Raw genomic sequence first — 72089 nt, forward strand, 5'->3', positions numbered from 1 at the left:
GCTTATATCATACTTGCAGCAAAAGGTGGAGGAGAGCAACGAAAAAGCTCTGTTCCTTCAAGAGCAGCTTGCTTTTCTGGGCAAAAAGAAAGGGCTATGGCGTGAGGAGACAGTGCGCAAATGCGTTCTTTTGCACGCTAAATCACCAGCTGGGTGCCGCCTTCTTCGGGAGATTGGTGTCTTGACTTTGCCGAGTCGCTGTACCCTCAAGCGATACATTGGCGCATGCACTGGAGAGGTGGTGTCCTCTCTCATCAAGCAGCGCCTTCATGCAGAAGTGAAACTGCACTCTAAGGAGGTACTTTACTCTTTGCCTTTACTTTTTTGCCAGGAGTAAAATTACTGGAGCTATGTTCTTTGCGATTATTGCAGGCACGCTGTGGGTCCCTGGTGATGGATGAAATGTCACTAAAGCAATCTGCACTGTACCATAAACAGTCCGATGCTCTCCATGGATTTGTCGACCTAGGAGGTGCCGAGGTAGACTATGGCCTGGAGGAGCAACTGGCAACTCACCTGCTCTGCTTCGTCTTTGTAGGACTGTCTACCCACTACAGGTATGTGAAATATTTGGCTACTCTCCGTTCATGTCATGTGAACCTGTGCAGATAATTTTTTTTCCAATCCTTCAAATTATTACCGTGTCCTTTACCTAATGCCTAGTGCTTTTACAATTACAGGCTGCCTGTAGGATATTATTTTACAAAAGGATTGACAGGGGAGCAACTCGAGCAACTTTCGTTGAAAGTAATGCAATCAGTTGAAGATGCTGGGTTTGAAGTGGTTAGGTTGGTTGCTGACAACCACAGCACTAACTGCAAGTTTTTTGCCAGCTTGTCTGGTGACCAAATATGCCCTGTTGTCACGTGAGTAATTGCTCAGTCACATTTTTGCTAAAGGTTACACCTCCTTTAATTGTGCATAAATTTATGAGCTATTAGAGTGTTGAAGCAAATGTGTCCTGTCAACATTTTCACAGACTCCTAACAGTATTCACTGATCCTTTACAGGCACCCTCTCGATCCAGACAGGCAACTGTTCCTGTCGTTTGACTATTGTCATATCATAAAAAATGTCAGGAATCAGTTCCTCGACACTAAAAGGATTTTCAGGAATGCTGGAGTGCTCATCGTTCCAGACTACCTGAGGTACAATTTGGTAGCTTTTTCATGCCTTACAAATTGACAGTTTAACATTTCATTTTGTCACAGGAACTTGCATGACATACAAGAAAAGCAGGCGGGTGCTTTCAAGCTTGTGAGGTGCTTGACTAAAAAGCACCTTTGGCCGAGCGATTTTCAGAAGATGTCTGTTGCCAGGGCTGTTGCGATCTTTTCTCCTCAGGTAAAGAGTGCATAAATGTTTATTTTAGAAGAAACTCAGAGAAAAATATGATTTCACCCCAAGCATGTGGTGATGGTTATCCCACTCATAATCACCTGTATTATAATTTTATTCTAGGTAACATCTGTGCTTAGGTTTTTACTAAAACATGCACAGCAGCTCGGTTCCCATGGGTTCGACGACTCCCTGCCAACCATTGAGTTCATGGAACTTGTTTATAAATGGTTTACTCTCCACAACATTAAGAGCACCTCATTGTTCTGGATGAGTAGAGACGCTCTGAGAATGCCCTTCTATGGTCCAGATGACGAAAGGTATCCATGAACTACTTCTAATTGTCATTTATCTTCCATTTGTGTGAAAACATGAATGGTTCCATTTTCTTTATATGCACAGTTTTGTATTAGGTATTCTTTGCTATTAAAATGTAAGCTTGAAACCTTTGTAGTTTGTCCGTAGGCCAAGTGCCACTTTCTAACTGATCTCATTGCTCATACTTTTATCATGCAGGCTCCTCTGGCTTGAAAATGAGTGCCTCATCTATTTTGACTTATGGAAAGAGAGTACAGCACACAGGCTAGAGTTTTTGTCAGAAGAAACTTATGAGGCCCTGAGAGTGACAACTATGTCAACTGTTCTCTGCACCAGGCATCTTCTTGGGCGCGGATTTCATTTTGTCCTTACAGGAAAGTTTTCCAGTGATGATGTGGAATCCCTGTTTTCTACCATACGACAGCTAAATGGCTCCAATGACCAAACCGATGCCTACGCAGCACTGTCGTCACTACAGAAGATCTTAGTAACGGGCTGCATTCATTCATCTCCAAGTGGCAATGTGGGAAGCGTTATAGGTTCTATTGGGGAGGCAACCAAACTCGCCCCTCAACCTGCAGCTGCTGCACCACCTGACAAGGACATTAAGAAGCTTCTGCTCCCTTACCTTGCAGCATTGGAGCGCTTCCCAAGTGGGTTTGCACCATTTATTATTTACGAATACCTATCACTCACAAACATTTCAGTAATAAGATGCATGTTTTGAAGATACAGAGGAGTTGATCCAAAAGTTTTAGTGCTTGTGTGGAAAGGTGACGTGCAGCTACATCAAAATGAGAAGTTCTAAATCGCAGTCATGAGTTCCTTAACCAGGCCCGTAGCCAGGAATTTTTTTCGGGGGGGGGGGGGCACTTGCTGAAAACCTTGGCTATTTGAGAAAAACACCTATTTTTATTATTTATTTTTGGTAAAACACCTACTTCACCAAAATTTCGGGAGGGGGGGGGGGGCTTGGTTGCCACTGTACGACACATTTACAAATTATTGCACTTTGCTTAGATGGTACCACAATTATAGATGCTACTACTTAATCACTTATTTTAATTGTATTGCCATTCTCTAAATTCTTTCTTTCATTCTCTCAGGTCCTCCTACTCAAAGCTTGCGTGCCAGCACACTGGCACTAATAGCTGGTTTTCTAGTGAGAGCTGTCCAGGATAACAGCTGCTGCGAAGGCTGCCTTATGAAAATACAGGCACCCAAATCAAGCTCTACAACAACTGCTCTAATTGCAGGAATTGACAGGGGAGGACTCTCATACCCCTCATTGCCATTTGTTGGATTTCTAAGCGTCCTCGAGGGTGCAGCCTCTAAAGCAGCTGCGATCCTTGTGAAAGGGCAAAAACCCTTGCAGAAGTTTTCAAGCATAGTGCTCCCTTCACTTCTAAAAAATTCCTTATTTGCATGCACTATGAATAATAGTGTGTCACACAGAGCAGCTCTCTTGAATTTAATTTTGCGTAAATTCATGAGGCCTTTCTTGGCAAACTATGCCAATAATTTAACCGAGGCACATTCAAAGAGAAAGCTCCTCAACAGGAAGCCTTTGTCGCGAAAAGTTTTGAAAGTTTAAAGTTCTTTTTCCTTGTAACAGCCACATAGAATTGCTGTATGCTCATGCACATCTTGGCTGCTGACCTTCTTTTGAATACAGATAGGAGTGCGAGTTTGTTTTTCCAGTGTCATTTTAGCCTTATGAAACAAGACATGCCTGAACAAGACATCAAGAATGTGCGGTCCACACTTCCTAGTCTTCTGACTTGGGTATCATTCTTTATATTGGGTTCATCTTTTTTCATTTTTTTTGTCTTGCCACGTAATCTTAACTTTTTCGGTTTTCTTTAACCCCCAAGTTTCTGCACTATATATTTGTACTGGTACAATGCAGTGGCTCTACACTTTGTTTTTGGGATGGCAGCATGTTGCTAGTCATAATTTTTCAAGGTTTCAGAATTTATGGATTTGATCACATGAATGCAATCAATTGTGGGGCAAGCTTTTCTAAAGCCAGCTTGCTTCCTTCATTGATTAAAGTGCAGCGCTTTCCTTATCCTGTTTTAAAGAACCCTCATGAATATATTGCTGAGAGTTTAGTAGAATAATATGGGCACTTTTCCAGCTAAGGCATACATTCGAGATCTTGAGACATTCTGCAATATTTAGTGGAGAGCAGAGTGGATCAGAGAATAAACAGGGGTAGCTCACATCTATCTTTATTAGAAAAAAGTAGAGCTGCGCAGGCAACGTAGTGCACAGGACCTATAACCAACGTGCAGCGAGAGCAACGGAGTGGATATCGAGGGATGGCTAACGCAGCCGAGTTAAACAGTTAGGTTGCTTGATGAAATTCAAGAGGTTCACTGGGATAAAATGGAATCGGCGTGTGCAAGACGGGGGCAAGAGATCATTGCGAGATGTCTTTACCCTGCAGTGGACACATAATAGTCGGGTCATGATAATGACATAGGATATTTCACCCCTGCATTGATAACTTTTGAAAGTTGTTGGATATCTGGGAGATTTTGTCTGGTCCCAAAAGCAGTGTTTACTGGATCCTAGGGCAGTATTTTGCTTTGAGCAGGGCTGAATTTTAGTTCTGCCAGTAGTTACTGCAGATGGAGTGCTGATGGGCTCTAGGTAAAGCAAGGGGTGCTAGGTAGTTTGTGCGTCTATATATTCCTTTATGTCCTTGGATGTACTACTCACTTTTTTTAATAGAGGTATTGCTGATCACACTGTTAATGTTTTTGTGCACTAATAAATTGCATTTTGCTGGTATCAACATTTTCGTTGCAGATTAGATTTTCCTGTACTGGTATCTGATGTTTAAAAAGCAATGTTTGGACAAGCATATTATTTACTACTGTTGCTGCAGTGTACCATTGTTCTGAGAATAAAACATTTGTTTGAACCATAAGCTTACTTGTCTGTTTCTTGCCATTTTACAGTGTGAATACAGCCACTTACAAATGGAAAATTCAAACTTTTAGCACTGAGCAAGCAATTTATGCACATTTGTAGCGGTCATAAGGGACTTCTAAGCATTTTAATGTAAGGGTGAAGGCATCAGGTGAAATAAAATTTTGCTCTTCAATCCCATGCCACAGAGGCTTTTGATGTGTGTCGGTACAGCATGCATCACAGGCATGATGTGAACAAAACAATTGGCAGCTGAAGCATCAGGAATAGTACATTATTGGTGGGTAATACCATGTGGGTTAATGCTAAAAGTTCGCGGAATAGAATAGGGACAGTGCAAAGTGATTTAGCCAGTTAGAACTCATGCTTTAGATTATAAATAAAACTCTCGTTTCTATACAACGTTATTCCCATGAGGGAAACGGAGCACGCTAGAGCTGTTGCCTCGTGATGCTTTGTATGTGGATGCTCCAGTAAAGGCGTGGGCGCACCGCCGATGTGAGACACGCGGAAATGCTAGCGACGCTCGAACAGAGGCCATAACTTCAATAAACTGTGTCTGATAATATATGTATGTACGAGAAATTGCTGTAACGTTGTGATAATCCGTCGGTTTTGTCGCACGCTTCCATCGTTAGACGTTCGCTAGACCCAAAGCACCCAGACGATAGCACAACTGCGCCCCTTTGTCGTCATCCGTGCACAGTATGACAACGATATGCTTGAAGGGCGACGTTCAGGTCATAAAAACTTACACGGGTTATCGCATGCGTCGTTCGCACCGTATGTCGTCTTCATTTACGTCGTAGACACGTCGGTTTCAAGTTTCAACTTGTTACATGCAAGATCTCACCGGCTCGCCCACGAACGAATTATGTTTGCGGCTGCTAGACAGCGGTTAGGTGGGGCGCCGCTGCTTAAAATAAAGCGAAGAAATAAGGCTTACGTTCTCTGGGTTATGTGTCGCATATTGCTTTCGTTTGCCTGCACTTAGATGGGGACGCAAAAGTGCTCGCGCAAAGACTGAGGTCCGGTAACGAGCATCCCGAAGCCATCCACCACGGTGCTTCTCACAACCAGAATGTTGCTTCGAGACGTTAAATCAGTGGATTGCTCGATCCACGCGTTAGAAACTAGAACAATGAGAGGAACGCGCACACACGAGTGCACCACAACGGTCGTGCGTCGTCTGCTATGGGGGTAAGTGGTGGCGGGATCTGGCGGTACCTCCGGTCCCTACACGCCAATTTTTAGCTCCATACGCCTCCGTAGGGATGGCGCCGGTGAGCAGGTCGTAAGTTTATAGAGGAGGTCGTGTTCACAATATATCTACAACAGATGAATCAGCTGGGTGCATGGTATGAAAAAAAACAATTGGTGCTTGCAATGTCGGTTATCAAAGCTGCAGCGATACATGGAGATAGCACGAGGTAGTTAACAGAGCGGTTCATATATAGCACATATGCACAACCGCAACGTGCCGAGCATGACAGCTTTGTCGGGTGTTGGAACTAAGTGCATATTGCTTGTATGCTTAGGCTCTAAGAGTCTGAGGCCGTCAAATCTGTCCCAATAAGTATTTTAGAACTACCGAATGTGTCCTCTATTAAGTGCACAGGTTAAGCAACGAAGAAGAAGATGAAACACATTTATTTGTTCTACTTGCTTTTTATTTCCTTTATATATGACAAATATGGGAAGGCATGGCTACTTCGCACATCCTACTTCTTACAACTTTCTACAATATATCCTACTTTATGTACTATAATGAAACATACAATTATCGTTTAAATATTAACCACCCATTCAAACGTTTCGTCACATTAATTGGTTTTGGTAGTACTCCCTCTACGCATAAATGCCGCTCTTTAACCGCTGACTTGTCCCTCTTCACAATCGGTGAGCGCACTTATCACAAAAAAAAAAAAACTGATAAATGATGTTCTGATGGTGGTCTATGCAGTGCAGAGAATGCCGCTATCGATAGCCTCGCCACGGTGGTCTAGTGGCTTAAGTACTCGGCTGCTGACTCGCAGGCCAAGGGATCAAATCGCGGCTGTGGCGACTGCATTTTCGATGGAGGCGAAAATGCTGTAGGTCCGTGTGCTCGGATTTTGGTGCACGTTAATGAACCCCAGATGGACGAAATTTCCAGAATTCTCTTCATACGGCGTCTCTCATAATGATATGCGATGCGAGGGTAAACTGGCTTCGAAAGCAATTCGGCTCAGCTTCAAATGTCGCGTACGTCGATGCGGCCAGTTTCGATTGGCAGAGACACATAATTACTGTTGTCGACAACAACATGACGCTGCTAACGAGTGCCTCCGTACGCACGACCTCGGCTACAAAGGCGGAGACGATGGCCATAGCCTTAGCCTTAAGGTTTCAGGAGCGTAGAGGGGAGCCATCAGTTATTTTATCCGACTCCCAGGAAGCCTGCCGGCTCTTTTTAAGGGGCCGCCTTCCAGCAATGGGGCTGAGGCTGCTAGGATCCAAACTCACTCACCACCATCGCTTGATCTGGTGCCCGGGACACGCAGGTCTCGAAGGCAATGAAAGGGCGGACGCTCTAGCTCGTGCGTTTTGTAACCGAGCGGAGAATCCATCTCTTTCATTGACCATGCCAATTTTACCTAGGGAGATTCTAGCTCACCAGCGCTTCACGCGTCAAAAATGTGGAACACCTCACAGATCCCTTAATGGGGAAGAGGCCACTGACCTTAGAAAAATTCAAACGGATGTATTTCCGCACCTACTGAAGTTACACGCGATACATCCAACTCTTTACCCGGCTGTATGTCCGTGGTGCGGCGGAAGACCGACTCTCTACCACATATCGTGGGGGTGCGATCGTAAACCAAGCGACATAACCAATTTTCTCGGCGAACCTTTAACACCTAGTATGGAGCAGTGGGAGGCACACCTCGCTAGCTCGGACCCAGGAGTGCAGCTCGCACTACTGGATCAAGTCCGGCGGGCGGCTAAGGCCAGTGGAGCCCTGGACGTAGGGCCCCAACCATAAAGGCTCTAAAACGCCCCTCTCCCTTTCCCCTTCAATAAAGTTTTACTCTCTCTCTCATAATGATATGACGGTTTTGGGACGTTAAACTCTACACACGAGCAACCGCCATCGCTGTAAATAGGTTCAGAGCCGTAGAAGCCACTGATGAGGTGTTCTGCCATACACCCTCCGCTCCTTTTCTTTAACCATTTTCTGCCAGTGTTACGCAACCCTCCATATCCTGTAACAACCTCAAACAGAGACATTTGATTTGTGTAAGCTCAAAAAGTATATGTATATGATCCCCGTCTTTGAATTTAGCTTGGATACATAGAATACCATATACAAACATTGCCGTGGTGTCTAAACGCGAACCTCTATCATCTGCGATACAAAGTTGAAACACTGAAAGAAAAATTGGCATCGATCATTTCTTTGATTACCAACTAAAGGTGTAACAAACGGTACCCGTCGACAAATCGCACCAGCGCACCGTTTTATCCAATTATCAACGCACCTGGACGGGCCGGGGCTCACGAGTGCGGTTTACTCAAGAATGTCATTAGCTTTTGCTCTGCCGTACTCATTCCACTCTTGCTGTTATGTACGCCAATAATGTGGTTTCGGAGACAAAGTTATGGCTGTTTCTTTACCTATTATCATCGTTTATGCCCACAGTGTAAACCATCAGAGGATGGCCGAGTGTCAAAAGGATTGTGTGTAGTACAGGTATAACTCTTGACACAAATTGGAAGGTAAGGCTTTATTCCTCGTGCACCTGCTTGCCGACTGACTTGCGTATCGAAGACCCTAGTAGCTAGTACGCGCTAATGCAAAAGGAGCCTCGCATGTACTTACGCGCGTGCCGCAACAGGTAGTCGTGCTCAGCCTTTTAGAGCGATAACCGCAGTACAGGTTTTCAAGCTGCGTTATTGGCTTTGAAGTTGCCGTCGCTATTGTATGTATACTGTCGGTAACCACTTGCTTACGATAAGAGGCAGTTCTGCATAATTTCATTTTGCGTTGCGTAGGGCATTCTCTTCATGGTCGTCTGCCCTCCGTCTGTCGTCTCAGCTTGCTCGGAGCGCGGAACATACACAACGTGATCTAATTGTTAACCCACAGGATCGGTGGACAACAACAACAACAACAACAACAATGCAGAATATATTGTTTACCTTTTAAAGCATCATTGCTTTTATTTCCACCTCCAGTGTCCCATTCGCGCTTATGCTTCTTTGTTGCGAACATGAGAGCCGCTTCTTGTAGTGTTCGCCGCGGCTTCGTCAGTCACTTTGTGCGGATGTTTGATGTTGTATAGTTGATTGCGTGCTTGCCAGCCTTATTTGAACTGTTTTCATCTGTCGCCGCTTCACACTTCGTCTCTCCTCTGAGTGAAAACACAACGCACGTTAATCTTCAAGAATAGATTCAGTTTAATATATCAGATGTTAAAAACTGGATCGCAGTTTTGCTGCTGATTTTCTTATCACTTATTTGCCCCTTGATTTTTTATTTTTTTTTTGCGCATGAATTCAATATTGACGGGGTTGCACATTGAAGAAATGGACCGATTAAAGCATACAGAACAGAAAAATATGCCTAATATAATAATAATAATAATAATAATAATAATAATAATAATAATAATAATGTCTGAGGTTTTGCGCCCCAACACCATGGTATAATTTATGAGGGATGCTGAAGTGGAGGGCTTCGAAAATTTCGACGATCTGGCATCTTAAGCGTACACTGACATCGCACTTGGGCCACTAGATTTCCGCCTAAATCAGGAAGCGATCACCACGGCCGGCATCAAATCAGTGACCTTCTTTAAAACTTAACCCTACCAGTACGCTATTCAAACTTGACCGTGTGACGCAATCTTTCCGATTTCTATTGCATTTGCATTTGTTTGCGCTTTCATGCTGTGTTGAGTACGCACCAACTAGTTCAGCGAGCACTGCTAGAAAATTTGAATTACAGGTCGAGCCTCACTGCATGCTTAGTTCTCTGAATTCCTCAATTGCGTTTTCTTTTTGAGACTTTTTTTTGGGGGGGGGGGGATGTAGATGCATAAATATGGTCTAAAGTAGGACTCTTCGACTACATGCTGTGTGCCGGCGTAAGGTAAAAGGACATGAAGGTCGACAGTGAGGATGTAGAGAAGGGGGTGAATAAGTAGTTGAACCAGAATAACTTCACATAATCTCAATGAGAAAAACGCGAGCAGTACAAATATGGCTCTTTTCAAGTCTAATTATCTAAAAAAAAAAAAAACGTTTGTCTTACTAGAGTGGCACCACTCAGAACTTTGTTTCGTATAGCCAACAATGAGCATTGCGTAGTAAGATGGTAAGTTGGGCCAGTTGGTTAGAATACAGCGTGAACTTACTTACAGCGCAACACCAGAAAAAATACAGGACAGGAAAGGAGTAAAAGAGAAAGAAAAGACGGCGCTGACTCACAACTGTTGTTTATTGGAAAATACGGGGTGAATAGTATACTGTAGGTACTGGCAGCCTACATCACAACATGCGCAGAATACGAGGTGCACCGAGATAGCGTTATCACACTGATGGCAATAAACAAGACTGGCCTAAATAACCTAATTCTCTTCAAGGGATTGCGCGACTTCATCTGCCGGAACATTGCAGGTCATGTGGTTGTCGTCCCATTTTTGAGAGAACCGCCATCATCTTCAAGCATCCTAACCAGCTAACAAGAGAAATCGCTGAGGCACATCATATAAAGATTAGGGGGAGCAAGTGCTTTAGTGAACCATCCGTCACACTGCATGAAAAAGAATTAAGTTATTTAGGCAAGTCTTGTTTATTGCCATGAGTGTGATAACGCTATCTCGGTGCACCTCGTATTATGCGCATGTTGTGATGTAGGCTGCCCTGTACCTATATATATACTTTTCACCCCGTATTTTCCAATAAACAACAGTTGTGAGTCAGCGCCGTCTTTTCTTTCTCTTTTACTCCTTTCCTGTCCTGTATTTTTTCTTGTGTTGCGCTGTAAGTAAGTTCACGATGGGCATTGCGTGCTGGTGAAAAGAACATCCAAAATACAGGCCGCATTCGTAATCCTTTGTACTGTAACCGAATAAAAGGAACGCGTGCTCATACGTCCAAGTCGTTTTATTGTAGATTATTTACTGAACTTGGCACAAGACCCCACAAGGTTTCGGTTATTCGTTTCACTATGATTTAGTTATTTCCCCAACCTATTGAAAACGAACAGCTAGACATTGATAAATGCCCATTATTGAGTGGCGAAAAAAAAAACAATGGCACGTGGCACATACTCATTCATAACTATATCCCCAATTGAAGATTACTCCAGAATAATTGGGACCACATGAGCTCAATAGCATCGGTCAATGAGCTTAGCACATCAAGGTCTGCGCATTTTCTCACTCAAACGTGAACGGTGCCGACGTGTACCTACCTGTATATAGCGCACCATCAAAACAGTGACCTCCAGCGTGGCCAAATACATTAGAGACCATTCCGCCACGCTGGGTTGCGAACTGGTTTTTCGTAACCGCTAATGATGTGTGTATTAAGTGTTTTTTAGTGATCACATACGCACTGCTTTTTGGAGACGCCAGCCGAGAAAAGCCGCCGAGTGTGACCACTGGAAGAGCTGACGACGTTAGTGGGAAATAGAAGCACGCGTGCGTGTGACTGAGAGGGGGTGATAATCGCGCTTCATTTCATTAGCGATCGGATGCTTTCATTTCAGGTCAGCTTCATCGTTCTCTGCGGTTCTCGCTTTCTTCCACGAAACTTGCATCCGCACTTAGCCGCCTTCATCGCGGCTCGCGTTTCGCCGCCGGAGGTCCCCGAGGGTCGCCCGGAATTCCGCCGGAGAAACGAGGCCGAACGACGACGACGTCGAAAAATAAGACTCGCGCCTCACGCTAACAGTGGGCCGCCACGGAGGAACGATTTCGTTATAGGCGCCGAAAGCGAATGACGGGCTTCTCGGTAGAGAATGGACATTAGGGCCCGCGGCCCGTATTGTTCGGCGCACGCGCCGACGAGAGAGCTCCAGGAGGCGCTGGACAAAGAGCAGGAAGTGCGTGCACCAACGGTGAAGGTGCCCGCGTCAAAAAAAAAAAAAAAAGTCAGCTCTCCCAAGAGCGCGCTTTTCTTTTCGCCGTAGGTAAACAGCATCCGCGGTGGTGGATGCAAACAGGCACACACAAAATAACGCCGCGAAATCCGGTGCACTTCGTGCAGCAGAAGACAATGCCGGAGCGTGGACCACAGAGGGGACCACAAGCAGCATTATGCAGTGCCGTTGTCTACATACCCGCGCACCAGGTGGGAAAGGGGGTGAAACGAGAAGAAGGTGGCGCGAGAGATCAGTTTAAAGCAAACTAAACAAACCTAGAAGCGCTGAAATAATCAACGAAGAAGAAACAGAGCAATATGCTCTTCTAACGCACACCGACAACAACAAAGCGCTGCCGATGTTCATAGTTAAACACCGCCCGCTATTGTGCGCCACTCGCTTTTGTCGGTTTCCGAACAAAGCACCAAAAGAGCGCTTTAACGCTTGCGCCAATCGGTTCTTCCGTCTTTGAACGGCTTCGCGAGCAGCACGTGGAGCTGAATATATGGTTGCGACTGGTCCTCGTCGCGGAAAGGTTCAGATAGGCGCTAAAGGTGTAGGCATCTATGGAAACTGTGGAATCTTGGGATGGCTTTCTATGAGTGAATTGGGCCCAAAAAAGAAATGTCTGGCATATGACTCAAATGAACGGAATAAAATTGATGACAAATCTTGACATCTGGCTCATGGAGACCGGCCTATAGAAGTCGGTGCTCTTCGTTATGTTTATAAAAGCTATTTCCCACTAGTCATCTACGATGACATTCTCTTACGTCTGTAATGGCCGTAAGCAAACTTTTTTCACAAAAGTTTGCACTATGGAGATAATTTACGCAAAAATACGCCTTACAGAAGCTTATTTGAAAGGAACATGCCTATACATAGGAATATCCTGCGCTTTAGAAATCCACATACGTCTCGCAGCGAATTCAACATGAAGGCAGCAGAAAAGGTATACGATACCGCAGTGCTATATTCAACCTAACTAAACTTTATATATCCACTCCACTTGCTGTGCTTTGCATATTTATATAGAAAGCAGGTATATCGTCATACCTGCGCGCAGAGAAATTGAGTTTAGCGAATGAAGACTATATCCTTCTCATAATATGTACAAAAAGTGCAATGCTGGGCAAGCATGGTGATTTTTCATGGTCTGTCATGTGCCCCGCCGCGGTGGTCTAGTGGCTAAGGTACTCGGCTACTGACCCGCAGGTCGCGGGTTCGATTCCCGGCTGCGGGGGCTGCATTTCCGATGGAGGCGGAAATGTTGGAGGCCCGTGTGCTCAGATTTGGGTGCACGTTAAAGAACCTCAGGTGGTCGAAATTTCCGGAGCCCTCCACTACGGCGTCTCTCATAATCAAATGGTGGTTTTGGGATGTTAAACCCCACAAATCAATCATGGTCTGTCATGTATTTACCGGTGGTTACAGTGAGACTTACGACTGTTTGCTGCTGGAAGTCATGAAGAACAAGCCAAATATATGGGCAGAGGCGCGAAGGTAGCACTCTTCCCTGACTTCTTGTTTTTTTTATAGTTTCATGAGCAGTCATCGCGCACACTTCAAATTATAGTCAAAAGTTATTCAGTACTATAGTTAGTCATTTTCTTCTCATGGTCCATGCTTAGTTCCTTGGTTAATTTTTGTTTAGGTTCAACGCTTATGAAAAACTTGAACTTGTTACACTATCAGACACACTTGATCTTAATAACGTGATAACATTAAAGAGCACATTTCGCAGAAATTCCGCTGTCATGTCTGTGTCGGCGTCGGTGTCACCATCGGCGTGGGCATCATAGGATGTGAGCAAGAAATAAGCTTGTGCGTAACTGAAAAATTGAAAGCGATGAAAATAAAAATTGGGAACCCTTAGCCTTTAAGAGTTAAACGCGATAGCGAAATCCGGCCCCTAGTGCACCCTTCAGCCACGAAGTGCATACTTATTTATATGTTTTGTTACACACACACACACACAGACGCTCACAAACCTGCACACAGTACATTGGACCTGCGCGCGCTATTATCGCCGAATGGGCTAGTTTTCGCCGTGACACCTGTCGAACAAAATGCGTTAAAGGGGCCCTGAAACACTTTCTCAAGTAACCGTGGAATGAATTCACTAGAAAAGCTTATTGCCTCACGAATTCAACACCGCAAAAATTTTAAGAATCCGTCCAGTGCAAGTGGAGTTACAAAGGTTGGTCGCATGCTGCGATTGCATTCTCTCTTCTCTCGTCCAGACGAAAGCGCTGGAAACTAAGCAGGGAGGAGTGGCAGGGCAAAGAAACTACCATGCCTCGAGACCTTTAGCACTTTTTTTTTCTTCAAATGCGCGGCTTTCTCAGTGTGTTCGCGCACACTCACGTGGACAGGTAGCGGCTTTCCGTGGCTATCTCGGTAACTAGATTTTTCGGTCACAGGCGCACAGACGATTTTTCAATCACAACCAACGGGGCCAACGCCGGCGGCGGCTTTTCTGCGACACGAGTTCTTTAACGTAATCGCGTTAAAATAAATAATATAAATTTTCGGGTCCGAGTCAGGATTGAACGCAAGCCGTCTGCGGGACAAGCAGGTATTCTACTTAAAATGCCGTGCAAATAACTTTGTCTGCTTGAAAACGCCATGAAAGTAACTTCTTTACAGACACTCTCGTCCTGTATACAGGATTCACAATACAACATGTAGTAGTATCGCAGTAGCATTGCATGGCACAGTCGTACACTGTCATTGATAATCAGACAATGTCATTATCATAACCACTTAGTTGATTAAAGCTGGCTACCCATTAAAAGATTCACACGTTACTGGACGTACTTCCTAGAGACCACTAAGTGGGTGGCTTGCAAGTTCGAAAACACTCGACGCGCATAACAAGTCGTGGTTTAAATCATCCTACTCATTATACGAAATGCCGCCATATGCGAAAGATTCACTGAACAAGCCACTTTCAACTATATCGATTAGATTGTTGTTATCCACAGTTTAAAATTCTCGAGTAACATCATACAATAAAATGTATGCATAAAGTGGTTGAAGTACACACTAGAGTCAGGATATCGCTATCACGTTCAACTCTGAAAGGCGAAGCTTAAAGATCTCCTGATTTTTTATCCTAATTATTTATTGTCTCAGATACGTTGGCACATGATACAAGATTGAGCGGAGCTTCAAAATGATGACCACAGCATACTTGTAAACCCTGCTGGTGTAAGACTGAAAAGCGCAAACTGTAAACAATGGGTAACTGTGCGTCATGTACGTAGATATTAGTATCGTGCGCCGCTTTTGAGAACACCAGAGCAACAAAGCCAACTAAAAGGCCGAAAAAGACGCCAGCACTGCCATCATAGCCTTAATTATAGCGTATAAGAGCAGTGTTCACGCACGGCGCACTCTCTTCAAGTGCCGCGGATTGCGGAAACGCGACAGTGAACGCCGAAGCGTACACGCACGCGCCGTTCTGGTCCGATCCTCGGCGCCAGAGCATCAAAACCAACGACCCGGTTGATGTGTCATGTGGTGCCTTTTCAATTTCTAGAAAGTAGCCCACAGGGTCGTCCATTTGGAAAGGTCGTTAGGCACGTGGTCTTCGCTGATGCATTGTTGTGTAGGGAGACCTATTATAACAAATATTGTAAAAATGACTTGTTTGATGGCGATGGCACCTTCCTCATTGCTGCGGTGGCTCATAGAGACTGCGGATCGTATGGCTTACTTCATCGTCAATCATAGGCTTGAAAAGCGCGTCATTTTATTTGACTTGAGACATCAAATAATATTCAGGAGGTTTCACACACAAGTGCAACTGAGATGCATAATGGCTCGTATGCTCTACAGTGAGGTGCACTATTCCAGTTAAAAATAATTCACATATCGGGTGTTCAAAGTTGAGCCTTATGGTTTTCTGAAAATTCAGCACCGTGAAGACATGAAAACTAGCTTTGACGATGAGTTACGTAACCAGGGGTACATAAAGCGGGACAATAATTATCACTGTCCGCTCCCCAAATATTAGGGTTGAATAGCGAGCTTTATTTTTGGTTGAATAATGAGGTGTATGAAGCAGACATATTTGTATTGAAAAGCTGGAGTTAGTCGCAATTCTACGTAGTTCTACTTGGAATTTATTCTAGCACGTCTGAGCTTCGAAATATCTCTCTGCGACGTTTAATTGTAGTTTGAGTGATTACACATACCAAGTACATACCAAGTGGTGAGAATCGGCGTGAAATGTTCCTACCAAGTGTAATGAGTAGTCATTTCTTCCTGCCGTCAGCCAGTAATGTCGCCTATACTATCGACACGCGTCAGATAAAACGCCGTACGTAATGCCGCGGCATATCACCCAGGAGCTTTGCCCCAGTTATTACTGCCTTGCATGGGTAATCAAGCAAACCGCAATGAAATTACGCGGAGGGGTGTCGCGGGACACAGACATACTAGGAGATTTTTTTAAGTGTAACTATGTTGAAATGCGACTGTCGCCAACCTGTCAGTAAAAACATGTCTACTTGCGGCAATCACTAGAAGTTCATTATTCAAGCTTACTTAATTGTGGTGCATGCAGCGATAAATACTGTTTCACTTTGTGTCCCCCTTCATACATAAGTTATCTGCGAAGGTGGTTTTCATTTGGACCTACTTTTCATTTCGAGTTTTAAAAAACCACAAATCTTAATTTTTGATTGATTGATTGATTGATTGATTGATTGATTGATTGATTGATTGATGTGTGGGATTTAATGTCCCAAAACCACCATATAATAATGAGAGACGTCGTAGTGGAGGGCTCCGGAATTTTAGACCACCTGGGGTTCCTTAACGTGCACCCAAATCTGAGCACATGGGCCTACAACATTTCCGCCTCCATCAAAAATGCAGCCGCCGCAGCCGGGATTTGATCCCGCGACCTGCGGGTCAGCAGCCGAGTACCTTAACCCCTAACATATGTTAATTTTAATAGAATGTATTAATAAGTGCCGTAAGAAGAAGTGCCATATTCTCACACGCCTAATAAAAATTATGGAGCTAGTCAATAAATAAATAAATAAATAAATAAATAAATAAATAAATAAATAAATAAATAAAATGTTCAGGCAAGCACTAAGCCACGCAAGCCTTGAAAAGGTGAAGCTAATCTGGTTGCTCCTAGGTGGTTGCTAGGCTTCAGCTGGCACATGCTAGTTTGTTTCTAGCTTGCTTCTCGGGGCAGAAAAGTTGGAGTTATATTGCAGACAGTGACAGAAACGACACAGGTGTCCAATCTCCTGAGGCAGAAACTCTCGCTGAAACAGAATGTTCACTCTTATTATATCAATCTACGGGCATGCCGTCATTTTTGCAGACCTTCAATTCCGGCGGGGTCTTCGCGCTGTCGCCGTTGTCTTTTCGGTTGCCTAGTAATCTCTCATTGCACGTACCACTGAAACACTCCATACACATGCTTGAACGATGCCGAAACGTACGGACACGTTCTTTATGACTAGTTTGATCCCGACGGTTTATTGAAGCATTTCTAAATTCTTGGTTACGTCTGTTAAGAAGCCTCAATTGCTGTTTGCCACCCGACTCTTGCCTTCTCCAATTTTAGTGAACCTGTGGTGGGTGTGCGGTTTGATGAATTCCTGTGGCACGTGCCCATTCATGATGATGATAGTATTTTTTTCGGTACACATTTGTACGAAGTACAATTTTTACGGCTATTTTCAGCAGCCGCGATGAACAAATTCCAGCAAATACGTACTGTGTGTTGTGGGAATCGATTTAGCGCGAAGCATTCAATGGGTAGATGCCTATGCTGCATTCACTTTTTTGGTTTTGAGCAAAGTATAACGAGGTAGATGGACATTTCTTTGCAATCCGAGTAGTTGTGTGCATGTTGGAGAACTATCAGGCACGTCGACTAAACATGCCTGTAACGGTTGTCCGATGCAACGTTGTCAATCCCGTTCGGCCGAAATGAAGTGCTTAGTAGCAATTGTTTGCGCATTTATGTTGGGACGAGCAACGCTACACTATAGCCGCTGGTGATATGAGTGTGTATGTAAAGAATTCGGCATCGTTAGAGCTGGATAGCCAATGATGCACGTACAGTCCTCTTTAGACAAGTACTACCTCAACTTACGTTACAACCACTGACGCAATAGATTGGTGTATGCCGTGTGGTTGCTGGCTAAAGGTCGTTGCAGCACGTTTTTCATCCTGTGTGTGTCATATTAAACTCAATAGCTATAATAAATAGAATGCATTTCTCTTATTGAACCTCCGTAAAGTGTCGTATGAAGTATTTGATATTCACTTTCACTCTCCTGGGTTGATGTATGCTGTGAACCATTTGTGGTGCATGACCACATACTACAGGCCTTGTTCGGGTATTCGCCACAGGTGAGCGGAGGAAGGGTTTCATGACACTATGTTATTCATGTCATCACCTGCAAGTGATGCTCGTCAAACACTCGTATACCCTCCTATTACTTTCATATATACATTACCATGTTAAGGATGCGACCACGAGAGCACCGCCCGCCATGGTGGCATTGTGCTTATGGTGCTTGGCTTATGACCCTAAAGTGATGGGCTTTGTTCCGGTCACAGGGGTTGCATTTCAATGGAGGCTGCATTCTAGAGGCTCGGATACAGACAGGGTGATGTCAGCTGTCAGTGATGTCGGTGATTTCATTTGTCAGGGATGCCAGTGTAGACAGTGATGTCAATTATCACTGTGATGTCAGTAAACTAAGCACCAGCTGGTCGATATTTCAGGAGCCATCCACCACGGCGTGCCTCACAACCATATCGGGATTTATTCACATAAAACTCCACAAATTGTTCACCACGAGAGCACCGAGGCGTGGTCAGCTAAAAAAATACATAGAAACAATCAAAAGGAGTTTGGGTCCCAAAAAATGCTGCACATTTAAATTTGTAACTATCACGTGGTTAGAGTGGCTAGGTTTCTTACATGACCTGCCAAATACGAGCAAATATTTATAGGAGATGTTGTAAGATTGAGTTGATCCACTTTCAACAAGAATGCGTACACTAAAGCATTGTGTGTAAGGATCATTTACGCGCTGCCACCCATTCTATTACTTTATTGTTTTACAATTCCATGATATTATTATTATCATTATTATCAGTAATATCATAATCACCTATTTTTCGGATCAATTCAAACACCTAATGGCATGACGATTATCGTGATTAAAACTTTATTTTGATCCAGAGAAGACGCAGGGGAGACCCCCTGCAACCTAAATGCAAAGTCACAAATATCGATCAATACGTTATACAGCATTAACGAAAGCCTGGCATTTATTGTCACAGAGCTTAGAAAGAGGTACGAGCTATACATTGCGAAGATCTTTGCATGAATGTCAAATCATGATCAAAAAGTACTAAGTGAAAGATTGCCTGAGGGCGTTGAATTATCAACAAAACAAGGTCAGAAGGGACGGATGGTCATAAGGCGGCCGCACAGAGGAAGAAGGAAAATTGAAAAAGCCAGGCAACAAAATGTAATTAGGAATTGTCGTACAAGCTTTAGAAACCTTGAATTATGAAATGGTATTCGACGGAGTAGCTGTCATAGAGGCGCTGTAAGGTCGTTGTAAGGTCTATAAGTATGCATACGTTGTTATTTAGTTATCAGAATGGGTGAACTCAAAGTTGCTACGATAATGTGAATAATAAAAAGAAAGAACTGGAGCGAGCAAACGATAGTGCTCAAAAATATGCGACGGACATAAGTGCTCATAAAAACGGCAGGAAAATGCAGGCTAGAAGGGTCATGACATGGCCACCCAGCAGTTTGTACTTTTCAGCAATAACTAAACATAGAGCATCTATTATGATTGTACAGATATCAAAAATGAACCACAAAAGAGTATTTGAGGAGCGCTATGCAGGATCGGCCGAGTTTTTCGAAAATCAAGATATTCCCGAGCTCTGGCGACACCCCCTTATGAACGAGCCAACAGGACGAAAAAGTCAAAATCACCCCTGAGTGCGCTGTGTTTCAAAGGTTACGATGGAAGCAGTCATCGCGTCAAGCACGGTCGACTAAGTTGGGTGGTGTTTTCAAACCAAGGGCATCTTCTTTCATTTTTTTTTTGTCGTTCCGCTTAGTGAAGAAGTGCATTCATGCAATAAAAGTGCCAGAAACATTTTGTGATATTTTTTAGAGGCAGGGGTGTTTAATTTTCTTTTGAAGCTTTTAATTCCTGCACTAAGTTGGTTTTAGAATAATCAGCATGGCGACCTCTGAGATTAGTACCGGCCAAGCGTCTCACAACATCGCAACCACTGCTAAATCCAAGGCCACGTGTCAGTCTGCACATTCTAGCGAGGCCACGTGTCAGCGTGTACGTTCTAGCGCGCTGCTCCGCCGGTGTGCGTCGTCTTTGTTGTCATCACCCACTAGCACCTGATCACGTGCGGCTGGCTGATTAGCTATTTGGCTGATTGGTATACTTAGCTTATTAGGCCAGGACATGCTATGACCAATCTAATTACGCCAAGTCATGGTAAGGCTGAGGTAATTACGCCACATCTTAAAAAAAAAAGACCGTGCTGATAAAGCCATGTAAAAATAGAACCGGGCTAACTAAAGCGTGCTAGTTGATGAGCTAACTAAACTATTTAATTAACGCGACGGTAATCATGAGCACGCTAAGTAAAACCAAGCTAATTAACCCTTAGCAATATTATAAAAATTTGTATCCGGCTAATCAGGATTACGTTTAATAGCTTCATACTGATCATGGTCTTGCTAATTGCGACCGAGACAACTCAGTGTAATAGTCATTAAGCCTCAGTCAATTAGTTCAATCAAACTTAAGACAGAGCTGATGCGGTCTTCACTTCGAAGCCGATCATGCACATGTGTAAACGACCAACATAAAAAGCTGCAAGAGACTAGGTTATCACAAGCTCCTCCATGGCTCCAGCCTTGCACAAGTAGTGTATGCTCAACAAATTATGTTATATGCACAGAAGCTGCCGCTTAGCGTTCACCGCATCAAACGCTTGACAGTCACACCGGCACCATCACAGTCCCGAGTTGAACTAGGGCCTTCTAGAAATCAACGACTTTGTAGCCGAGTTCCCGCATCGATCAGTTTGATTCACCGACGCCCGCGGTGAAGATCGGCTACACCCACCAGGTTTGCTCTCGACTCAGAGCGGTACTCACGTCGACCGGCATGATTTATCTATCAGCGTTATCGCGCAGACTATGCACACACGCACGCAGAAGTAAAAGTGTTATCAACGCGCGGCTACGGTGTTTCGCATTCAATTTCACCGCTCTCGCGACGTTGCCAATCACAGCCGCGTTGCCGGCATGATGCGAGCGCCCCTGGTGACCACCTGGTACTTGTCCCTATATTTATCTGCAATATTTAATAGAAGCGAAACGAGCAGCACTAGAGTGCTGCGTGTGCCCCTTTGTTGCCTTTGAGAATGGAAATTTCCATGCTGCCGGTGGAACGAAAGAACCTGTTCGAAAGAAGACAAACGCCCACGAATAGGCCTTTGGGAGGCATATGTTAAGTTGGCAAAAAGATAGCGCGTCAATAACGCTGACGTCGCTGCACTGTTAAAATGTTTACTGAGTGGCGACGCTCACGTGTTCGCACACGGTTTTTCTTTGATAACCGCCGCAAATGTCCCACATGCGTTTCCAACGTCATGCACGTTCTGGTAGCCATTTTTATCAACGCTGCTATCACGCGTTCCGCACTGTCTTCATGTCATGCATGGCCCCTGCAGAGAAAGCTCGGAGCAAGCTCGTCTGTCTGAGAAGCTCAGGCCATCCTGCATAGCACCCTAGGGCAAAACAAGACCTACAAGTTGTCAGCTACAAACCCCGCCTACCACCGGCACCCGCCAGTTTGCTATGGTGCACGTGACGTCAACAGCTATAAGGAGTGAAGCCGCAATCTTCTACCAGTGTTCTAACTGTTCCAAATCTTTCCATTGCAACTCCAAGCAGAAGGAAGCTACAATATCTCAACTTCGCGCGCAGCTGACCATGGAAGATTAGCGTTCGCCTGAATGCAGGTGCTCGCTCTGCCATGTTTTTGTTGCGTCGTGGTTCGAGAGTGCGCCCGTGTTGTTGTTGTTGTTGTTGTTGTTGTTGTTGTCTTTCAGACAAATGCATGTCTTGGATACAAGGGCAAAAGGCAAATGTCCTCTGCCTGACGGGATCCAAGTACCCGAAAGCACCACTCAGAGCAAACGATATAAAAATAAATACAATATAACACACTAATAATGCATGCGTAACATTGTTTTTGTGCAGAGTAAATGGAGTACATACTTGTACAGTAATAAAAAAGATTCATAACACTACAAATAACGAAACCAGAGAAACATATGACCGCTATATACAGAACTTATCATTCTTGAGGACAGGATAGAAGGTAAGCTTTGATATATTTTTTGAAAGATTTCAGAGACAAAGATTTCTGCGCGATTTCTATAACCTGAGTATGTTTGTTGAGAAGACTGGGCATTCAATATGTAAGTGCTCTCAGGCCACTCTCTTGCACAACTCTGAGGCCACGCGCATGTTTGTAAAAAATATTCAAATATAAATTAGATGCTCGACTAAATTCAGTAAACTTTCATCATCTTATTCCACTAATGCACATGATAGAGATCATGACAGAAAATTAGGTGTCGTGGCTCTTATAAGGGGAGTTATACGCAATTAGTCAATCACTCCAACCATCTTCACTTTATGGTTAGATGGAGTATTCAAAACGCCCCATTAGGAAGCAGAAGTTTCAGAAGAACATGAAGTATAGCACAGTCTTTTTCTGTGGTATATCCCTTTTGAGAAATGCTCATTATGTAATTAAACAAATGGCTGAAGGACTCGGCTGCTGACCCGCAGGGCGCGGGTTCGAATTCCAGCTGCGGCGGCTGCATTTCCGATGGAGGCGGAAATGTTGTAGGCCCGTGTGCTCAGATTTGGGTGCACGTTAAACAACCCCAGGTGGTCTAAATTTCCGGAGCCCTCCACTGCGGCGTCTCTCATAATCATATAGTGGTTTTGGGACGTTAAACCCCACATATCAATCAATGGCTGAAGGAATGAACATCGTAATTCTTAAGGTATAGCTTTCAAGAATGACATGCAACTTTTTCTAACATGAAAGTGTTTTATGCCGGAGTTCACCACGGCTGCGCTGACGTACTTCCATCACGGATATGATGTTGTAAGATACAATCTTATTGTTAACGAAGAAAAAAAACGAGCAGAAAGTTCTGTTGCGGGGCGTCGAACCAGTAACCCCTCACCTTATAGCGCGCGACGCAAATCACTAAACCACGCCTTGGTAACGACCAGCCAATTATATACACCATATACCACTGGCAGTATTCACAGCTCATGAACAGCGCGTCTGTGTCATAACTAGTGAGAAGGCGGGACGAGTGCGCTCTAAAGCTCGTCGCCCCGCGCCACCCGGCGCGTGGCTGCGCGCGTGCCTCCGCATGGCCTGTTCAAAGGGCGTATAGATGCTATCTGGTGTGGTCGCTCACTCGCGCAAGCGCTTGTTTCAAGATTCGGGAGCTTTGTACCATTGTGCTTCCACCGCGAGTTTGCTTTGAAGTTCCAGTGGTTAAAGAAAGCGCGAATGTCATTTCCCTTTACGAAAGGAGCACGCTGCTCACACACAAAGAAGTGAGATCGTGACAATTGCTTGCGCTCGTCCTGTGCATACATGTGCGTTCGTTTTGCGCCCCTTTCATTCTGTTTGAGTACCATGCTTCTAAGCGTCGAGCTTTGACTGTTGTCCGTAGTCATCCTGTGTCTGCTCATTTTGTGGCGCTTTCTGCTTGAAGTGCGCGCTGTAGGTTTCTAGTTGCTTGCCATTCTTCGCGTGGCATTGCAGTTTGTTGCTGTAGCATTCATTCCTTCGTGATTGTCGTGAAACAATGTACAATAAACGCTCAACTACCTCTGTCTAAACACCTTTCACTTTCGTGATCTACCGAATCCTAAAGAGAGGAATCAACCACACTTTTTAATTTGGTATTTATATAAAACAGCATAGTATATCCACAGTGTGATTGATGATGATTGGGCGAAGCAGTGAGATCGTTCGGTGTAACCGTAAATCACCCACCCTTGACAATAATACTCACGCATGTATGCATGAGTGACAAAGGGGTGTACAGTTATATGACACCTTTATTGGTCCTAAATAATGATGTTATGTTCAGTTGTGAATTTCGTTTTGTCTTTATTTTTACTGCTTTGTGGCATCAGATCTAGCAGGTGTGTTCCCCTTGAGGTTGCTGGTTGTTTTCAGTCAAGCGAAGTGCATCGTAGAGCATATTGAGACGACATATACTTCACAAGTCAGTCGTTGTCCATGATCTCCTACGTCATTAACTTCATCGTCATCATTATCATCACACCCACGGCACATGCCAACACCGCCAACGGACAAGCCTCGACCGTAAGAAGCTTTGCCCCTAATAAGAAAGCCAGGAGCACAGCTAATGTGTATTTTACAAACGTGCTCCTAGGCACGGTTACCCATGACATGAGTCTTGGTTTTATTATTAACAAAAACAATTCATATCCATGAAGTGAATGAAGATGAGTAAGCAAAGCAGTAGGGTTGTTTGGTGTTACCGTAAAATATGCGTGAAATTGACCGCTCACACTTGTATGTAAATGAGTGACAAAGCATGTGTACAGTTATAAACAAGGTTTCTTCGTCATGAATGGTATGTTGTGTTGTTTTGTGAATTTAGTTTTGCTTTCATTATTCTATTATTACTGCGTTGACGCCCGCTACAGGCTAAGCGCGTCCTGAAAGACAAAACTATAAAGTTTTTCCCATTCCATTATTGCCTTGTGGTATCGGATCTAGCCTGAAGTGGGCAAAGACGAGGTCTGTGCACGTTGGTCTATGATTTTAGGCTGGTTACAATAATAATAATAATAATAATAATAATAATAATAATAATAATAATAATAATAATAATAATAATAATAATAATAATAATAATAAACTGAGGTTTTACGTCCCAAAACCACCACATGATTAAGAGAGACGTGGTAGGGGAACCTCCGGAACTTCTGACCGTCTGGTGTTCTTCAACGTCTACTGACATCGCCTCTCTCATTTCGCCTCCATCGAAACGTAACTGCCGCTGCAAAAATCAAACCCGCAACCTTTGGGTCAGCAGCCTAGCACCGTAGCTACCATTTCACTGAGGTGGACTTGGTCGGTTCTGGTCGTACGAAATACATTGTAGAGAATAACGAGACGTCATAAACTGCACAAGCCAGTGGTTGTCCATGATCATCATCGTCGTCATCTTCATCGTTATCAATGTCATCGTCATCATCATATAGCCTCGGCAAACGCCAACGCCGCCAACAGACAAGCCACAACCTTACGGCCTTTCCAACGCGCTACCCGCACAGCCGCAACGCACGTGCCGGGGCACCTTCCGCACCCAAGCGGTGGGCAAATTAGCGAATCAGTGACGCTCTTTCACCCTGAGGAGTGCTTCGACCAGATCCCCACTTTCCTATCTCCTTCTTTTTTCCGTTGCTTGCCTGTCTACCTCTCCGTCTATTTTCCTTCTATTCTTTTTATCCCTCCTTCCCCCCACCCCTATAAGGCACTGCGCCGTGTCGCCTGAAGGCAGACAGAAATTAGGTGCCTTTTTCCTCTTCCTTCTAACCATTGCCACCACGCTCAGTATGGTAGGGCTGTCGTTGGGGGCGGCTTTCCGCCTAATGGGCTGCTTTTAGACACCATTTGGTGGTAGCTCTATGGCTACTTTCTCACTCCTTTCGAGCTTCTATTTTCGTTGTTTTCATTATTTTTGCACTAACTACATTGTTTTTAAACTTTAATGCCATGTCAGCCGGTGCGCGGTACGTATTCCACCTATCAGGCTCCCCTACGCAACGCGTGGTGCACCTGCAAATACGGAGTGGTGAAGTGGCATGCATGTTGGCAAACGCGTGGCTAGCCCGCTGCTCACGCTGAGTGCCATCTATGCTGGTGACGTGCGCAGATTTCTAATTCTAATGCACTGATCGTGTTCTCGCGTGAACTTGACATAAACACGGACCCACAATATAATGAAGCTTGGCTGTTCATTCTTAACCATATTTCACCATCTGAAGCTGCACTTGTATGATGTAAACTTCACTAATCAAATTCAGTCTGCGGCTTCAAGTAAAAACTCTTTCAACGTTTAATGTTTCTACAGGCTTGTTGGCTTGAATGTTTAAGACTACCTTGTATCTATTTAAACGCTACATATCAATCAGTTCCTGAAATAAACATTACCGCTATTGCTTCAGCTCACGACACTTAGGTAAATAGTCTTCTATATAAGAACATTCCTTGCAAGTAGGGCACAATGACGTCTAATCTTGTGGAGCCATGCATGGTGTACGCACTGAACCCATTCGGATGGGATGAAGTAAACAGGCCTCTTCCCTTGATAGCCCTTTTGTCACACATGGCTAGTTATGTGTCAGTCATAACGCGAGCATGGATGAGAGAATTGCATGCCGTGACATTAATGAAGTGGTGTGTATAGCATACATATCATGAAATCAACTATACGAGGGTGGTCGGAAAAGTTCTCGGCCTCAATAAGAATCAAGTGAGCTAGAACTTGCAGCGCCCATGTGCACGTTCATACAAGTCTCTGCAAGTCTCAGATGAAACGCCATTTAGTGGCGTCTAGCAGCTTGGCTTTTAAGTTTGATCCCAGTGGGTGTAGTGTGAAGCAGCGTAAAGCGTGAAGAAGCTTGACTACCACGTGGTGATAAAGTTCTTTGTAAAAAAAAAGTTTATCTCTAAATGAAATTCACCAAAGGTTTGTTAAAGTTTACAAGCAAGATTCACTTTCATACACCACAGTCACAGAATAGGCTCCTGAGTTTAAGCGGGGGAGAGAGAATTATTGAAGATCACCCATGCGAAGGGTGCCCGAAAAGTGCAACAACTCCTGAATTTATGGACCGTGTGCACAAATTTAGAAAAACAGGAGAAGGAACTTGCGCAAAAATTGCAGAGGATGTTGTAATCTAAGTGGAACGTGTAGGTCACGTTTTGCACAACTACACATGAAGAAGCTCGCTGCAAGAAAGCGTGTCGCGCACCCTTACCCCTGAGCATAAACGGAACCGCGTGATGATGTCCCAGCATGTTTTGGAGCAGTATAACAAAAAATCCAGCAGATTTTTAGCACAGATTTGCAACGATGGATGAAACTTGGATTCGCCATTACACACCAGAATTGAAATAACAGTCAAATGAGTGGATTGAAACCGCGTCCTTCACGCAAAAAAAAAAAAAGCCAAGTCATTTTCCTCGGAAGGAAGGGTGATGACCTCTGTTTTTTGGGGACGCTAAAGGCATTCTGCTTGTGCATTATTTTTAAAAGCGTAAAACCATAACTGCGGAGTATTATTCTGACTTTCGAAGTTAACTGGATTAGGCAATTCATGAGAAATAAAAACAAGTTTGCAGAAGAAATAAATTATCTTTCATAAAGACAATGCATTGGTCCCAAAGGACATCTTACAATAGCAAATTGCATGATTTGACGTACGAATTGTTGGAGCACCCACCCTATTCTCCTGCCTTGGCCCTGTCGAACTACCACCTGTTCCCGAAGTTCAGTCTTTCTTGGTGGGCAACGTTTTTCATCAAATAAAAAAAGGATTGCTGCTGTGAGTGAGTACATTTCAGAACATCCACAAAGTCATTTTATGGGCGAAATCCTGGCTCTGGAACATCGATCGATAAAGTGTGTAGAAATAAGAGAAGACCATGTTAAAAAATTTTTGAAAGTCTAAAATGCTTTTTTCTACATCAGGCCGAGAACTCTATGAGCACCCCCGTATGAACGACATAACGAAGGACCATCAGACCACAACCTTGTTCAAGAGTGCGTAAAAAATGTACTGCCAGCCAAGTCTCCCAGAGAAACAATACATGTAAAAAATTTCGCTGCTGCAGATGATGTCAGCATATTAGATTACCTTGAGACGCAACTGGAGACGTTTGATGAAGCAGGTGATGTCAATACATTGTGGTATAAGTTTAAAGATATCGTTGATTTTCGTATGCATAAATACATCCCGATAAAAGTAAAAAACATAAAAAGACGAAATCCTTCGGTGAATCGAGAAATCATACAGTTAAAAAGGAAATTAAAACGTAGAAGGAAAATAAAAACCAAGATCGTAATGAGATCCATAATCTGTCAATGACTCTCAAGGAAAAACTATTTATCGCAAAAGAATATTACCGCTCCCACACCTTTTCAAAGTTTACGAAAGAATCGCCACAGCGATTTTGGCACCACCTTGCTCCATCTCAGGAGAATATGACTGATATTACAAATAATGGATGTATAATTACTGATCCCTCTCAAATTGCTGATGAATACAATGAATGTTTCAACTCTGTTTTCGACCCTTCCACACCTTTGCCTACAGCGATAACAGCTAAAATGGATAAAGCGCATTCAGACATGCTAAACGTTATGTTATCTGAAGAAGGCGTACTTTCTCTCCTGTTAAACCTTGATACTAAAAACTCGCCTGGCCCAGATGGCACTTCTAATGAATTCCTGAGTAGATATTTGAATTTTTTCCTGAGTAGATATTCGGATATATATTGAAATATTTACTGATAGTTTTAATGCGTCTCTTGAGCAGCATAAATTACCACATGATTGGCTAATAGCGCGAGTCGTACCAGTACACAAAACAGGTGATAAACACAAAGTACAAAACTACAGACCAATATCCATTACCTGCGCATGCTGTGAAATATTCGAGCACATATTGTCAAAAGGCTTGTTTAGTTTTCTCGAAAGCTCAAATAGCTTAAATCCTAACCAGCATGGATTTAGGAGATGCTTATCCACAATCACGCAACTTGCTGAAACAGTGCACGATTTTTCTGAAATAACTAATAAAACAGGTCAAATATACGCAATTTGCTTAGACTTATCGAAAGCCTTTGATCGCGTTTCACACTCGCATTTAATTGGTAAATTACTTGATCTCTGAGTAAACTTGGATGTAATTAAGTGGATTGAATCATATCTAGCTAATAGGACACAATACGTGGAGATGAAAGGAAAGAAATTGAAAATGTTAAATGTAACGTCTGGTGTCCCACAGAGATCAGTATTAGGACCTGTTTTATTTCTCTGTTATATAAACGATATTACAAGTGACCCTAGTAGCAAAATTACTGTTCGTCTGTTTGCAGACGATTGCCTAGTATATTCTAAAATATCATCTCATGAAGATCAACTAGAGTTAGCCTCAGCACTGCATTCCATTGCTGATTGGTGCACACAATGAAAAATGAAAATAAACCAAGAGAAAACTGTATACGCACGCATAACTAGGAAAACAAAAAATGTGCCAGTTTTCAATTACATATTAGACGGAAAGCCATTGACACAAGTTAGGCACTTCAAGTATTTAGGCATTATGATATCAGATGACTTATCTTGGAAAAAAAGATATTACTAACCTATGTAATGCCGCTGAGGTTAAACTCTGGTCACTTAGACGTAAGTTGAAATTTGCTTCCCGAGATGTTAAACTAACAGCATACCTGACTTTGATACGTCCCGCGCTAGAATACGAAAGCATAATATGGGATCCACATACAAAAAACGATGTAAAGAAAACTGAAAAAATACAGAGGCGTGCAGCAAGGTTTATGATGTCAAAAAATAGGTACATAGACTCAGCGACCGAAATCCTGACTCAACTAAAATGGCCCGAGCTTTTATTGCGACGAAAAGTGGCTAGATTAAAATTCATACACTTAATGAAACATAACTACTTTAACTTCAACCCCTACAGATTCATGGAAAACAGAACGTCGCGTATTTCACGGGTTGTTAGATCTAGCCATGAGGACCAGTTTGTGCCTATATACCTACAAAGGTTGACTGACACCTTTAAATATTCCCTCTTCGAAAACCGATTGAAGAGTGGAATGCACTACCCCAACGCATAACTCAAATTAATTCCACAGAGGATTTCGATTGGTTGATTGATTGTTTGATTGATATGTGGGGTTTAACGTCCCGAAACCACCATATGATTATGGTAGACGCCGTAGTGGAGGGCTCCGGAAATTTCGACCACCTTGGCTTCTTTAACGTGCACCCAAATCCGAGCACACGGGCCTACAACATTTCCACCTCCATCGGAAATGCAGCCGCCGCAGCCGGGATTCGATCTCGCGACCTGCGGGTCAGCAGCCGAGTACCTTACCCACTAGACCACCACGGCAGGGCTACAGATAAATTTGAAAAGATGGTAATGGCATATTACTCCTCTAGGTAACCATATCTAGGCGTTGTTACCTCATCTCTTCTATCCGGAGATGTTCCCTTTTTTTTGTATATTTTTCTAAAACTGTACGTGACGTTTGTAAGAAAAGTTCCTACGACGCCGAAGTTTGAGATGTATATGATATAGCCTTCGTCAAGTGTGCTGTATGAAGTTATGCTACCATGCCAATCATTGGTCACTACTGTGTAAACCTTAATTAACTTACCTGATGAATTGGTTCTCTGTTAAAACTGCCCGTTGTGTTGTCTTTCTTGATTTCATTTTGCAGTGCTTGTGTCAACAAGGGAAGTGTATTTCTTTACCCCACCCTGTAACGACCTTTGGCTAACAGTATCAATAAATGAATAAATAAATAAATAAATAAATAAATAAATAATGTCGTTGAGTTCGTTTATTTAACTCGGACATCTCGCACGCCACGACAATATCGTAATCGTATGATTCACTTTGCATATATCGCAATATACTAAAAATGATAGCACACGTGAAAAGGGGTAATGACCTGCCATTTAATGAATAACATGGCATGCATGTTGTGCCTGTCACCACATAAATTACATATATGACTGGATACTGTTTCGGATGTTTCTTTAACTAGCATACGAGAACATGCGTGACATAAATGCATGACATGCATGATATAAATGGCATGGCTTGATACTTCTTAATAAATGAATTCCATGAATCACGTGTTGCCATCGTCACAGACACTCTTCAGAAAAACAAAAAAGAGTGAAAAAACCCAGAAAAGCATCAGCGCAAAATGGGAAGAATAAGACAATATGAGAATCATGGAAAGGAAGTAAAAAATAATGAGGAATATACACAACTATGCTGAAACCTTCCTGAAAGTCGGTAAATAGAAAACCCTGTACATTGTGAAAAACTGTTTTAGGACAGTGTGGATCTGAAGCAAAAACAATGACACTGGACTGTGAAAAACATCAAGATCGTGAAAGTTAACATTATAGAGTCTTTGTATTCTGGGAACAGTAGAGTGTTGAAAGAACTTTGCAGGTATTACATTATACCCAAGATTTTTGGCCATGGACGCACGGATGAATTGATGGACAGACTTTTGGCCGTTATTCACCAAAGAACACTACGAATCTGAAAGTGAGAGCTGCTGTGAATTCGTTTCTTCATTCTGCCCTCCCTTCATTCATGCGCTGTGTTGTTCTTCTGATTGGAAAGCTCCAAAGACTGCCATATGCTGCCTATGCATTAAACAATAAACACAAGAACGTAGAAGTTCAAGCCTTCAATTTTTCTGGAACTTACTCCGTTTCATAGCTGCGTTAATATAGTATTCTCTCCGGAATTCAGCTCTGTAACAGCATTCCCTACATTTTCAACCTCATTCCCGTTCCCAACTTGGCACGCTTGGGAGGAGTACCTGATCGGCTACTATCTTTAGGTGCGTGCTCTGGCAGCAGCCAGCTCCAATGGCATCCCGGAATATGGCCTGGCCATTCAAACATGCAGTGCTATAAGCAGCAACTTTCTGGTTAATGTTCTCAAACAAAAATGTTTTCTACCTTCATCTGCTCTGAATTGTGACAAGCCTTTTTGATTCGGTAAAATTTTCGCTTCTTCATTGTGAAACATTTTACAGCGAAAGCTGTTATAAAATCACAACACGGTTCCAGTGCGGCATCGTAGTTGTCCGCCGCTGGTGTCCATTACTACTATCGCACTAACTAAGAAAAAACTCAGTAAATAAAAAACACCAAGGACACAATGGAATTCGAGGCAGGATCCCCCACTGACAGCCCGGTATTCTACCTATAAGCCACACGGCTACTTGGAACTCGTTTTTGAAGTAGCCTTAAGCGGGCTTGATGTAGGGAAATGAATGACATTAATATGACTAATAAAGCGGTATAGATTGTCAAAGGAACAACCAGGCTTCACATATAGCAAATAGTGTAACAAGTAGGTCTTTTCAAATGATCCAACTCATTACAAAAGCTTCTTCTTGATCACTTATTAAATGTGACGGATACCCACTTCAGGCACAATCCTTCAGGCATAATAAGTGTGTAGCGGATACCACGCTTCTCCGAATAATGGTGAAATAAAGCATAATGAACGCTGGCCAACTACACAAAAATTATTGTTCGCGTTCCGCAGGAAGTTATTTTCCTTCCTTCTTTATGTATGGCATAGTAAGTGCTCAGCAAGTGTATTTGTAGCAGTTACCTAGAGAGCGGTTAGAAAAGGTTCTGAAAGGCTGCTCTTCCAACTTTCGCTGTGACTGAGCGACGCGTTCCGCTCAGGCCTGGCGTTTTTTTTATTCGTGCTGTGCATGTCAATCGTGTTTTATTAAAGAGAAATGCAATATCAACAGTTGCCCCTAAGATTTGTCACACTTAGAAGGTGTACTGCTGCTACCCTGCACATATCTCCTTACCGCTGTGTGTCAACAACGAAAATTACGTACACCTGCAGTGCCGACAGCAGCACTTTCCATGATGTGTATTTCGTTTCTGTATCCTATTTTAGTAAAGGACGAGTCGTCATGCCAGGTGCGCCGTTGCGCGAACCATCGTACTTTTATTGGCCATTTATTTCTATAGCACGGCTTATCGATGTGAACACGATTCGTCAAACTATGCGGTAAGCCGGAATCTCTGGTGTTTAATCTTTCTTGTCTCTCATTTAGGGCCATGGCAATTCGCCCCGGGTCAACTTGATAGCTCTTGTGAAACTAGGTAACGGATGTAATGCTGTTTGATGCCCACTGTTTGCTCGTCACATGTCTGTCGGGCGCTGCCTTCTTTTTTGACCTTCTACCCCAACAGTGCTCAATAATCGTTACATTCTGACAGATGACACGTTCGTCAGGAGCTTAACTTGGCGCACTCATTGCGAACTGCCAGCATGGCCCTCAGGTGTCACCGGTTGATAGACAAGTCCTTTATATTGGCAAGCGTATGATGAATCGAACTGCAGACGTTTTTATCACGTAGTTTTTTTTTTACTGGCGCACCGACGATAGCCAAATGAGACACAGAACAGCAGACGCTGTCAAGCGCTTGGCAAGTGATCGGCCGCAAAATCGGGACGGCCGGGAAAGTGGCTTCAACCGCGAGAAGGTGAAACGTGACGGCTCTGACAAGGTCTCGGCAAACAGGCATGCGTCGGAGTGTTGCTATCAGGGCGCGCGCCTTGTTTCTTAAAACGAGAGACATTCCGCGGTGGAAACGCGTGCACAGGTGTTAAGAGGCGCAGAGCACGCTCTGACTGACCAAGCGGGAAGGCACGCACGTGAAAACGCATCAAGGCTGGGGCAAGACGAGAGCGCGAAGCGCGCACGAGCCCGTGATTTGGCGATAATGCTCGGCCGACCCGATTCCTGGCCTGCAGTGGCGACGGGAGCCACTGGAGAACAAAGCCCGTGTTCGCTCTCCCCATCCTACGGCCGATACAATACCGTTTTGTTGGCTGCCGCGCGGGAGAAACAATAAGGGCCGCCCGGAATGGTCCAAGACAGCAGGGCAGCGGATGACGCAATAATGGCCCCAAAAGGCGGTCACTCCTCCTTCCATCCGGCGCCTCGGGGTCGAGCGAGGGGGCCTCTGGGCGCGGCAGTTTCCTCCGCCGGAGGAGGAACTATAAAATCCTCCGGACGGCTCATCAAGCGGTCACAGTGAAAGGAGCGCCTCCGCATACACCTGACTGGAATACGTAGTGCACCTGACGGGAGGGAAACCCAGCAACATGATCGCCAAGGTACGTGCGTCCACGTGCGTCGCCGGTGACACTCGGCACGAGGGACAGTTCTTGCCTCGTGGCGCGCACTCTGGCCGTGGTATACGGGCGTAGCAATGTTTAGCACCTACTTGCTCTCGTCAGCCGCCACCAGCTTGACACAGGGAGTTGTTTCACTCCAACGTCGGCCTTGCGAAAGAAGCGCTATGCTTCAGGTGATGTGTCGCTCTATGGGCGGACCCACGAAGATGCGCAAGAGGTAGTGAATGATGTGAAAAAATGAATTCAGGTGTCCGCTGCATTACCGCATAAACCAGCAGCGTCTCGGTAAAAACACACACTGCTTCTAGTGTAGTATTGACAATCTACTTCGACTGTAGATTTTTGTTATACGTATTTGTTCATCAAATGCATCAAGGCAAAGACAAACATATCTATGGGAAGTGTTTTAAGTGCAGGTTATGAATATCTAAGGAAACAAATCTGTGTGAGATATGAATCAGGTGCAGGGTGTAAGAAGGGCTTCCAAGGAGTGGTGCAATCGGTTTGGCTGGTGTGTACATGTATGGTGCATCGACGTATTGAGCTATACTCAGACCAAAATGGGCTTTCTCAGAATGTCTGTATAGTTGTTTTCTGGTTAGATCAAGAAGATGCAAAAGTACGCAAAACAATATTTTTTTTGCAATTCTGGCCTTTATTAACGCTAGCCTGAAGTGACCTGCAATGTAAGCTTTCACATAAGCCCGCTTCCCCACTCTTTCCATTTATCTTTTTTCTTCGATAGAACTAGAGCGGAATCTGAAAGTATTGCTTAAATTAATAATAATGATCTTCAATACTGGTCTAAACCCATTTTAAGGTAGCCAAATCCTCAACATGTGTCTTAAAGAAAAAATGAAGATAACCGAGCAGTCGAACAAAGTGATTGAACTTGAATGACACGAAAGTTCCTTGACATAGATATTCATGTGCCAATTGAGGAGGGCAAGGCACAACTTGTAGCTGTTAGCTATCTGCGTCACGATGATGAAGGTGATATTCTATGTTCATCGAGGAAACAACTCAAATAAAAAGTATATGCACAGATATTTACAACACATATCTAAATACATCTTTCTCCGCACCCTTTGCATGATACGTTCATTCTGGCGGATTGGCAAATGATAGGTACATGTGCTGTTGCATATATCATGTGTCGAAGTTTTCTATTAGTACGCGCCCCCCGAGAATCAAGGTATCCTTTAGGCCAGAAAGTTACGATGATTGCTAAACTTCTGACTTCACTATGTCGAAAGAACGTAGAGCGTGTGACCTAAGTTACCCAAGCGGTGATAACAACGCGAGCGCTACATGTGCATTGGATGCCGTAGCGTTCTTGCTGAAAGTGAACAAATTCAAGGTCCAATTCATTGACCTCTTATGGAATACAAGTGCCGACATTTCACTATTGTGCTCAGAGAGCTGAACAAACATTTATAACGACACGTAGTTTTTTTTTCTTCCCATGTCAAGTGCGCGTCCATGGCACCATTGCTATTGAGTGAAACAGAAACAATGAGAATCTCCGCGAGCCAAAACAAATATCTCAATCGCAAATAGTAAAATCGCGCACCTTTTTATTTCCTCTGCTTCCCCCCCCCCCAAAAATCTGTTTCCACCTGTAGGGTAGCAAACCGGTTACCATAGTCTTTTTAACCTGCGTACTTTCTTTTCTCTACCATTTATTCTTTCACTGCCATATGCCTGAGGTTAGGCCTAAGTTGCATTAGCCTCTTCAAATAGGCAGCAATTGGTGATTGATTGTTATGTGGTGTTTAGCGTCCCCAAACCACCTCATGATTATGCGAGACGCCGTAGTGGAGGGCTACGGAAATTTCGATTACCTGGGGTTCTTTAACAACTGTAGTTTGCCTGGTATGCTTGGCCGCTTAAACCTTAGTATCTCAGACGTTAATAAAATTCAGGTGTGTCCTCAGACATTGGTCAAACCAATATTGTCTCAGAAGAGAGGCACCGAACACGGGTTCTGTGTCCTTCCCCATCTCTGTGAATTATTGTTCTTGATTCCGCACTTCAAACACGAAGTTCCTCAATTATTAGTCTGATGGTGTCGTTCGCATTTCTGTGCGATTGTACTTGCATGTTTCGTCACAATAGATGGTGTGACAAGCATGAACAGACACAACAGAAGAGACTAAGACAACACAAATGTCCGAAGCTCGAAAATCTCACCTTTTGTGTCCGTGTTTGAACTCATTACCTTCTTTTATAATGAATCCTTATGAACTAGTAGATAAAGTTTCTGGCGCTGTATGCTTGTAGGTTGGACATGCACCAATCCTCAAGCGTGAAGAGCTTGCATCAAATTAAGTGTCCGCTGCAGCTATGGCAAATAATTTAGAACGCACAAGCTATCCTCCATTACTTATTGAAGACTTTTCGGTGCTTCGCCACTCTGAACGATTAATTTACCATGACCGAAGTCACGAAGTTGGGTAACTTTTTCTTCCTGCTCTCTCACATTCTGCTCTCTCGCACGCTTTCATCTTTCCGCGCTGTTGCACTCTGCTATATTACATGACTAGTAGCATTCGTTATACAACCATCCACGCACGCCGATATCTTGGCACGAGATATGTAAAGTAAGCGCACCGTAGTGGCGCTAGCGAAAAAGGAAAGAAAGAACGGCATTGTCTGACCTGTCATTCTTTTTTTCATTATTTTCCCCTGACTATTAACAAAAAGTTCGTGGTTAACCTCCTTGCCTTCCCTCTTCTGGCTTTCTCTTTCTCGCGTGGTAGGAATGTTTCCGTAGGTATGTGGGCCTGGTTTCATGCCACATGAATTAAAAGAGATTACATGCCCAAATGCCGGTTTCCCATCCGAACAGCCTTATGTTCAAACTATTAGGCAAAAATCGTGCGCGCAGTATATATTCTTATGCTAGATACAGCGTTGGGCCAAGAGTTAGGGTGCTCGTGCGCTGACCCAAAAGTCGTGGTGGTCACATTTCTGTGGAGGTGAAGTGCTACAAGCACGCGCGCTATACGATTTCAGTTCACGATAAATAATTTGTTCGGAGCCATCCACTTTGACCCATCAAACGCCACAATACGTCATAGTTACGCCATAGTGAGCTGACGCTTTGAGACGAATGTCACCTGAGCCACCACCGATTAAAAATTAAGCCACAGAATCAGGATGTAAGCCTATCGATTAATTTCGTGCTTGTATCTCAGCACGGAGATTGACAGCGCACCACTTTCTCTACGTATTCATGGGAGATAACATTCTCATTCGCTGCATCACATCCGACATCAGATCACATGGCCAAGTTCTTTCCTCTACCAACTGTAAACCATGCCGATAGTCGATTTTATAGACGAAATTTATGCCTTAAGGATGATATTATGTCATGTTGGAAAATTTTCGAAATGATTTCTCTGGCAAGTACAAACACAAAAACCAGTTTTTATCATTGCTTTCGTCGTCACGCTGTCGTCATCGTCGTGATCACCTTGCAATTCTGTCATCGCAGAAATCACTCATGTCAGTTACATGATGGCCCGCTTAACTAAACGCATCGGTTACTCTGGTAACGCGTTGTAGAACCTCAAGCGGTGTTCGACAACTACCTACGTGTAGTATACACCTCATAGCATGCATCACCCCAAGGCGTGAGTTGGGCACGTACTTATTTATTAAGTGAATTGCTAAGTACTTTACAAATATTTTAGAACCTCATCACAAATTATCAATAATGTGCATACAAAAATTCCTTTAACTGAAAGTATGAGAACCGTTGATATTATAAAACATGCTTACCTTTGCCCGCTGGTTTATTACCTAGCACGGACAACTGCTGAAGAAGTGATTCAGCAAAGTAAAAACGAAGACTGAGGTACATTTGCAGTTATGTATGGCTTTAAGTTTTCTTTAACGAAAAGAGGACAAAAGCTCAAGACGAAGGGTGGCTGATATAATTCAGCAAAGGTTCTAAGCCGTCTTAGTTTAATAAACTTGTTTTGAACATCAAATACCTCTCTGAAAATGCGTAAAGGAGTAAGTAGAAAAAGTACTGAAATGTAGTGAGTGGCAAAGCTCATTTATCCGCCGCTCGTCATTACTGCGTAACACCGTTGGGAGCCGTCGCTAACATTTATGACGCTATTGCAACTGGGCAATTTTTGTTATTTTGATTCATCCTTTTGTCGGAGCAATTTTTCTAGGCATATTGGTCCCCTTTCGTATTCGAATCGGCAAAAAGCACAGCGCACAAAAAACATAAAACTATTTGAAGACAAAATTACGAAGTTTTTTAAGTTCACACGATGCTTTGGTTTATGCATGCAATACTAGGGTACTCCGTAGTAATTATGCCCATTTAAGAATTCCGAATGCACATCTAAATGTCAGCGCGTGAAGTTTTTTTTTTTTGCATTTCACGGCCCTCTAAATGTCAACGCCGCGTCAGGATTGAATCAGTGACCTCGAACTCAGCGGCGCAATGCGATCACCATGACATACTCTGTTGAGCGTTGCAAGGAGAAAGCACACAAACCAGCTGAATATTGTCTCCACAACCTGGATCGTGTCTTTCGGAGATCGCAGGTTTCTTTTTCGTTTCCTTTCTCTCTTTTTTTGCGCGTGAATTCTACGCAGTTTGCAGCGCACGATATAGCATGTACTGTAGCACTTGTTTCATTCCAGTGATAAACGAAACGTCCCGCGAGAATAAATTATTGTGCCTAATCTAAACTCCCTATATGCACGAACCTAAGAGGCAATGTCTCTCAAAAGAAATGATACTTCGAGTGCTCCGGAAGGTATTATTAGTTCGGGATACTTGCATGTGCATGCTCGACCTCAGGAGTTATATGTTAATACTTCTGAAAAAATTGTTAAAGAAAAGCTGACGTACAATACCAGTAGCACTTTTTTATTCTTTTATTTCAGCCCACCTTATATTTTAATGTATTGTAGGTATATTGTGTTTACAGAGAACGGGCATGCTATAGTTTACAACAAAAGCTACGTTTTGCTGTTTGAGCAAAAATACAACTTTGTAAGAGATAGAAGGACCGATGAACCCAGGACTTAGCAGTCAAGAATCGAGTAACGCTCTGTGGAAATTACTCGTTTCGATTGCAATGTTGAGGTGGCAAGTTAAAAAAAAATGGAATGAAGAAAACAAGAGCAAGAACTACTATTCATTAGTGGAATGCGAACGCCTCAGCTGCAGCGTATTACGCGTGCGATGCTGCGCTGTTTATGGTGACAGCTATACCCCTTTTTCAACGTGGCACTATTAATTATATGTTTACAAATTTTGACAGTGCGCTTGTTAGCGTCAAAAATGTCCATGGCAGTAGATGTGGCACATGCAATGGACCGCTCTATAGAGTCCCGTCGGGTGGGAAAGTCAGGTTGTGAAATTTGAGGACATCTCTAATTCCAACTTAATAATAATAATAAGTGGGGCATTATGTCCTGAAGCCACGATATGATTATGAGAGATGCCGTTGTGTAGGGGCTTCGGATATTTCGACAATCTGGTCTTCTTTAACGTGCACTGATATCACACAGTACATGGGCCTCTGCCATTAAGCCTCCATGGAATTGCGACCACCGTAGGCGGGGTCAAAACCGTGACCTTCGGGTCAGCAGCTGAGCTCTCTAGCCCCATATCCACTTAGGTGTAGTGGAAGGCCATCATGCCATCGTTCCAGCTATTGTTATTACCTACTGCTACGTTTAAAGCTACTATAGAGCTCAAACGTACTGAGGATATTGGCACTGAATGAATATGCACTGCCTATACGCTGCCCCTTAGCAATTTACCAAGCTAGCAGCGCCATGAAATAAATATGCCATCACTTTTCATGTGCAGAAATCCACATGGTATTGAAAAACGCTAGTGTTTTTGTCTGAATAAAGTGAGGCAATTCTTTTTTGATTAAGGTTGCCTTGTCGGAGCTTATCAAATGCCAGATAGCGTAGATACGTATTCAGTTTAAATAAATAACGCCAACATGCAAACCACAACTCCTGTTTCTTTCCTTATGTGTATTTTTTTTCTTTCTTAATGTATACGCAGTGCATCTCTTCACTCCTTTGCCTGGCAGTCACCGTCAATGCCGGCATTGTTGCGACTAGCGGAGGCCACAGCGTGCAGCATCGGAAACAGGATGTGAGTTAACCTACGCGTAATTTCACTCATACGTTTTACTATGCAAGAAGAGAGGTTGGTTTGCTGAACTCCCAAACTACAATAACCTGTTTTATAGCACTAAGGTGCAAAATTTGAAATAGATGTAGTAGCCAACATTGTAACTTTGTAGAGAAGCTTCAAGTTACGCGTGCGTATGGGTTACTTGTGCGTACGTCGTTGGTCTTTGATGAAGATACTGACAAACGAAGTGGAGTGAGCAAAGGCACCTCTAGAATTCATAGCTAAACTTAGTTTCATTTGATTGAAATCTGAGAATAGCTTCGAAGATCACCTGGGCCTAAGCTTCACGCTTGTTGAGATGTGTACTAGCGTGAAGTTGCTGATCCTTCTCAAATATACCTTTCTCATAGTAAAACTGTAGCTAATGCGTTCAGTGTGGGAATAGCGAAAATCGCGATGTTTTAAAATTGGAAGTGAAGTGCAAAGTTGGGGTTGGAATGGAATGGAATTAAAAAACCTTATTTAATGAAAAAACTTTAAATTGGGGTTCTGCTTTAATAATTATCATTTCCTTTAAAAAGTGATCTTTACATAACTGAAATTATCTACCAGTCTACCCATTTTCAGCGACGCTGTAATACTCTCTACGCTACTGTAATGCTCGTCTTGCAAGCGACTGATGTGATACATGCTTACACTTTCGGTGCCAATCACATCGGAGTCGCATCTCGCGAGCACGTTCGTATTAGAGCCGCAGTAATACACGTTTTATTAAATTCCAGGATTACGGAAACTACCAGTTCGGCTATGACATCGTCAATGGTTACGGTGCTGTCAACGGCCGCCACGAAGCCGGAGGCGCATACGGCCCCGTGCATGGTTCCTACTACCTGGGTGACATTGACGGCCGCCACCGGCAGGTGCACTACGTGGCCGACAAGCTCGGGTTCCGCGCTGTTGTCAAGACCAACGAGCCTGGAACTAAGACGAGCGCGCCTGCGGCAGCTCCTTACGTGTCGGCCAATGGCAAGGCGGTGCCAGCGGCTTCAGTCCAAGCGGCTCCAGTCGCCATTGTGAAACCAGTGATCCCAGCTTACGGCGGACATCTTGGCTACGGTTACGGTGGAGGCTACGGAGGCGGCTACGGCCACGCGCCCGTAGCCGCTGCTGTGGTCGCGAAGGCTGCCGTTCCTGTGGCTGCTTACGCGGCAGCTCCCCACTACGGTTATGCTGGACTCGGTGGGCTTGGTCATGGCTACAGTCTTGGCTATGGTGGCTACGGAGGTTACGGGGGCTACGGAGGCTACGGACACGGCTATCTGGGATAAGCAGCCGCTTCCAAATGAACCAATTTATTGGGATCAAGGTGAGATCATACATTTTCAATAGTACAGTTTATCATTTTACACACGGTTTCTCTATGAGTGGAGGAACTCAACATCAATTTTCTTCGTGCAGTTATAGGGGACAGCTGTGGAACTTAAGTAGGTGGTGTTATACAGCAAATGAATGATGAAATGTGTACAGTTAGCTAAGGTCATTGACGTCAACGTAAAAAATTCACAGCGTATTCATATCGAATTTCGAAGCGAGTAAGTTCGGTTGCCCTCCAATCACCGTGTGTCGAATGCTGTCGTTGCAGTCACCACCAAAGTTCGTTCACTAATCTTCCTTTGTAGAATCAGAACACTCGACTTCCAATCAGTTCATTCGACCTTTAGAATGCAGAAGTTAGTGGTATTTCAATGCGAGATTGCTTAAGGTGGATCACTGCGCACCTACGAAGAAACGTAAGTAATTGTCTGTGTAAATAAGGTTTCGTCAAAAGGAATAGTATGCCTCAAACACGATGATACACCGTGATGAGAATGTTGACCAGGCTTCCGATCTCGTCGCTTTACTTTTATACCTAAATCACTCATCAAACAATCATAGCTGCTACATGAATAAGAAAGGCCAGGGTCTAATTTTTCCTCCCTACAACATAAAACTAACGCAAAAACGAGAATGGTTAAGCCTGTTCAGTCAAGCAGCAATAAATGTTGTAGCATATCACAACTTCGCGTAAGGTCTTACACAATTGCATTTTACTTGTGAATGAGTGTCATTGGGTTATCCATCTTATTCGAAGCCGCTAGGCCAGTTACTCGCATAGCTTTGAAACGACTTGGTCATGCTTTCTCATTTTCAGTGGGGAACTCTCAAGTAGCCGGTTATCACTTACGCGTGGATTCTGGTGCCACTCATCAAAAATCCTAACACAACTTGTCTCACGACGAATGTCAACTGAGTAACAAATATCACTAGGCCATGCATCAAAGCCTGTAGGATTAGGCGTGTGGGTACGACAGCATTATGAGGGCGAATCAGGGCAACCTACAAGAGGGTACAAAAGAGGGCAGACATAGTGGTAATTGATCAGCGCCCCGTGTCCTCTCTTCTGTTCCCTCCTGTCAGCTGCACTGATTTTCACTAATAATTATGCAACGACAAACCGTACTGCGCAGTTCTTCATAAATGCGTTGTTTCTGTCAATGCTGATTTCATTTAAAAAAAAGCTAATTCGCAGGCCGCACTCTGCTGACTATCAATGTAGCAAGCCTGCTGCAAAACTAGTCAGCAAGGTCTCAAGTCATCTGAAAGACTAGTTGTTAATTTCAGTGGTCCACATGTACGTATTAACACAAGTATTTACTAGGGTACCATTAGCAATCTTTATTGTCATAATTTAGAACACCATGAACTCTCCATCTTTTTTCCGTGAAGCATATTCTCATAATCAACGTCATATTTAAATATAGTTTTGAGTAGCGTACTTGGTGGAATCTTTTAGCCGGAGTGGTTTCACGTCCGAGTCATGAGCGCATACGCATGCTTGTGTTGTGTGATCGGTACTTTGTGCCGCGCGACCCAGACAAAAAGTGTTGTGATCTAGTGAATACTAATCAATGTTGATTCGCAGCGAGTTATTCATCAGGCACACAATTGGCACATAACGCACATAATGATTCATCAGGCACATAATGTTGTGGGTAAATCATGAATGCTTCGATTAAGGCTTTCCCTTCCTGCCGATGGAGACTGCCGTAGTTGTGCCCGGCTAAATGGCAATTGACAGCCTGAGCTCCTCCTCTTTATTCTGTGTCTTTGTGTGTTTAAGTATGCAAATATAATAATAATAATAATAATAATAATAATAATAATAATAATAATAATAATAATAATAATAATAATAATAATAATAAAACCTTATTTTGTTGTGACGAGCTCCTTATTTTACTTTGTTCTTACCGCATTCATGGTCTCACGTTATGGCTTATTTTCCAGGTGATGGCGTACTCGTCAGTGTTTCAAGTGTTGCCAAAGCAAGACTTCGTTGTTATCCATCTTCAGGTCCCGGTTCCTACATGATTCCATAATGTGTTCCTACACTTTTCTTGTTGACTCTGTTTGTTCGTGTAAATAAAGGTGTTTTTGACTGTCGTAAGACATTTATCCAAAGATATAATATTTTAACTATCAGAAGGATCTTTATGATTGGGTGATGCGAACATTGGGGTAATTCGCCCGAATGTGGCATGCTAGGAATATTCGTGATGAATTAAACTAGTGAAGTTTCAAATTAGTTTACTTCGTTTCACAGCTATGAAAACTGCAATACACACAATGTTAATGTAATGAAAAATTTACACGAGTTGCGACGTGATGATTGGCAGGCAGTATTTTTTCTCCTTATTATGCGAAATTCATAATTGGCGTAGCTTATCTCTCTCACCAGATTAGACAGTTTGAAGCATTTGTACAGAAGAGTGACAAAACTATCGAAAGCGTCGGAAACAACCGCTACCAGACACATCTAGATGGCGTGACCATCGTCAATCACATACCGGCGTCAGAATGAACTGAAATACGGGCAAAAAAAAATGCTTTCAGCATGCCGTCTTTAATTCATCATTTACACAGTTTTGTGCAGCACCTAGATTAGACTCGGCTGCTGACCCGCCGGTAGCGGGTTCAAATCCCGGCTGCGGCGGCTGAATTTCCGATGGAGGCGGAAATGGTGTAGGCCCGTGTGCTCAGATTTGGGTGCACGTTAAAGAACCCCAGGTGGTCGAAATTTCCGGAATCCTCCACTACGGCGTCTCTCATAATCATATGGTGGTTTTGGGACGTTAAACCCCACGTATCAATCAATCAACCTAGATTAGACATTCCGTATGATATCCTTAATGGGGTGAGTATTTCAATGAAAGAGAGAGAGAGAGAGATAATTTTTCAGAAGGCACAGTGTTTTGCGTGAGCTAATGCTCCTTAGCATGCTACTCAACAGAGTAAAGAAGGGCTCTTTCTCACCGTGATCAACTGGTCTAGTAAGTAAAAATGTATGCGGAAACTCAACTCAGGCGTTAGCTTTAAAGCCTTTAAAGCACAGCTATAACACGATGGGGACATTTCGAGGATACCAACACATCTCGGCTGCCATTCTGGGCCATTCTCTGCCATTCGTTTCATTCTGCACCCCTAAACCCAGCAAGAAATGCCTCGCTAAAATTTTCATTCTTTCAAAATGTACAGGGGTGGTCAAAACTTCCGAGGCTGCTGTCCCATGTATAACTATGGCAGCGCGGCTTGGAAACTTGATCACCGCTCAAGGAATCGGCATTGACAAATCAAACTTTTTGCGTTAGAACAATTCGAAAAAGTAAATGCCAGCATTTTGTCATGACAGATATGTTATTTCAAAAAGACTATTGACCAATTGTAGAATAAAGAAAAACTTAAGAAGAAGAACTTCATTGATGTCACTGCTTTATTATTATTATTATTATTATTAGTAGTAGTAGTAGTAGTAGTAGTAGTAGTAGTAGTATTAGTAGTATAACAGGGAGCCCTCTGAGACTGTATGCTACAGTTACACAAATGATAAATGGAATAATTTTCACTATTTTTTCTTCGTTTACCTCGTTGTCCAACCGTGTCATGGCTCTAGGTAAGAGTCCAATAGTTCATATTCAGAAACGTTATTTCATTACACAGAATATTTTTATGAGCCCATACTTACGGAATACACTAACATCATTTGATGTGTGTTAAAGTTAATCGATATGTCAATGACTACAGATAACTAAAAGGTATACTTATCAACAGAGGTTTATTCTTCCCCGTATGAAGCTGTAGTGTCGTCATCTTTGTCGTTTTGACATATTTCTGATCTGTTTTGCCAGATAGGCGACCTGATTCTTGAACATGATATACTGTATTCGTCTCGATTTCTGTGTTGCGTTTAGAATGAACGAAACTTTTGGAGTGGCCAAGGAAACGCAACCGCTTGCCATGTTTCATTGCTGGTCAATTTCGAAGCACGTGGTCAGGTATAGCATGCATTACAACTGTCATGAAAGGGCCTCTCAAGCACATCCTGCTGCACGTGAAGGTAACACAGGCGGGAATCAGTTCGTGGCTGCGTCGAAGCCAATGTCCGTAGGATATATGCCAGCGCCTGTTGTGGGCAAAACCGGAATGTACACTGGGTACGGTATACCCACGAGAAAAGGCAGGTAGGGTCGCTGGTACCCAACCACCAGCTGAGGCACGAGCACGGACGAGGTTGGTCCCCGGATGGGCAGGAAGCCACCCAGGCCTCCCAGCCCACCCGCAAAGCCGGCTCCGATTCCGGTCCCGAGGTTGGCGCCGAAGGGTCCGCCCAGCACGCCACCAAACGGGTAGCTGGCCGCCGTCAGGCTTGCAAATGGGTTGCCGAATCGCACGCCGTACGGGAAGCCAATGCGCCGGTTGTACACCGGGATCTGCCTCGCCACTCTAGCGCCATCATCCACGGCTCGCAGTCCGGCGTTCAAGTGCGTCGTCGCGTTCATTTCTGGAGAGAGAACGTGAGCAACTGCGGTAGTAAGCGCTCGCACACACGTAGGCGCACTGTATACGAGATTCTTAGGATAACGCTACAGTTGATTCACTCTAAATAAACGCTGCCGCTAAAAAATAACGAGGACTGAATGAACACCCAAGTTTACAGTTTGGTCAGGTACTCTCCGAGTCTTCGTCTTCCCTCTCTAACTTTTTTTTTTTGGAGAGGGAGGTGCGCGCAAGAATTTGCGCAGTAGAGAGCGCGCCGCGAGATATGCCGCTAGAAAAACTATATGTTACGCACACACGCTCTCTCTCCCAACAGTATACAAATTGTTTGTCCTTTTTCTTTACTTCATCCTAGTCCCTTTCTCTAGTATTTTTTGGCCCTATGATTTTGAAGTATCATTCTAGAACAAGCACATGAATAGCTTGGCTAGTTTGCTTGTCATACTGTTCCTGCTACATGCCTCACAGGGCTTGCGTCTACCTTATCGATTTTAGAAACGAAACTCCCGATGAAAACCTTTGTAGTTTGTTCTCCTAGCTAACTGGGGCATCAACACAATCTACACGACTGAATAGCTTCCTCGAAAGTCACCTACAATGTAACAAAATGCAATTGTCTCTGAAGCGATCATTGGAAATTTTGCACCACTGATCTTAGTTAATTTACCGATTAACCGCAATATAAAAATACCCTGACAAGCGTCAATTGCCGAAAAGTGAATTGTCATTTAGTTGCAATTAACCTTTTTTTAGAATATTTGGTCTTAGTTGCACGGAACACCCTCTTTGTCTCAAGCTGTTGAACTTCTGCATCATCATAAATAAGTGCACAACACAATTTTTTTTGTAAAAACGTTATGGGCCATCTCCCCGAAGGGAACCCTGATGGAACGCGAAGCAGCAGTGGTGCGCATGGCGTTCACCAGGTTGCAACGGGCATCAACGCGGGTGCTAGAAGAACGGTTTGAAGCTAAACTTACCCTCGTATTCACAAACGCTCCTCGACTCGACTTTCACCCTTCACTTGACTGAGTTGAGCACTGCGCCACAGCTCGGCTCAAAATGACCCTGCGCTACTCAAAAATCGCAGCAGATGATCGCTGATATACAGTGACTTGCCGTGCCTAGAGACGGCGCTGCCATCGGCTTTCTCAAGTGAAGGTGAAGCGTTGAGTGAAGGGACGTTCTAGAATACGGGGGTTAGTGTAGTGTTTACTCGAGTGAACGTTTTAAACGCAATGACACGGAAGGTGGGTTTGGTTTTCGGTAAGTTTCATCTCAGAAAGGTTGTTCACTCGATGTGCGCTCGAACGTTGCGAGCGGTCAAGAGGGTGAAAAGAGAAAGAGATGACACGCGCCGAGTGGTCACAGGCCAGGGAGAGAGTGACGTCAACGCGGGCGCTCTTCGAGGGAAGGCGTGACCTACTTAGCACCGCCCCAACACCTGCGGCAAGAGAGCGCAGTGCGGACGAAGGGACAGCACACAGGCTAGTAAAAGAGCTGTTTCGCATATAAAACGCTATCACAGTCAGTCTCTTGTCATGGCACACAAACTAAACTACGTTGAGGAAAAATACCTTGTCGAAGCAGAAGTGTCATTGAAATGCGCGATTAAAAAATTAGTTAACTTTTTTAACTCCGTCATGCACACAACTGCATTTTAGTAAGAAACCGTATAATATTGAAAAAAAGAACTCTTATTTTATTGAGAAGCTCCTATTGAGGAAATTCTTTTCTCACAGGAAAAAATTGCCACTCTCAGTTCAAAAAATATCAGATTGTCCTCTAAGGAGACCAAGATGCAGTAATGATCTATAACAATCACTTTCGGTTGATGGGTGCAAATCAGTCTTTGTTTTCCCCGAAAAGGAAGGGGACATTGTACGCATCTGGCATTTACTTTTTGTTAAGAATCGTGAAAGTATTCACAAATACTCCTTTAATGAAACGCCAATAAAGATTATAAAATCCCCTCTCTCTAGACACCCTGTGCGCAGTGGCGACCAACTGCAGCGACACGGTGCCATGTGTCCTGCATTTTTGCAGATATATATATATATATATATATATATATATATATATTTATTCACGCGATGGGTCATATGCTATTGAAATTGGCGTTGGCATCTCCATTTGTACACACCATGACTGAAAGAGCTCTCTGTGTTAACACACATGCTGCAGTGTGCCACAGTGCTTCCATTATCATAAAAACTCAATTTTGATGACTCACGCCTTTTCAGAGCTATCCTTCTCAGCTTAATTCTAAGTGTACCTTACGACCAGTGAACCACCATTACAGAAGCACTATGTTTTCACAACACATTTTAGCGGTTATCTGTAACCCAGTAAAGCATAAGTGCGTACAGAACATTAGTGCAGCATTGTGCAGTAATGCTCCAGGCACAATTTACATAAACCAACACCTTAAACGCCGGTTTAGTTCTGAGACCGCATTCACATATATTATTTGCCTTTTATATAGCTATTTGCCTTTGGCTAGGTACTTAAGATAGTCCTAGCATCTATATTGGTGAAATTTTTTTATTATGAAACATTTTGGCTATAAAATGTTTTCTAGGTATAGTACCGGTTCATAAAAGTGGATGCCAGCTCATAGTACTGTCCGACGTACAGTCGCGCGTGATACGAAGGTTATGGCGCGAGCATCTACCTGCTTGACGTCCCAGAAACCTAGCGGCACGTTTAGGACAAGTAAAAATCAAGATTTGGTATTCATCTACTCCTGATTGGCTGTTCCGGACTACAACAATCGCTCCTACGACGTACTCCACACCCTTCTCAAATCTTCAATTCGTTGCGATCATGTTTATTATTCATGTGGTCTGATCTCTGCAAGCAACAACAAAGTTGCTGGGATAGATCTGTTAAAACTGGTGCCTGGCACTGCTTCGTTTAGGCAACGTTCTGACACGGGACTGATCACTGCTTAAGGGACACCAAAAAGAGGGAGTGAAGCTTGCGTGCCCCCACCTTCTTCTCAAAAGAGTATTCAGGGACGTGGCGCTGGTGTAGGTCCTGGTCGACGCTCAGGCTATAAGCTTCAAGTCACGCTCCACATTACTATGAGCTGAGACAGCTGACCAATCGAAATCGGCCCTTAAAAGTGAATGGTTTGGGAATCAGGCTCCTGGGGCAGAATCGCACCGCAAATACGGACATTAGTTGGCCTTTATCACTAAAAATAAGGAAATCACCATGGTTCGTATAAGCTCTTACAATCAATGATAGCTGAAGAACCGGGGGCGAAATGGAAAAGCACTTGTTTGTAAGAAGTTTATTGGTTGGCGGGCTTCAATATACCACGTTTGTTGTCGCTATTGAGTGCTTTTTGTCCTTAGAAAGTTTGATAAATAAGAGCGCTATTTAGCAAAACTTTTTAAAGCCTATACGGAAAAGAGTATTATACAAAATTGTTTATCCAGTCAATCCTGACGGTGTAGCTTACTTATGAAAGTGGTTGGTCAATAGCTAAAAACACTCACGAACGAAAGACTTAAAAAATGCGACGACTCTAGTGACAGAACTGACAAAAAAAGTTCTTGTTGCATTACAGTTGCTTGTAGAATTCAACCCCAGTCAGCATTGATGCTGCACTTATTATCAGCTGCATCCTCAACGAGAGACATTCTTATTTCTCGAAGCGCTTCGATCAAGCGCTTACTTCCCGTTTTCGGAATATTCAGAAAATGTGCTCTGTAAATTAAAACTAGTACAAAATCTATGATAGTGGTTCAATTTGAGAGTTATAGTGTATACTTATGATACCGGAGCATAAATTCACTTAAAGGCCAAATGGCTGTCGTGATGATTAAAATTTATTGAATGAGTTCATTGAGACTGGCATGGCTCGTTGGAGTGAGTACCCCATGAAACATATTTCATCAGCGGACTTCCTTTTAGTGGCCTCTGAGGTGCTTTTGCGATAACGCACGAAAGACCGCCAACTAAAGGAACGCATCAGGCCACATCACCACTGACGTGCGCGAGGCACTATCAGACGCCTACGTGAAGGATTGGTGTCATGTCCAACTTTTCTACGAAAGCAAAAATATCTGTAAAAGCCTCATGAATCCGGTCTGAGTCCCTGTATTCGCCAAGAGTGTCGTACTTTAAAATTGTTGTTAAGAGAAACTTTCAGCGAGTGGTGATTTGGGACATGTAACTAGCAACGACGATGGGCCAGTGCACAGGCAACGCACAAAAACACTGTTTTTTTTTTGTGTGTGAATACAGCTTGTTTCCAAGAGCGACCAATCGGTAGCATCTCATTTCAGGCGGACACCGTGTGCAGGCACCCTCAGGCAGATACTAGTACGAGACTTTAAATGACGTGCCCCAGCCTAATGTTGTATTTGCTATCCGTTGTTTTTCTCTGTGGAAATGATTATTAAAAATGATGGACTCAGCCGTTGAGATACAATTATTTCTTGGCTGCGAGGGTTCATCGAGAAATAATTGTGCTCACACACTGAGTAGTGAAATTTATGATTTTCCTTTGCCACAAAGGTGGTTACCTTTGTAATATACAAGTAGACACTAAACATGAATTCTGTTAAATCAGTCATACCAGTCAAGTAGTCCTACCCAAGGGTGCAATTGTAATGGCAATGTTATAGGGAAAGCATGTAAACCTTTATGGTTGGTATGCAATATCACACGTTATATGAAATGCATAGAAGATCAAATATGAACATTACACAGAGACTCTGAAGTGATTGTGATTGCCAAAAATTACGCGAGTAACACCCCATCACCAGAAAAACTATACAAAATGAGCGCAATGCCAGGACACATCATGACAAGCTGAATTCAAACCAGTAGCGTTACTCCTGCTTACCAGTCAATAACGCAGCATCGGCTTCAAGCATTGGTGCGTGAGTGGCTAAACTAATACCGGCGATGAACAAGAACCTGTACCGAGCGAACATCGTCGAGCAGCCAAGGTTGCAGCCCGCAGATGGTCGGCGTCATTCAGGTTCCACTGTCGAGACTTGAGTCGGGGACTCCCAGTTGAACGCACGTAAGCGGAGCACCGGCTCTTTCACACGCTCGCTTGCACAGTTTGCGGCTGGCAGGCGGTCCCGCGAACCTAATTCCTAGCGGCCATGAGTCGCCTGTGTCAAGAATACTCTGCGGCGTGACCCCCTTTCTGTGGGTGTTAGTTTGCAGGGGTATTCCAGAGGCTCTAAAGCCACGCTGTCCATTGCTTTGTTCTGCATACAGGCTCCGCTTGTGTGGTATATGAAAGAATTACGAATTTTCGCCTCTTGTTCCCACATCAAGTACGCCAATGAAGCTTGCTTTTTCCCCTCAAGTTTCTGCGAGTGAGCATTAGAGACTCGATGAAGGCCCTTTGATCAGTGCTTACTCTTGTAATAGTTTCCGTTGCAGGAGAATTACCACACACAGTAGAGCTCACAGGACTATTTTACAGTGGCAGCTTTCATTGCCATTGTATATTATTAATTCAGCTTCGCCTAAGTGAAACCTACAGTGAACCATATCTTATGGCCATGAGTTATTTCTTTAAAAATGATAAAAAGAATAAGAAAAATATGATTGAGACCCAAACATTGTCTTCATTTTAAGTGGGCGTCATATTCAATAGATATTTAAAATCTCCAACATTTTAACTGAGCTATTGCCCTTATTGATTTTGTCTCTGTGCCAAAAAACTGCAATAATGGCGAATGAGTTGCATTTGCATTCAATAAACTTGCAAGCTGAGATATGCAATATGTTTTATGATTCGATAATTTGTCGAACGATTCGCACCACAAGCCGAAGAACACAATAACCTCGTTATCCAGAACTCTTTTACATAAATGGACATCTTCATATGCCTTAGTGTAACTCTTGCTTGGTGCCCAAGCTTAGAAGCGTTGTTGGAGTCAGCTGTGACTTCATGAATTATATATAATGAAGATCATACTATTTTATGAAAACGGCGCAATAGTGTCTTCAAACTGTCTACAAGCTATTCACAATACTTTTCAGCTATTAAAATTAAGACCGACGTATAATACAAACAACTAAAAGACCCAGCGGGAATCCGTATAGGCGATCCCACAATAGACCACACATATGGTCTATTGTACTGTCATATTATAAATTTGAGTCATTCCATATCAAGTGTACCCCATCAATTTTCCACCAACTATGATCATGCTGCAAAATTGTGCATGTATATGTGAATGTGAGAAGTAGCTACTGGAGCGTTATGTAGCGCAAAAATATTTTGTATTGCATAAACGGTGCTTCAAACTTTTGGCACCAGCGTGAAACTGTGTCACCTTGTGTAATTTAATAATATTACTCGTTTAAGTATTTAACACGAAACATTTTTTTATTAATCTCAAGGCACTACTCGTGTATGTATATAATAGTTCATTCATTTTTGTTTCAGCGTTATTTATTTTCGCCTTGGTCAAATATTGAAATAAGCTGCAGGGTCAGCTTTTTATATAGAAAGCAAAATTTTTTCGTAAATAATATATTGACTTCTGCTTTACATGTTGCTACATTAAATGTCTGAAATAATTTGGGAGCAAATCCAGACAAAATAATGTGTCAAAGTAGGGAGCAACGGCACTTGGACTCATAGTAAAGCATAATTTTCGCACTGTATCAATCCAAGTAAAAATATGACTTCTATATTGTTGCATATTATAGTTTGTTAGTAAAACAGGCAGAAAGCTTCAGAAGCGTAGTTTTTGTTTTAAGGGAGAAAAAAATTTCTAACTGAAGAATCACAAGGTAGTAGAAAGCCTGCATTCGCCTCAGCTTCACTGCATAACACGTTAGCGCGAGGTTCCAGCGGGGACTTTTCGGCAACAAACAATGCATTTTATATAACTGCTTATCCCTTGTTTCAGTATTACTGCTGTATAAAACCCCAAAATGGGGCAGTAGTGCTTTCTTTATGGCACAATAGCTTTTCCGTCGGGCAAATAAAGCGCACCTTATATTGAATTGCTTCTTAGTCCCAAGGGGCACAATTTTAATGCAGTCGATCTCCTGAACACAATATTTAGGCGTTTTGTTAGCCTTCTGATAAATAATACGCCTTGTTTTAATAATAGTTAACGACATAATTAGGGTGTATTTCGTCTAAGCTATCTTTTAGGTGTTTTTCTGGTGTAGGCCAATGCGTGATCCCTTATTACTTGGTGCATGATGAAATTATGTATCCTAGACATGTTAGAGATGATTCAATATCATTCGACACTTCAGTCATTATTTCCGGTTGCCATTCAAAATTTTCATTCACATATTTTTATTGGTCCAAGGGAGTTGACAATAAAAAAACACGTCACCATTACTAGACGGGCTTCTATTTAAAACATTTTGAGCACCTTCGGACAATTAAGAAACAGGGGGAGGAAAAATTTGAAATCCCTTCGGAAATGTTGACTAAAGTATAATTTGTGGGCATGATATTGTATCATCTCTGACATGTCTAGGATACATCATTTCGTCATGCACACCAGTGGTAAGCGATCCCGCTTTGGCCAATACATTAAACATTATAAAAACAACTTAGATAAAATATACCCTATTTATCTCGTTAATTATTACTTCGACCATGTGTACTAATTATCAGAAGACAAACACAATGCCCCAATAGTGTACTACAGGCCATCGACTGCATTATATTTCTGTTCATAGGTACGATGAAGTGGTTCGATATAACCGGTCCTTTTATGGTGCAAGGGGGAAGATACTGTTTCATGAAAAAAGCACCAGTGTCCCATTTTCCCGTTATATACAGCAGTATTACTAAGACAAGCGAAAAGTAGTTGTATGACATGCATGATTCACTGCCGAAAAGCACCCGCTGGAACCTTGCGCTGACATGCTATGCAGTGGAGGGGAGGCAAAGGCAGACTTCCGCCTACTTTGTAATTGCTCAGTTGGAAAATGTTTTTTTTTATTGAAAAAACTACTCCTCTGAAACTGTCTGCCTCTTTTACGAACAAAGTATACCATGGAAAAATATACAAGCACTATTTTTACTTGAACTGCTAATTGCGAAAATTAAGCCGCAATATGGGTCCAAATGTCAGTTCTATCTACTATGACACAATATTTCAGCAACATTTTTGCTTGATCTGCTCCCACAGTACTTTAATTATATAATGTACCAACATAAAAAGCAGAAAATGCAAACACATTGCTAGCAAAAAATATTGTGCTTAAAAAAACGCTAAACATACAGCTTACTGCAATTTTTTGCCAAAGCAATAAAAAGAAAATTGATTGATTTGAATGATTGATTTGTGGTGTTTAACGTCCCAAAACCATCATATGATTATGAGAGACGCCGTAGTGGAGGGCTCCGGAAATTTAGACCACCTGAGGTTCTTTAACGTGCACCCAAATCTGAGCACACGGGCCTACAACATTCTCGCCTCCATCGGAAATGCAGCCGCCACAGCCGGGATTCGAACCCGCGACCTGCGGGTCAGCAGCCGAGTACCTTAACCACTAGACCTCCATGGCGGGGCAATAAAAAAATTAAAACGAAAGTGAATAAACTATCATAGTCATGAAATAGTAGTGCCTTCATATTAATAAGAAATTCTTTCCTATTAATTACTCAAACCAGTAATATTATATAATTTATTTAGCGTGACACTATTTCACTAAGGTGCCCAAAATTTGAAGCGCCCTCTAGGCAAAACAATTTTTTTGCGAATTACAACGCCTCAAACTATTTTTCACCTTCCCAATACTGTACTACAGGACATCGACTGCATCGACAATATATATATATATATATATATATATATATATATATATATATAAATATATATATATATATATATATATATATATATATATATATATATATATATATATATATATATATATATTAAAGGTGTGCGCTAGCTCCGGGCAACCCAAAGCTCATGGCCGGCCGGGGCTGCACAGTTGCAAAACCTGAATCATGGCCAAGACATAGATCTTGTGTCAGAACTCCTTTCTAGCACATAGAGCTACAAGATTAGCCTTTTTGTGATTATATATTCACAGGGTCATTCGTTTGTCCTGCATATGCAGTACTAAACTTCTGGAAGGACAAGCACTAAACGCATTTCAAGCTTACTATGCTTGCAAAAACATGTTGGCTGATTCGACTACCGTTGCGGAATTTTGATTGATTCGACTACCTGAACGGTATTTTAAATGCGAATGCATTTTCAAGTCGGCCTATGTCAGGCATCCTCGCCCTTAGCAACCGGAGCATGTGGTGCGATAGAGTGGTGGTGCTAGTGGTTAGAAGGAAGAGGAAAAATGCACCTAATTTCTGTCTGCCTTCAGGCGACACGGCGCAGTGCCTTATAGGGGGGGGGGAAGGAGGGATAAAAAGAATAGAAGGAAAATAGATGAAGAATTAGACAGGCAAGCGACGGAAAAAGAAGGAGATAGGAAAGTGGGGATCCGGTCGAAGCAGTCCAAGGGCGGGGCGCCACAATGCGAGAGCTGCACGGCGTCAGGAGACCGCGGAGGGCGAACCAGTCGGCGAGAGCTACGCTGGCGTCGGAGGTCGGCGAGAGCTACGCTGGCGTCGGAGATCGCGAGGGCACAACCGTCCAGCTTGAAAACCTGCGAGCGAATCCCCGATAGAGTGTAGGAGAGGGTAGGCGCAGTGCTTCGCCACTACTTCTCTCACCGTTCACTTTCTCCTTCCTGCGCCCCACTTTCCCGTGCGCTCGCGCCTCACTCTCGACCGTTCGCTGGCTGGGTGCCGCTCTAGAAGGTCTGGAAATGTGTGCTCGAGACGCCGCTATGAAACGCCAATGCTGAGCTGAAAACGTTGTTTCTTTTGTTCACTTCATAGTGTTTTTTAACCGTGCACGCTAGCTACTAGAGCTGGAAACGCATACCGAGTTTCTCGCGACAGAAAAACGCCACGTGTGGCGAACGGCGCTATTGGCTGCACGGTGTAAGAAAAAAAAGAAAACATTATTCTTCTAACGCTGGGTGCTCACGTTCGAAACGCCGTTATGGACGATACGAACTGCATTCGTTTTCATCATGCTTCTCTTCGTGTAGGTGGGGGAATATTTTCGGTTCGGTGGGATATATGATGAAAGAACGCCAAACTTAAATCAAGCCCGAATGGTTGGACAGCTTGTTATTTTTACCCGACAACTCGTAAGCTGTAGTATAGTGATCGCCGTGAGACATTTGCTTATGTTTCATTCTGCCATGTTTAGTTGAATGTCACATGATCGGACAACTAGTCACTACAGCAAATTTTCATGATATCGAGCTGCATCGACCCGGAACTGGGCTATTGTTTTTGTACGTTGAGCCAGAATGGGTGGGCTCGCAGTCCCTTAGAGTCAGACTCGCGCGAGCCTTCGACGCATTCAGGGGGCCCCGACCGGGCTCTGGCTCTGAAATGCGGCGCTTGCACGATTTTCATCAGCAGTCATGTAGGCACTGCTGAATTGTGTGTCGACGCCCCATATAAAAAACTGGAAGATTTGTAGCCACCAAAATGCTCCACAAAGAAATTGACAAGATACTAATGAAGAAGAGTGCAAGGCAGGGAGACACGATACCACCCCCCCCCCCCCACCCTCGTGCTTACAGAAGGTTTTCATGGTCTCAGATTAGGGAGAATTAGAAATACGAGTCAATGAGTTAGTAAATTTATGTCGCAAAAGTAATAATTTAATTATAGAGATAAAAGACGTCAAACTCGCACGATGCCGCCTTGTCTAATGTGACCGTGTGAACGTATTCAAGTAGTATACGCTGGAATTTCTCTCATACGCAAAGAACTCGCCAAATATAGTTAGAAAGAATTAACGCGGCCTTTTTCCTTTACACGATGTTGATGATTCATCACCGTAGTTTCTTCATTCAGAGAGACGTCTCTCCCTGAAGACTCCTGCTGCTATGGGACCTCTAGCCCTGCTGGCTGCGCCCCTTCGTCCTTCTGGGTGGTGTGAACGCATAAGTCCTGCCGAGGCCCAGCTCTGTAGACTTCTGGACGACACGCTCCCTACCAATGCGCACGCGCTGAGGCTGGGTCGCTACCTTCACTCGAGTGGTTGCTTTGTCGTTGCTGTACATCAGCTGCTCTTCATAGCCTACTCCACCAATGTCGATTTCCCCACCGCCTGTGTCAATAATTCCCGGACCGCCATTCCCGAAGTCGATGCCTCCACCGTCTTCTACGATGACCACTGTGCCATCGTCAACGGGCACGTAGACTGGAACATAAATGTATTGGACGCCGCCGAAGCCACCGCCGAAGCCACCACTATACATGCCGTCCAATATCCTGCTGTAAAGGGCTGTCGTGAGTGCGTTCAGCCCACCACCGTAGCCACCACCTCCGAAGCCCCCGTAACCACCGCTGAAGCCGCGGTAACCACCTCCTCTTCTGAATCCGCCGTAGCCGCCACGGTATCCACCACGCATTCGTCCACCATAGCCGTACGTGCGTTTTGATATGTGGTGAAGACTTGTCAAGGATACTGCAAATAGCCACAAGAGAGATCGTCTCAACAAACAAAGCTTCCCGAGATTGACACTTCAGCGTCAGCGCTCCTCAACTAAACACACGCTGTGCGTATTCTATTACATTGTTATCCATACAAATTATTTTAAATACTATAGTTTTTCTTGGGGACCTTGAACGCAAAAATTTTGGTGTGTCTGTCTGCCTGTCCGCCCTTTACGGTACCGCAAACGACACCTAACGATACTCCGGACGGCGGACCCCACCCGCAGCGCCCATCAATATTGCTCAAGTTTTAGCGTTCATACTTGTGCGATTGTCAATTGAAAAGCGATTATTGCGCATATCTGAGGAACCATAACAACACATTTATAATAGAAAAGGCTTACATAAGTAATTCTAAGGATCATTGTGTTTATCACGCTGCGCTGATGATGCAATCAATGCCTGCACGAAAAGGCAAGTGTTTCCAACGCTTTGCTGAAACGACACTGTGGCGGCACCTACCCGTGGCCTTGCGTTCTACACCTTATTGCCTCCAAGACGGGCGCGCATACCACGCGCTTCGGTTTCCAAGATAACTAACTGCCAGATAGTGCTCATGTCTCACGTATGACGTGACACGATGCGCTCGTTCGCCTCCGCTGCACTCTCGAGGCACTCTGCCGCAGCACCTCCAGAATACCATTCACCGATTTTCTTACGCAGAACATCAAATAAACGTCTTGTTCACTCTCTCCAGACGCAAGACTATCGTCCTTCGACGACATTTGCAGTGTAACATGCAGATACGGGGCCAATTTTTTTTTCTTTGCTGGAATGTTAACTGAAAACAGGAATATACGGACTCACCGACGTCAAGTAGAACGCCTGCCAAGAGAACGTATCTAAGTTTCGTCATCTTCGCGCAATCTCAAATCCTACTGCGACAAGTTTACAGTTGGCGGCTAAGAATTTGCGTGACAAAGCACGTTTACACAAACGGCAGCTGTCCGCGAATGCTGAGGCTGCGTGTCCTGTAAATCTCTACATTGTCAACAACTTGCTTTTCTTTCTTTTGTCGTCAGATTCTTCATCGGTATTTTCACTTGTGTTCAGACACGTGCCAAGGTGGACAGAAAAACAAGCTGTGCCATTCTTCACTCGCTTTGGGACAACGGTGAGCACACCGTAGCAAATATGGCCTTGTTTACAATTAACACTGTGGGGGCGCACTGTTCGTATTGGGCTCAACATCCTTCGAAATTCTCCAAATAACTTACGAGGTTTGGAAAAGTGGACTCCCAGCACAATACCGGAATGCTAATTTTCAGTGAGTACATATACAGGGCTTAAGCCAGCAGCCACTGTGCCCAAAATGTGTGTTCTAGTGTTCATTTATGTTGAAGGTGTTCTGCACTGTGGCAGTGAATCGGAAGTAGCAATAAAACCATAGCTTCCTATTTGGTCGCTGTTGTTTTTTTTTCAGCATGCTGAGCGATTTGTTAAGGAAACAATTGTTTGTGGAACAATTCCCAAGATAAGTCTCGAACAAAACAATAGAAGCTGATTAGTTTCATTCCACAAAACTGATGTTTATTCTATTTCTGAGGCAATAAAAATCACGAATGGAAGGACCACATTAGCGCGCCGCGGCGGGTGCTGCTGTGGTGGCTGTCGGTTGGACAGGGTTCACATAAACTGGATAGACGAACCTGTATGGGTAGTACCCGTATCCATATGTGTAGTAAGGGTACCTGTAATAAAACGGCGAATATAAAGCAGAATAACTATATAATCCCGAGTATAAGTATGGCAAATAGAGCCAGCTGAGGGCCAAAAATGGCCAGATGTAACGCTTTGGTCGCCGCAGAGTGGTATTGTGGGCGTCTCTTCTGAATCGAGTTTTTATCTCAGCATGAAGTGGATCATATACGTTTGATTGCCACCTGGATTCTAAAGTTACGTGTGGGGTTTCTTTCAAGGTGTCACTTATCGGTGGGGTCCTTCGTAGCAACCTTGAGCGCTTCATGATGTCGTAGTTTGCGTAGTCTGCGAGACGAGTAATACGACTGTATGGCAGATGTTTTTCCAAATGGGCTGTCCTGGTCAGTTGTGCCTGAACTAGATGTTGAAGTAGAGAAACTCTGTGGTCATCGATCATAGTCCTTTTCTGGAGTTGCAATGCATAAAGCCGTCCTTCAGTACCGTGAAGCTGATCCAGAAGTAGCGATTTTCGAAACCACTCGCCATCTGTTTGGAAACCTGAAAAAAATCAGAAGGACAGTTCAAATGTTTATGCTTATTTTATTTATCAGAAGAGGCGCGCGAGCAAGCGCCAAATAGTGTTTTCTCATTGCAAATATACAAAGCATTTCTTTGCGAACCAACCGGAACTTCAACCTTTGCTATCTGTCAGTCTATCATTTTTCTGGCCTCCAATGCCTCAGTTCTCTTTTAACTTGGTATAGTATACTTGAATTTGTATAGCATGGTATGTGTAGTGAACACCGCTGTCAAGTCATGACATGAATGACATGGCATGTATGTCGCTTACATCATAAAACATTTTCAAACAGTAATGTGTAACGCACACCTGCATACCACGACCCATGGTATGCAAGTATGCGCCACGGGTGACTCAACTTATATTAAACCAGAACGGCAAAAACAGACATTGAAAACTTCATAAGACAGTGTTAGTTCATTACAATAGGGAAATGCATACCTTTTGCTAACGCTCGCGACCATTAAGGAAGGAATACATTGAGGAGAGGCCGTTACGTCACATTTTGTGAAGCCGGAAGTGGGTAAGGGTAGAGGATTCCTCCTCACAAGGTTGGGCACGCAACGGTGGCTCGCGCATGCGCAACGGTGGCCAGCGAGTGGGAGGCGAGCCCATTTCGGACGCGTCTGGCGGCACCGCCGCCACAGACATCTGATAGACGAATTGGAGAAGCGAAACTATTGTGCTGATTTTGAGCAAGCGTGCTTCGATACTCGCTTGTGGAGGGCCTGTATGCCATTCGCAGCCTCAGCACGGCTCATATCGTGAATCTAAATAAACTTGCAGCTTTGCACTTTGTGTTTATTCCGCTGAAGGCAAGAGAGTAACGGCGCGAATCGGCCGGGTAATCCCCAAGACTGGCTGTTTTCTTCTGCAGGTATGGTACGTTCCGAGTACAGAACATAATGTTACAGTGAAATGTTATTAAATTTCACTTACTATTTCGCCTGATCAAGTACCTCCGAATCATTGTTTGCCATGTGTATCATGATACGTGCGCAAGAGTACTGTTCGCAGCAGCGCGCAGGTCGGCCAACTGCGGCCTTATCGAAAAAACCCTGGCCAAAGATAAGGTTGCCGCACGCAAGACGTTAACAGGGAGCAGTAATTCAAACAAAAATCGCCTTCCGTGTTAGACACTTGCCCGGTGAGAACAGTGGACCACGTACAGCTTTCCGATAGTTGTCACCGTCCTATAGACACGAGAACAGCCCACCACCGCCTCTCGCATCAAGAGCCGTAGTCTGGAGGCGCTACCGTTCTCGTCTTGGAATTACAGACTTCCTTCGCTGAGGCACGCAACTGCATAATGCCGAAGGAAAACAGCGAAGCTGCGGCGCCAACAATTTTCGGAAAAGTTGTCACGAACTTCGTTAACGACCACTTCCGACCTCGAGCGATACAAATGAACTCGCAACCGTGAAGACCAACTCTCACTGTAGGCTTCTGACATATTGCGTCATCTTTGAAGTGCAATAGCTGCCTAAATTGCACATTCAGAACTCCAGCCGGCTATTAACAACGCCTCCAATGCCCACGAGTGGTGATGCAGACGACACGAAACGCCGGCGTGCCCTCCTGATCCCACAACCCCTTTGCAAAAGCACGTGACTTCCGCCACATTTTCCGCTCTGCACCTTGCCCTGCGAGGGCCTCTCCCCAGCTATCCTTCCTCCATGTTGGCGACACGTCGTACTTATTATATGACATTTATCACATGTGCGTGCTCAAGTGCATGACGTGTCGACTGTTATGCACACAGGGGCAAATACATCGAAGACCAGACGTGTGCTCTACTATTTTTGTGCCAGTTGGATCAAATGTTAACGAGGGACATTTTCAGAGACTATATTCGTTCACTTTCGAACATTTCCTTATCGTTGTGTTGGTGTTGTTTGATATGTGCATCTGAATGTGTTTTTGCATACGTGTGCTCGGGTGGTCTACTTTCCATGCACTGCTCTTTATGCTTTCCATCATGATATGTGTTCAACTTTCACTCAAGGGCTAAGGAGTAGCCGGCGCCGGACTTGTACGCTAGCATCTCCTTATATATCACATAAAAAAAAAACAGAGACTCGTACATATGTTGTCCTATGGCTGAACAAACTCAAGCCTATCATTGCTCTTCCCGGGAAAAAAACACGAATGAACGCTGCTTATACTTTGTTTCAAGAAAACAAAACCGTCTGCGCTGGCACATAAGTGTCGGCATTACGTCAGAGGATGAGCTACCCCTCAGACGCAAGTGTAGTCAGCGCACCTGGTATCCAACGATGTGTTCACGACTGCCCAAATTACACAAAAACATCAATCCACTTCGCATGACTTGGCTCACAGTGCGGCTGACTACACGCGTGCAATAGGTTCCCGCAATAAGCGGTGTATGCTAGAAATTCTATTTATGCCAATGCTAAAAAGGAAGTGTTCCACTCATTGCATCCATGGCCGAAACTACAAAACTTCTCCTTCATGAGCCCTCTTTGCTAGCGCCTGGTCATATTATCTAGTAATAGGCCTACTTTAAGATTGTCTCACCTCATGTATTACGAATACTATTAACGAAAGTTCCCTCTGAGAATATGGAGCCCATTGATCCACGATAATTGTGCAGGCGCACACCAGCAACTTTTTGCTTACTTTTAGTGCAATATGTGACTAAAATTCATGACGTGTCGCTTAAAATGTGTTTTTGTGTATGTTATTCATAGATCAAATTACAGCACGTTTGTATGAACAAAGGTTACATTTCAAACTTTATTTAAAATGTGATTGCACTGCTGCAACAATAATATTTGAAGTTTTGTAATGTCTAATACTATCACCACATTTTACATGTATGTTTCCAAAACATGTTGGAGAAACACTGATATTACATGTGCTCTTAAAGTGTCATGTTGCAATATTTTTGTGTCGTCCTTATTTGAATCTAATGTGATCGCGTAGACAGCATATACATAGGTGTACATTACAATACATACACAACGAATCAAAGAAAATTTTGAAGGCAGCTAGATGTGAAATTGTGCAGCTTTTCAGGGTAGCTCTTTTGAACTGAAGTGTCCTGTCAATATACGTAAAGGGCTATTTTTTTAAATAAATGTGGCTCTATACAGCACAAGTTTTCCCCCCAAGTGAAAAAGCCTGCTCACTCGATAAAATATACGTTTTTTTAAAGACGGTAGTCTTTCTTCGGATACTTCAACAAAGAAATTTCAGTCTATCTGGCGGTCTTTCTGTTTATTTGCATCTCACATAATTCCGCCAGCCGGCGAAAGTTTAAGCCCTTGCTCAAGGCCCAGTCATCTTGATCTGGTGGCAGTGTTCACACTTGTGAACACCGTCGACCAAAAAGCAAATATTACGCATATTTGAGGCGCAATATCAATACGTGAGCATTAGGTGGTGTGTTTCTTTACTTGAAAATGCACAGATATGTAATTCCTAAGATGGAAGTGTTTATTATGCTGCGCCGACAATGCGACGCTATGAACTAAAAAGTGGGTGTCTCCTACGCTACGTTGAAACGACATGTGCTGCCACCTACCAGTGGCTCTGCGTTCTACAAAAACTTTCGTGTCTTGAAATTACTGCTAGATGGCATCCATATGACACGCAACGCCTCCAGTCTTAATTCGACGACCTTTGCAGAGAAGCACTCATATACGCGGCCATTTTTTAGGGTTTGTAATTTAATATCTAACTGAATACCGAACGCTCGGATTGTTATGGTCTTTTGCACACTAATCTCGCCGATATTTCCTGGTTGTTTTCCCCCTATTTTTTTGTTTACTATCTCATTCAATCTCTGTTTTCTACTTGAGCAAAATATGGCTTAAGAAGACACTGTGACCCTGTGAATTTTGTTATGGTTTGAAAAAGGTCTGCCTGGGTCAAAACATTGGTCTAAGAAACAGTGGTCTTCTATGAAATTCTAAAGCTTGTACTGGTTTGGGCGTATGTACAAATGAATCCGCCTATACACTTAGCGTAACTTCGCAGACTCAGATACTGAAAATTATCCATTTATCTTGTGGTACTCTCTAATCCTAGGGAATTCTGATAATATGGCCTTGCGGGTGTAATATGTTTCTTACTTTTAAAGATACGACCATAGTTTGATCATTTTCGGTACTGTGCATGAGAAAACACGCTTTCTGCATAAAAATTTCTTTTTTATGAAGTGCCTACATGCAGCCAAAGTAGGACAGTCCTAAGAGATAGACTTTCTTGCAGGATAATATTAAGATGCCCATTTGAATCAATGGAATATATGGCGTTATTCCAATCACTGCTTTTGAAAACACACACATCTCTAAACGCTGACTGAGATTTCTACTTATGTCGCTTTGTGAAAGAAAAATGAAGAAAACACAAAGAAAATACCACTAATTTATCATGCTCAACTTACGACACGTGGACGCCTACTTTTCTCCAAGTGTCACCATGGCCAAGAAATGAAATGGCGTTGTCCGAACCTTTCGAATTTGCCCACTTTTTCTGGAGGAGGAAATTCACCGCCGTGCCCAGAGTAGTTGCACCTCTGCACTTCATACTGTTGTACATGGTGTCTTCCATTGTACGCATTAGGTTAACTAATCCGTTACTCTTAAGCATCCCGAAACAGTATTTACCCTATGAAAAGAGAGAGCATTAGGAGGTTGCCGTAGTAAGCTTGTGGTACCGAAGAAGGACAGTGCAGCGTAAAGTCGTTCTACCTTTTAAAATATTGAGTCAATTCACCAAATAAAACGTTTCATTGGGCCATATTTTTCTCCTTTATTGGGATTTTACTTGAGCGCTCCCTGCTTTTGAAGAAAAACACGAAAAACAGATGTCAGACTCCCATTTTGTCGCTAACAATGTAAGCATACCGGAACTATAGATCTGTATGACTAAGTATGCGTCGTGATCAAGATTTTCAGTAAATCACTTTATGGAGGGGTGTTCGGTACTCCAACTTTTGAAAGACAATGCAGAGACAGTGATCACTTGGGCAATTACTCCGCAATGCCTTACGGTGACGTTGGTGGGGATGGTGGTGCTATGACAATAAATGGTAATAAGCTAGCATATATAGTCAGAAATAGCTCCTACAGTTTAGTTAGGTTAGGCTAGATTAGGTTAGGTTAGGATGATCGTGTGTGTCACCCGGCGTTGATCCTTTCCGTGTCTCAGAGAAAGGCATTGTTCACATTTGCACCGTCTCTGTTATTTGGACGCTGGAGAGTACACGTGCGTGACCGACATGTGATGTTACTAGCAGACGCATGGTCAACTGCCACCGAAGTAACTACATTGTCGGCCACCACACTCGTTGTTGATGCTGATGCGTTAACTGGGTTCACTTGCCTGGAGGGTTGCCTAGCACTTTTCTGTTCGCAGCGTCTTTTTTTTTTACTGCAATCAACATAGCCTACCTTTACTCACGATGTGATCGATGCAGTTTATTAGAGATCGATTATTATTACTTTACGATGTTACATTTCTTAGGTTTAGTGTCTATGGCTCTATATTGTTGTTACATGACAAAAAAATCATACTCTCTACATCATTCTCCTTATTCTTACGTTCACTGGTTTGTAATGTAAAACAAAACAGTTGTCTAATTTTGGCGGTTTGTTCATTTAGAAAACACATTGTTCAGTAACTACTTGCTAGTTTTTCAGTGCGTCATTTTCTTCATATTGTCCTCTTGTTTAAGTCATTGTTTTTGCTATAAGTACACAGTTTTTGGTTCGCCAATACACACAATAAACACCTGCAGCTATAAGCTTTATAGTTCTAGCAATTCATGGCGCCATACATTTTATGCGAGGATACCCTGTTTGATAAGTGGTCAATTGCCGTACGGTAGCTAGCAACTCGCGAGTCAAAACGTTCGGGGCATAAAAGCGGACTCTGGCTCGTTTTTTTTTTTTTCGAAATGAAATAACTTTCGTATGGTGCCGATGGCAGGTGTTGCATTCGGTTCCATCACTGAAAATTGTCGATAATTATCGTTTATATGTAACTAACCTGCTGCTTGCACACCGCTGGTCGCTAGCATTCCGTGGAACAGCAGACTCAAGCTGATCCCGCGAAGGAATCGCATTGCGGGAGCGTGGCAGAAACTGGACTGATTCTCTTCCCCGCTTTCTGCGTGCACTCTGACTTGGTTTGGACACCGTCAATTCTAATGGGAGCCTTATATATGGGACAAGATACATTCGATCTCTTTTGCGAGCACGTCAGTGATCTGAAAGTATAATTGCATTCAACTCAAACAGGAGCGCAAGCCGAGAAACGCGAATGTCTGCACCAGGAAATTGCGCCCTTATGAGAATATTATGCAGCATGGGGCTCAATGTGGTGTATCGCGGTGCCACAGTGCTCACGCAGTTTGGTCATTCCAGGCTAATGTCACTGAGAAAAATAGCGTCAAATTTTTGACAAAGGCAAATAGGCATCATCATTTTTTTGTTATTTTTGTGCGTAGAATTATTGCATCATTGTAGATATTTCCGTGTTAAGTAAATTTCATACTTTAATTACTAGAACGGCTTGTCCCCATTGGACGGGACGCCCGTTTTTTTTTTTATGTATACTAAGACATCAGAACGGGTTAAATTAGGCTTGTACACGCATTGGCATACACTGAATGACTGAGATTTTCTGTGCGGCACTTAACGAAATCCGGGGTTTTTTTCGAAGCGTCGCCGACCACATTCATCAAAGCCTTATTGGCCATCTGTCGGTGAACGTTGATTTTCCAGCCTGTGCGTGCATGATTAATATTTTATTGGTTCAAAATTATTACTGGGCTCGATAACACAATGCAGGATTATCACGGGTGGGCTTGTTAATTGTGCTTGGAGCAGTCGTGGTTATTAGATGGTGCAAGTAATTGTGCGTTTGCCTTGTACTTTGCAGAAATGAGGTGCAGGAAATATGTGGCCATTTTACAATTTTGGGGGTTTCTGTAAGCTTACGAAAACCAAAAGAATCAATTTCCCGTCAGAATTAGTATAGGGCACGTACGGCTTTTTGAGTTCCCATTTTTTTATTAGAAAACCTATGACAATCTGGAACAGTGAAAGCGCGTAATGCCTAGACAGGATCCAACTGTTTACTTCAAAACTTCAGTTCATGAAAGGGGGTACTTTTCCAGCTTTAATGGGTGGACAAAAACAGGCTGCACCATGCTTCAGCACCTTGTGGCGGTGCTGCGTAGAAACTTTCTGCATTGCCTAATTCCCCTACAGGCGCATCGCTCTGATACACCAAAGAGAAGTATGTGATTTGCTGGAATGACATGTCCTGCGCCATTGATGAAAAGGGAAGCAGATGACCCCAATACTAGCCTTTGGCTGAAGGGTCATATACGGTGTTTGCAATTGATTTTTATTTATTTCATGCCAATAAACTTCAATTATTCAACTTCTATCAATCTTTCATTTCAATTCAAAGAACACAAATGGTACAAGCAGTACTAGTACTGTAGGTCACTCTGCAAGCAGTAGGGATTTAGAAGTGAGATCAGGAAAAAAAACAAATCGTTAGTCGTATGTTCTAAAGCCAAAATACCCCTCTTTAGTTCACTGCCACTTGCAGCCGGCAGTTTGCAACGCTACGAGGTTCATGAGAATAGAGTAGCCGCATTGAATGGTTCTGGTGATGGTAACTAACATTTTCAAGAAACAAATATTTGCTTACGTTTTCTGGTGTTTTAAAAATTAGGTTAACTTAGCCGTGTAAATGAGAAAAGACTAACATAGTCGTGTTCATGTCGGTCTAAACCATGTCGTTTGTAGCATGTGCCGAGGCTTCTATTTGTCGCGCAATATATCCATCGCAGACGGATTTCTTGAAGTGGTACATTCGCAGTCTCTAACCTCGAGACAATAGCCGTTGGGTATTTCCAGAACATTTTCTTGAACAACCTGCCTATACCATATCGCAGTACATACAGTACCCGCGGCATCACCGGTTTAACCACTGATGTAGATTGTGGCTGATAGTAGGTTAAACGTTCCAATAAAAAACTCCCGAACAACCGCATTACCCAAGTTCAGGGACGACACAGACCACACTTTGTAAGTAAGTTCAACGCTGGCAACAAGAGAGAAAACGTGCAGCGCGGGAGCTCTTGTTAAAGCTCCATTACTTTGGAAGGAGACCCTCTGATGATGACGCCTCATGTCACTTTATTACTTCGGCGGTCGCCTGGAGTGGGACAGGTGCGTTATCCGTCCCCAACATACCCCTTTGCTCGCTCGTATAATGATCACCATGCAATTTTGTCAATTTCTTCCCAATTCTTACATTCAACTTATGCAATAAATTTTAGGTCATCACCTGATACGATGGCACCTCACCTTCATTGGCCAGCCCGCCTGAGGCTGCACTGGTAGCCGTTTTTAACCTCTTTGTGTTTCACGGAAGGAGAATGGCGTCGTAATATATCGCCTCGGCTGCAAAGTTCAGGCATTATTTCAACGGCGTTTTTGAGTCTGGTTTTCGACATCGACAGATGAGGGCCTCGCTTATAGGACTAGATTGTCGCACACAGACACTCCGTGATGTCATAGCAAATAACAGTGACTCCACCTGTCACCGCTACGGCAAAACAAAGCGAGATGCACCCCGCGTTGTCAGAAATTGCCATCAATTGTTACTGGGGAAAAATTTATGTCACGCAGCTGCTATTACTTTGCAGGCATATTTACACAAGCAGATTGCGTAAGTATATTTGCTCCAACAGCTCGTGTATCAATCGTTGGTCGCGTCTAATTAGTTTTACAAACACTTCGTGACTCGTCATGCATAAATGAGGTTCTTGTGGCTGAACATCGCATTATGTTTTAGTGACTGTAATGATGAATGTAGTGGGTCACGCAAATCTCGGCAAACACATTGTCAGTGCTAAGCACAAGACGCTCGGCCCGGACTGTCGCTGGTTTCGCTAGCTAGGCCTACGCTCCTACCTGGTCTCGGATAACAGTTTTGACTGTCTCCGTTCTTTATTATAATTGGTTGAGTTTGCGGGGTCTCCTTGCAATCCTGGAGTTGCGAAGCCGGACTCTACCTGCTGTCATGACCACTGCATCTGCGACAAGCCCTTCTCCTATGGCTTCCCAGGCCATCGTGTGCTCCGGCGCGGCCCGTCAGCGGGATCCTCCCATATTCAGCGGCACTGACGATCACGACGTCGACGACTGGCTGGCTACTTACGAACTCGTGAGTGTCTTGAACAAATGGGACGAAGCCACGAGACTGGCCACTGTCGGCATTTACCTCAGTGGCATTGCCCACTTATGGCTTCGGAACCATGAGACCGACGTTCCCACCTGGACAGCATTCAAGGCAAAGTTCAGCGAAGTCTTTGGTCGTCCTTCTGTCCGCAAACTTCGTGCGGAGCAGCGCCTTCAGTCGAGATCTCAACTGCCTGGTGAGAACTTTACAAGTTGCATAGAAGATGTCATTGACTTGTGCAGACGCGTCGATGTGGACATGACAGAGGTGGACCACATGAAGCATATTTTTATGGGTATTGACGAGGACGCTTTCCAGATGCTCATTTCAAAAAGCCCTGCTACTGTCGCCCAAGTTACCGAGCTCTACCAAAGCTATGATGAGCTCCGCCGGCAACGTCTCGTCACCCGCCGTGCTATCCCACATCAGGAATCGATGTCCGGCTTAACTCCCTCGAAGACCACGTCCTCCTCTCGCAGATCAAAGATTTCGTGCGCGAAGAAGTTGCCCGCCAACTCTCGCTCATCTGTGGCCTACCGGAGCGCAGTGCACCGCTTAGCCCTACTCTACGGACTATTATACGAGATCAAGTGTCTGAGGTCCTTCCTCCGCATCTGGTGCCACCAGTCAATGCACCATTGACGTACGCCGAATCAGAGCACGACCACGACGACAGACGTTCCAAGCGCCGCCTCCACTGCCTGCTCCTGTTTATGCCGCCCAGCCGCCACGACCTCCAGTTCGCCGAGTCCCTAATCCATGGCGCACTGCCGACAACCGACCGATCAGCTTTTCGTGTGGTCTACCTGGGCACGCCGCACGTCTGTGCCGCCGCTGCCCACTCCACTCACGTGAAAACCTACGTCCATATGAGAACGATTACACGTACACTCAATACACCCCAGACCCCGAATTGTACGCTCCTCGTCCAAGCCACCGACCAGCTCCTGATCGCCGATCTTCTCCACGTCGACGCTCGCCCTCCTCGATGCGCCGACGCCCCCCTACAATCGACGCGGAAAACTAAATGACGCAGTTCCCGAGGCAAGAACTGCGTCCTCGTCGCAAAGCACAAGCCCTCTTCGTTCGCCGCCGAACGTAATTAATGCCGTTCTTGAAGGTGTACCCGTACTTGCCCTTATTGATACTGGTGCCGCAATTTCTGTCATCGCCGAAAAAGTTTGCCGTTCAATTCGAAAAGTGAAAACGCCTTACTTGGGTTCATGTCTTCATACTGCCACTGCACAGCCTGTGCAGCCTGTGGCCACGTGTACTGCCAGACTTGTAATTCAAGGAATGCCCTACACAGTGCAGTTCTTAGTACTCTCGCACTGTTCTCATGACATCATTTTAGGTTGGGATTTTCTCTCCCATCACCAAGCCGTCATTGATTTCGCCCGTGCCGAAGTCGCCTTTTGTCCCCTTGGTGATGCGCTACCAGTGCACGATCGCCCTTCCGACGCGAAGTTGGTCATTAGTGACGACACCCAAATCCCTCCACGCGCTACTGTCTTCGCACCTGTGTCGTGTTCCACCGTCGTCGACGCTACCGCATTCTTCACGCCTTCCGCTGCTTTCGTTCATCGCCACCTATCACCGCTCCCAACCACTCTCGTTACTCTTCAAGGTGGTGCGACCAACGTGCCTGTGGAGAATCCGTTCCCATTCACAATTACGCTACTTCAAGGCGAATGTATTGGTTCGATAGAATCATTCGAAACCATCGCTACACTTGACGTTTCTGATGAATCATCGGGAGTCAGCGCCCTCTCCTGTAGTTCCGTGAATGACCCTTCCACTACCGACATTTTCAACCGTGTCATCGACGAAGGCCTAGACCCACAACAGAGGTGTGAGCTTTTGAGCCTCCTTGACAAGTTTCGACCATCTTTTGACAGCCACAGCGCTACTTTAGGTCGAACATCTACCGGATGCCACCAGATCGACACAGGTAATCACCCACCACTACGGCAGCGACCATACCGTGTTTCGCCGACTGAACGCCGTATCATCGATGAACAAGTAGGTGACATGCTAAAGCGAGGCGTCGTTCAACTGTCAAACAGTCTTTGGGCATCGCCGGTTGTTTTAGTTAAAAAGAAGGATGGCAAGATACGCTTTTGCGTAGATTATCGTCGCCTAAACAAAATAACACGAAAGGATGTTTATCCTTTGCCTCGAATCGATGACGCCCTTGACTCTTTACGTACAAGGCGCAGAGTTTTTTTCCTCCCTTGATCTACGCTTTGGGTAGTGGCAAGTGCCCATGAATCCGGATGATAGGCCAAAAACTGCCTTTGTTACACCAGACGGCTTATACGAATTTAACGTGATGCCATTCGGGCTCTGCAATGCGCCGGCAACATTTGAGCGCATTATGGACACTATCCTACGAGGCCTCAAATGGAACACGTGTTTGTGCTTCTTAGACGATGTAGTGGTATTCTCGCCCGATTTTCCCACGCACCTTCGTCGCTTGGAACAGGTTCTACGCTGCCTCTCTGCAGCAGGCCTCCAACTCAACTTGAAGAAGTGTCACTTTGGAGCGCGCAAGCTGACCATTCTCGGACACGTCGTGTCAAAGGATGGCGTTCTTCCTGACCCCGCTAAGCTACGTGCTGTTCGCGAGTTCCCGAGGCGAGGCCCGCGTCTCTCAAGCATCTGCGTAGTTTCATTGGGCTTTGCTCATACTTCCGCCGCTTCGTCCGGGATTTCGCCTCGATCATGGCGCCTCTGACAGACCTACTTCAGGGAGACCGCAATCTATCTGTGTGGTCTCTAGCCTGCGACAGTGCCTTCGCGAAGCTCCGTGAACGGCTTACAACACCACCCATACTGCGTCATTTCGATTCAAGCGCTCCCACAGAAATCCACACAGATGCTAGTGGTGTCGGTCTTGGCGCTGTACTCGCCCAACGAAAGCCTGGTTACCAAGAATATGTCGTTGCGTACGCGAGCCGCACTCTTACAAGAACAGAAGCAAATTATTCGGTAACTGAGAAAGAATGCCTAGCGATTATCTGGGGCATTACAAAATTTCGGCCTTATCTGTACGGCCGCCCTTTCGATGTTGTTACCAACCACCACGCGCTCTGCTGGTTATCCTCCCTCAAAGATCCCTCAGGACGCTTGGCACGATGGGCTTTACGGCTCCAAGAGTACGACATCCACGTCATTTATCGCTCAGGCCAGAAG

The 72089-nt window shown here is 43.9% G+C and overlaps 3 protein-coding genes across 3 annotated transcripts in view; 2 read left to right on the top strand and 1 right to left on the bottom strand.

Annotated features, from left to right (window-relative positions):
- LOC119170695 (uncharacterized) overlaps nt 1-4084 on the top strand; it is a 5838-nt gene extending 1754 nt beyond the window's left edge. The window contains exons 3-6 of the mRNA XM_075876462.1: nt 332-557; nt 1479-1658; nt 1855-2309; nt 2763-4084. Of these exons, the coding sequence (XP_075732577.1) occupies nt 332-557; nt 1479-1658; nt 1855-2309; nt 2763-3250 (1349 nt within the window). The 3' untranslated portion in view covers nt 3251-4084. The remainder of the gene's footprint in view (nt 1-331; nt 558-1478; nt 1659-1854; nt 2310-2762) is intronic.
- A 29575-nt stretch (nt 4085-33659) lies between these two features.
- LOC119175501 (uncharacterized) lies at nt 33660-43509 on the top strand. The gene is made up of 4 exons (XM_037426430.2): nt 33660-33860; nt 39940-40032; nt 40797-41380; nt 43342-43509. Exons 1-3 carry the CDS (start codon nt 33849-33851, stop codon nt 41340-41342), a joined length of 651 nt encoding a protein of 216 aa, XP_037282327.1. The 5' UTR covers nt 33660-33848; the 3' UTR covers nt 41343-41380; nt 43342-43509.
- Nucleotides 43510-45149: 1640 nt separating this feature from the next.
- Nucleotides 45150-50903, bottom strand: LOC142777005 (uncharacterized). The gene is made up of 2 exons (XM_075881312.1): nt 50750-50903; nt 45150-45892 (listed from the first exon to the last, which is right to left on the bottom strand). Exons 1-2 carry the CDS (start codon nt 50838-50840, stop codon nt 45465-45467), a joined length of 519 nt encoding a protein of 172 aa, XP_075737427.1. The 5' UTR covers nt 50841-50903; the 3' UTR covers nt 45150-45464.
- Between the last annotated feature and the right edge of the window lie 21186 nt (nt 50904-72089).

This window comes from Rhipicephalus microplus, chromosome X (assembly GCF_043290135.1).
Source record: "Rhipicephalus microplus isolate Deutch F79 chromosome X, USDA_Rmic, whole genome shotgun sequence".
In the NCBI taxonomy this organism is placed as follows: Eukaryota; Metazoa; Arthropoda; class Arachnida; order Ixodida; family Ixodidae; genus Rhipicephalus; species Rhipicephalus microplus.

Excerpts from the sequence above, each read along its gene's own strand:
- LOC119175501 (XM_037426430.2), top strand. Across the intron at positions 40,033-40,796 it reads TGCAGCATCGGAAACAGGAT|GATTACGGAAACTACCAGTT; the intron begins GTGAGTTAACCT and ends ATTAAATTCCAG.
- LOC142777005 (XM_075881312.1), bottom strand. The coding sequence starts at position 50,840 with ATGTTCGCTCGGTACAGGTTCTTGTTCATCGCCGGTATTAGTTTAGCC. Across the intron at positions 45,893-50,749 it reads CGATGCTGCGTTATTGACTG|AAATGAACGCGACGACGCAC; the intron begins GTAAGCAGGAGT and ends TTCTCTCTCCAG.